Below are 66,298 nucleotides of genomic sequence, written 5' to 3'. Positions count from 1 at the left end.
TTTGTATATGCCAAATGTAATCAAGTGGAAAGACGAGAGCTCTAGCATGATATTGAGGATGCTCTAGTGGATGATGTTCCCTGGCTAGTAGTAGGTGATTTCAATACAATTCAAGAGGATGGAGCAGGTAGGAGGTAATCCTAGGCCATTGTCGGCTATGGCGGATTTTAACTTATGCATTCATAATTGTGGGCTTTTGGAGATGAGTTTTAATGGTTGCAGAATGTCATGGTGCAATGGTCATAGGGGTATGTCGATGAGTTGGGTACATCTTGATTGGGCTCTCTTGAATACTGCCTTAATACATAGATTCCTGCAAGTTCACATGGAATATTTAAAATGTAAGTCCTCAAATCACTGCTCTATGTTAATTAGATTTGATAAGGAGGTGAATAATTATGGTCCTTCCTCGTTTCTTTTTCAAAGCATGTGGTGTACACATGAAAATTTTATGAAATGTGTGGAAGAGGTTTGGAGAGAACAGGTGAATGGCACGAGTGTATTTCGGTTGACTGCCAAACTGAAGAAGCTTAAAATGGTTCTAAGAAGATGGAAGAAAGAGGTCTTTGGTCGGATAGATCAGTTGATTAAGGCCTTAGAAGAGAGCATGGAAGTTCTTGAGTTTAAGCTCCAATGGGGTTTTCTTCCTAATTTAGGGCATGAATATTTATGTACTAAAGAGAAGAACTCAGACTAGGAGAGCAGGTAAAAAAGAAATGGCTGAGGAAGGAGACCGCAATACTAAGTTTTATCATGCCTTTGTGAATCAACAAAGAAAAGCCTCAGCTATATCAAAAATGACCCTACCGAATGGGGTTGTTTTGGATTCTCAGGAGATGATTCATAATGAAGAGGTGGAAAATTTTTAGAAATTCCTCACAAGGGAGGGACCTAAGGTGAGACCAGATTTGAGTGGCTTATTATATCCGGTGGTGAAATATGATGAGAACCATGGCCTTGTTCAAGAGCCATCCGAGGAGGAGGTATGGAAGGCCTTATCTTTTATTCCTAAGTAGAGTAGTCCCAGACCTGATGGATTTGGTTTTGTTTTCTATTTATAGTGCTAGGAGATTGTTAAAAGAGATGTGAAGCTGCTCATGATTTTTTTCGAGGTACTTCTTTCCCTAGATTTTATTTAGCTTCTTATATTGTACTCATTCCTAAAGTGCAGGATCCTCAGAGCTTTGATAAGTTTAGGCTAATCAATTTGTGTATCATTGCTTACAAAAATTTTTCAAAAATCCTTGTGAACCGATTGGCGAATATCCTTCCTCGCATGATCTCTTGGGAACAATGTGCTTTTGTTTCGAAGTGTAGCATTTTTTAGAATATCAATCTAGCGCTAAGAAATGGTACATTCCTTCATCATAATACTAATGGAGGGAATGTAATGCTGAAGACTAATATGGCAAGGGAGTATGACAGAGTTGACTGGTCATTCATAAGCTTGGTTTTGAAGGGTTTTGGCTTGGTGGATCGATTTTGTGGTTTGTTGGAGGCATGTGGGAAATTCCCTTGGTTCTCAATCATGACAAATGGAACATACAAAGGTTTTTTCAAACCTTCTCGGGGGTTGTGTCAATGGATCCTCTTTCACCATATTTGTTTATTATAATGCCAGAAGTTCTTACTTGGTTATGGAGGAAAAACTTTGAACAAGGGAGAATTAGTTCTTATTATCATCTGATATGAGCACCTTTGGTGTCGCACCTTCTTTATGTGGATGATCTCCTTATTTTTGCAAATGGGGAGAAGAGATCCATTATAAGGCTCTTACGTACGTTGGAAAAATATGCACTTTGGTCTAGGTAATTAATTAATATGGATAAAACAGCTCATTTTATGTCACGGAAGATGTCTTACTCAAGGAAATGTGGCCTTCTAAACATGAAGGGTTTTGTGGAGGGAACTTTCCCAACTACTTATTTCAGAGTGCCACTGGTGACAGGTCAGCTTATAGCAAGGAATTTGGAACCGTTGGTGAACAAAATACACAACAAGGTTGCGGGTTGGAAATTTAAAACTTTATCTCAAGAAGGACGATTAATTTGATCAAATATGTTTTGTCTCGCATGGCAACTCATCTATTGGAAGTTCTTAATGTTCCTAAGGTTCTTTTATCTAAGCTCAACTCCATTCTCTCAACATTCTTTTGGGGTGAGTACAATGGAAAATCTAAGAAAAAGTGGGTCTCATGGACGAATATTTGTAAACTGACCAATGAAGGAGGTTTAGGGCTCAAGGATTTCAATGAAGTGTAGCGATTTATGCATATGAAATTTGTGTGGCGACTCCTAACATTTGATAATCTCTGGACACAATTTTTTCAGCCAAAGTATGCGAAGGAAGGAAACATGGTTATGGCAACTTCACGGGATAGTGGTTCACAGTTCTAAAAAGCTCTCATGCAAGTTTTCCCAAAGGTTTATGATCATGCAAAGGTGCAGGTAGGGAAGAAAAATTTTCCTTTTGGCATGATAGGTGGTTGTCGAGTGGTCCCCTTTGTGTACATGTTCAAAACATCGACAATCCTAATTTACAAGTAAAGTATTTCTGGGTTGGAAATGCATGGGATGAGAATGCTCTAGTGGAGTTGATTGGTGAAAATAGAGCTCATGAGGTGATACAATCGGCTACGGTTGGTAAAGAGGGGTCTGATGTTTACATTTGGATTTGGGAACCGACACGAGATGGAAATTTCACCACTACTTCAGCATGGGATATCATTCGAGTGAGATGAGAGGAACTTCCTTGGAAGGAATGGTTTTGGCATAAACTCCTTCCTAGAAGAGTGGTTGTTTTGTTGGAAGGCTTGGTTTCGATGCTTACCAGTAGATGCATGGAGAAGCTCTATGGGTGTCTCCCTTGCATCACGATTTGATTGTTGTATTAATGGTTGCATTGAAAATTTGGACCATGTTTTATGCATTGGTGCTATCGCTAAGGCTATCTGGAGAAGAGCTTCAACTAAACAAGGTGTTCGGTGCATGGGGTTCTCAACATGGCGTTCATGTATCTCTACTTGGTTTAATTGTGCTAAACGAGCTCCACAGCATGGTATTCTTGTAGGATTAATTTCGAGTATGATCATTGGGCGGCTGTGATTGGGTAGATCCAAAGCAAGAATGGAATTGGTGTTTGAATCGGTTGAGACAATCTGGCTTGCAGTGAAGTTTTGGCTTAGTCAAATATCTAAGAATATTATTAAGTGTAGCAGTATTTCACTAAGTGATCATGATCTTTGTCAGCTCTTAGTTTCCCCATTAAGCAGGTTGCTATTTGTAGGCTACATTCGATGGTGTGGTCAAAACAAAGGGCGGGATGGACGAAACTAAATGTTGATGGGAGCTCTAAGGGAAACCCAGGGACTCGTGGAGGTAGTGGAGTGATAAGGGATCATATGGGAATGTTAGATCTGAATTATCTAAATATTTCGGTTTTGGAACTAACAATGCTGCTGAATTAAGTGCTCTATCCAAGGGTGTTGTGCTTGGCAAAGAATATGGCTTCACTCCAGTGGAAATTGAATGTGACTCTGCTTTAATAGTGCACTGGTTGGCTACAAAGGTATGCAACGTGTGGTACTTATGGGACTTCTAGGAGCAATTACTTGAAGGACTTGAAGGACTTGAAGGACTCGAAGGCATGAGGTTTACGGTTTCTCATATTTTTTGTGAGGGCAACAAAGTTGCTGATTTGCTTGCTCGTGACCATGAGGTTGGGACCAATAGAATATATGGAGAATGTGATAGATTACTGCAGGCTACAAGAGGAATGGTTAGACTTGATAAAATGGGCCTCGATCCCTTCTTTAAGATTTTAAGGTGTTTATTTGGTATTTAGGTTTCTTATTAGTTTGTTTACGTGGTTTATTTAGGTTTCTTATTGGTTTCTCGTTTTTTGTCAATTCAGATTCCCGAGTTCATAAGATATCAAGCTTGAATTCTTTAATTAAAATAATAATAATAATAATAATAATAATAATAATAATAATAATAATAATGAGGTAGGGATGGTGGATTCAATCATCACGGTTGCTGGATATATGCTTATTCTGTTATGGTATTAAGAATAGAGTAATGATTTATAAAAACATTGAATATACAAATCTTGAGCAGACGTTTTGTAAAATATAAATCCCTTCATGAAAATTTAAAAAAAAAAGTCATTTTTCTAGGAAAGCTCAATTTTTTACAAAAGGCCTATGGGAGGCTTGCACACTTAAGATTAAGACTTCGCATTACTCAAATAGAGTGAGACAAGTGGCATTTCCATACAATATATGCTGTGGGAGGCTTGCACACTTAAGATTTAGACTTAGCATTACTCGAATAGAGTGAGACAAGTGGCACTTTCATACAATATATGCAGCATCAATATACCTACAAAACTTAGATTATTCCTTGGTATCTCGTGTGTTTCACAATGGCAAGAGTTGACTCCATAAATGATTGGAGTCAGGGACCTCAATGGCAATTAATTTATTTTTCCAACGATAGAAATCAATCATAGGCATTTAGAGAGAAGAAAAAACAATAATACCATTGATTGTTGTTACTTGAGAGTGTTGGAGTTCGGAAAGCTAATTTATTTTAGAAAAAAGGAGTATGGAACGTGATTATTTTGATTAATAAACTCTAACCAAGAATATCAATCTTTTCTCTAGGACTAATTTTTTGTTTCTTTTGTTTTGGGTAGTGGGTAGAAGAAAATCAATCGAGTCTTTATTCATGTATATGACATGCTTACCATAACTGGTGAATTTAGGAGTAGCAATTTGTATTTGCGGGTCATGTTCATATAATGTCAAATCATAAATATTCAACTAAATGGATCAACCTGAGCATGACCCATTAAACTAAATGAGTCAAATTTTCAAATACTAATATTTAAATAACGGGTCATATCCTATCAGTTTTGACCCATTAAATATTTAATTATAAATGAGTCGAGATATGTCGCTACTCATTTTAACCCGTTTAATGTAAAGGGGTTAAGCTAACTTGTATAAATAAAAGTTAAAACTTATATTTATTTATAGCTACAATATCTAAAAAAAAAAAAACAAATAATAATACTACCTACTAACAAAATATATCAATATTTTTTATATTTTAACTAATATAAAACCACTATTACAAATTAACAATAACAAATATGAGAATAGGTCCAACATAACATGAACATAAGCATATCGAAAAGTACCAATATTACAATCCGACAATAACAAAATTGTAATTTTGAAATAAAATTTAAATTAACCATTGTAGGTTGATTTTGAGTTAAGCGGATTAACCCGTTTATTAATCATGTTTTAATGGTTCAACATGTTTTGACTTGAACCCGTTTAGATCTAAACTTGTTTATATGAAACTCAAACATGCTAATTTTGTGTCTTCTTTGTATTGAGCTCACGAGTCGTGTCATATCTTTCCACCCTAATGATCATTTTCTTGGGCCAAAAGCATCTCAACGACTTATCTCATGTCGGGTCTTGCATCTTTTCCTTCGTTTGCACATTGAAGAGCAACCCCAATTAGAGTTTGCATCTTTCATATGTCATATTTGCCTTTTAAGCTTGGCTCTATGATCTCTTCAAGCCAGGACTTAGTAAAAGCCACCCTATTCTTCTTTTCCCTCACCCACAAAACAAGCCCTTTGTGCTGTGTCTGCTGTCCACTGTCTATGTCATGAACACCCTTTGCTGCATCTTTTCTGGTCACCATCTCCAACACAACAATCCCGTAGCTATAAACATCTACTTTGGAGGTGATGGGCACATTAAATACCCACTCCGGAGCCATGTATTTACAGGTTCCTCTCATCCTCGAGAAACTCGGATTGTTGGGTTCTCCTCTGCTTTGTAATAAGGACAGGCCAAAATCTGCAACCTTTGGTTCATAATTAGAGTCTAGGAATATGTTTTCAAGTTTTACATTGCAGCGTAAAACACACTCCAAGCACTCTTCATGCAAATAAGATAGGCCTTTTGCAGTGGCCAAAGCAATTTCAATCCTTTTCTTCCAGTCAAGTGAATTGGAAGTGAGGTTGTCTGCCAATAAAACGTGCTCCATGTACTCGGTTACCGAAAGCAGCTGCTTTCCCTCAAGTTTATGTGGTTAAGCCTACCAATGATGTTCACTTCTGCTAGAAATACTTCTTCTCCTTGGTTGGCTTCGTAGAGTTGCTTGATTGTTGCAATTCAATTTTCCGCCAACACCCCTTTGTACACAATCCCTCCTCCACCTCTTCCAATCTCCTCAGTCAAATCCTTTGTGGACTTCTTGAGCTCCGAATATGTAAATTTTCTGAATCCAGTGATGGCAAGAAGATAGCCTTGCTTGTCTACACTAGAACTTTTGGGGGTTCTAATGAAGAGACACCACACCAAAAAGATACCCACAATTTCTAGTCCTCCTAATCCACATACAAACCAGAGCATGAATTTCACCCTCCCATTTTCTCGATTTTTAAAGTATACTCTTTCCCGTAGCAGGGGATGTTCAATTGAACAATTTAAACTTATTTATTCTGCAAGATTGGCGTTTGAGAGGAGATTTGAGAGAATTGTTTTTGGCACTCTGAGATAGAAGCTTCCATCAATAGAAGGCAAATGATGTCCATTCATCAATAGAATCTTGGGGTAACAACTTGAATCTATATCTTCCCTGGAAAAGGAGTATTGGAATGCTCTGCACTCCAGCAATTCCAAGCATAATGTCTTCCATTCAGTAAGTGTATAATTGTGGAAGCTACCATAATCTAAACCATAGAAATCAAGATGGGATTGCTGCCAAAAATCAAACTCGTTCTTTCCAAAAGAGAGATCAAATTCGGGTTTACACCCTTGAGACCAATCGGTATGATCTATCATCTTATATCCTTGAAGAAACGAGCACTTTCTACCAATGTCAGGAACAAAGCTGCATATATTGTTAGCTCCACAAACACCATGAATAATACAAGGTACCTGCCAGGCCATCCATGAAACAACCCACATCTCTCGCTCCTAGTCCCAACTATACAATTGAAGATTACCATTGTAATCAAGGGTCAATCTTTTTTGGAATGAGAAATTAATATTTTAATGTTTGATAAATGAATAGTAATCTTTCATCTTTAGCTAACCATTGTAGTAAAAGTTTAAATTATTTTAGATTTATCTAATTCAATGTGAAGAGTTTTTGAGTCAAATTATGTAAAATTTGGCCAAACATCTCATTTGGCCATGAGGATGCTCTCATAAAGAAGGTAGAGGACGTTACCATTATCGAAAGAAGCTTGTAGAAGCCAGAGGAATAGCTTGGTCTGGCTTCTCGAGGAGACAAGCTTTGTATCTCTAGTTAAGAATTGCTGGGGATGCAAGGTATCTCACAAACTTTCACCTCCCAAAGTTCGTAGAACAAGATTACCAGTGTCAAAAAGATGTAATTCTAAAGACGAGATAGAAACGGTGTTTGTCTCCCAGACGATGAACTTACCAGCATCGGTTAAGATAAGATTACCAGTTCTGAGCAAGGCGAGCTTCGATTTCCTTCCATTAACCGGTTGGTCTCAGTTGACCATTCAGACAACGGTGCATTCTTGACTCCTTGAGGTACGGGAGGTGAACCATATGGCAAAGCAATAAGCATTGTCACCAACGGGGTAAAATTCCACGAAGAACACTACATTTGGCGAAGTCAAAACTATTGAAATCAACCCAAGTGTGAAATGGGTTTGGGTTTGCAGCCACCAACTCCATGCTCACCCACCACCACCCACCATTGTTAGGCCACCCACTCTCTCCCAAGTCAAAAGAAGCTGCAAATGGTGGGCTGCTCTTTCCTACAAATAGGAGAGAGCTCAAATGCAAAGAAGGCAGTGGGTGAAGAGAGAAAGAGGGACGTGAGAGAGAGAAATAGAATTTTGTAGAGTGTTTTGTAAATTTTGTACAAATTCTATAAAAGAGGCTCCAGTCGACGTAAGCAATTTGCTGAACCACTTTAAAATTGTCTTGTGTGATTTTTGGATAGGCTGGAGGCACAACAATTGGTATCAGAGCTCTGGTTCGAGCTGTCCGAAAATTTAAGTTACTCAAAATCAATTTTTGACAACTCCAGGGTGTTCCTCGCGTCAAGACGAATCCGTTGCCACAAATGGAATCGAAAATGGAGGTCGGAGGAGCCCACATGCGCCCCTAGAAGATCAGCGCGTGCATCTGCTGCAATTCACGTGCCCCCACGCGCATCGGACGAGGAAGACGACTGAGCCCCACGCGCTCCAGAGGTTGAAGATGCGTGACGGACACGTGCCCCACGCGCCCCCACGCACCCTACAGAGGTTCAGCGCGTGTACTACACGCTCCTCACTCTCCACCACGTGCACACAGTGTTGTAGCGCATGTATTCCACGTGCCCACTCGCCGCCCACTCGCACTGTGCAGCGCGTGCGTCCCACGCGCCAGACAGATCAGAATCATCCATTTTTTAGATCCATTTTCGGCTTGATCTAAGCCATTCGGAGTCCGATTTCAGCAATCAAATAGTGCTTTCCTACTATTTGGATTGTTCTGGACTTATACGTACAGTTAGAATTTTGAAATTTTGAGTCTAAATTTTTTAAATTCAAATGGAAGGATCTGGAAGAGACAGGAGCTCTGAACATGCCAGTAGCTCAGGACGTCGGTCCACTGTGTCAAATGCCAAGTTTGAAGTTGAGAAATTCGATGGAACAAACAACTTCGGCATGTGGCAGTGTGAAGTCATGGACGTTTTGATCCAACAAGAGTTGGATATTGCGTTGGGGGGAAAGCCAGATGATATGACTGATCAGGGTTGGAAGAAGCTTAATACTCAAGATTGTAGTACAATCCGATTATGCCTTACCAAAGAACAAAAGTATTTTGTCATGAGAGAGACAGATGCTAGGGTACTTTGGCAGAAATTGGAGGATAAGTTCATGAAGAAGAGCATTGAGAGCCGTTTGTACTTGAAGAAGAAGCTCTTCAGATTCCAATTTCATGAAGGTATTTCAATGTCTGAACATTTGAATAATTATAATCAAATTCTTGCTGATTTGTTAAACTTGGATTCTTGCTTATTTGTTAAACTTGGATGTTAAAATCGAAGATGAAGAGAAGGCTTTACTACTGTTAAATTCCTTGCATGATACATATGAGTATTTAATTACTACTCTATTGTATGGGAATGAAAAGATTAGTTTTGAAGATGTATCTAGCTCTTTAATTAGCAATGAGTACTGGAGAAAAGATAAACAGGTACAACAAGATACATCAAGTGAAGCGCTAACAGCAAGGGGGAGACCACAGTCAAGGTATCCCGGAAGGAGGAAAGGTTTTCATTCAAAAACTCGGGCCACATCACGTGGTTCATCAGTCGGCAGAAAACTCGCCAGAGACGAGTGTTCCTTTTGTCACAACAAAGGACACTGGATGAAGGATTGTCCCAACCGGAAGGGACAACAGCAGAATCAACCCACCACAGCCAATTAAAGAGCTGATTTGCCTTGGCAAGTTCATCATCCATTTGTCATTCCGATGAATGGATTATGGATTCCGGATGTACCTATCATATGTGTCCCAATCGGGACTGGTTTACTGGCTTCACAAAAATTGATAGTGGAGCAGTACTCATGGACAATGATAGTGCCTGTAAGACTCAAGGAATAGGTAGCATTCGGTTAAAGCTGCACGATGGCAGCGTCAAGACTCTGACAGAAGTTCGGTACGTTCTGGACTTGCGGAAGAATCTCATCTCACTGGGATCTTTGAATTCAAAGGGATTCAGAATCGCTATTGAAGACGGAACTCTCAAAGTACTAATGGAAGTTCAGGTGACAATGAAGGGCTTGAGGCGAGGAAACTTGTACTTTTTGCAGGGAAGTACTGTTGATGGGAGAGCTTCCACAGGCTATGAGAAGCTAGATGAGACTGATGCCGACCCCACCAGTATTTGGCATATGCGTATAAGACACGCAGGAGAAAAAGCTTTGCAAACACTGGTGAAGCAAGACTTACTCAAAGGTGCAAAGACAAGTAAACTGTCTTTTTGTGAGCACTATGTATTGGGGAAGCAGAGGCGGATCAAGTTTGGAACCGCAGTACACAATACACAGGGAATACTTGACTATGTGCATTCCGATGTTTGGGGACCTACCCAAAATGCATCTTTGGGAGGTAAACATTAGTTTGTAACTTTTGTTGATGATTATTCTCGTCGTGTGTGGGTGTATACGATGAAGAATAAAGATGAAGTGCTGAAAATCTTCCTTGATTGGAAGAAAATGGTTGAGACTCAGACTGGCAGGAAGATCAAGCGGCTCAGATCTGATAATGGAGGTGAGTAGACTTCAGACCCCTTCATGGAAGTATGCCGGAGAGAGGGAATTGTCAGACACTTCACGGTACGAGGTACACCGCAACAGAACGGTGTGGCAGAACGAATGAATCGTACTTTACTAGAGAAAGTGCGATGTATGTTGCTGGATGCTGGATTCTGGATTCAGTAAACAATTTTGGGCTGAAGCTGTGACATATGCCTACCACCTCATCAACCGACTAGCCGCATCTGCCAATGACGGGAAGACACCCACTGAAATGTGGAGAGGTACACATGCTACTGATTATGACTCTTTACACATTTTCGAATGTCCCGCTTACTATCATGCTAAAGAAAGTAAGTTTGATCCTAGAACCAAGAAAGCAAAATTCTTGGGCTTTAGTACTGGTGTAAAAGGGTATAGACTCGGTGTATAGAGTCCAAAAAGGTAATCATCAATAGAGATGTTACATTCAACGAATCTGAGATGCTTAAGTCACATAAGCATAAAGATTCCAGTGAAGGCAACAGTGATGGCAAAACATCAGATGATTCACAGAGTGTGAAGTTTATTTTAAAGAAGTTGGGAAAGTATGGACAAGATGAGGTTGATAATCCAGTCACAATACCTCCAAGTCAACCCGAGTCAATAGTAACCAACAGACCGAGACGAGAGAAATGTGTACCAACACGTTATGCAGACTATGTGACATATGCATTACCAGCTGAAGGGGGTGAAATCTCAACCACTTACAGAGAAGTCATACAGTCTAGTGAACAAGTTGAATGGACAAAGGCGATGAATGAAGAGATGTAGTCTCTTCACCAGAACCAGACTTGGGAGCTTCTGCCGCTTCCAAAAGGAAAGAAGACAATTGGTTGTAAGTGGATCTTCAATCAGAAAGATGATCAAGCTGCTAAAAATGGAGTGTGATACAAAGCTAGGTTGGTAGCCAAGGGCTACGCTCAGACAGAAGGAATTGACTACAGTGAAGTATTCTCTCCTGTTGTGAAGCATTCATCCATTCGGATATTGCTAGCTTTAGTTGCACAATATGATCTTGAGTTAGCACAGCTTGATGTAAAGACAGCTTTCTTACATGGTGATCTGGAAGAGGAGATTTATCTGTCTCAACCAGAAGGATTCAAAGAAGCTGGCAAAGAGAATTGGGTATGCAGTCTGAAGAAGTCTCTCTATGGCTTGAAGCAGTCACCTCGGCAATGGTAAAAGCGTTTCGACCGCTTTATGTTGGATCTGAAATACACTCATTGCCAATACGATCATTGTGTATATTTCAGAAAACTTACAAATGGATCTTTCATTTATTTGCTTTTATATGTAGATGATATGTTAATTGCATGTAAAAGCAAGGGGGAGATAGATCGTTTAAAAACTCAGTTAAGTAATGAGTTTGAAATGAAAGATCTGGGAGAAGCACGAATAATACTAAGGATGGAGATCAGCAGAGATAGGGTGAAAGGTACAGTTCACCTTACTCAGAAACAGTATCTGAAGAGAATACTGCAACGATTCAACATCGACTCGAAGACGAAGCCGGTGAGTACTCCTATGGCCCCATATTTCAAGCTCAGTGCATTATAGTCTCCTAAAACCGATGAAGAGCGGGACTACATAAGGAATGTCCCATATACAAGTGTTGTTGGAAGCTTAATGTATGCCTGTGTACACAACCTGATATATCCCAGGCCGTTAGCTTAGTTAGTCTCTATATGCATAATCCTGGAAAAGATCATTGGCATGCGGCTAAGTGGATTCTACGGTATATTTCAAAGACCGTAGATGTTGGTTTGAGGTTCGAGAAGAGTGAAGATAGTCTAGTAATTGGATATGTTGACTCAGACTATGCAGGTGATCTTGACAAACGCCGATCGACAACTGGTTATATGTTAACTATGGCTGGAGGACCAGTTAGTTGGCGATCAACTTTGCAGTCAACAATTGCACTATCATCAACTGAGGCTGAATACATGGCTGTAACAGAAGCCGTGAAAGAAGCTATTTGGTTACAGGGATTGGTAACAGATTTGGGATTTAAACAGCAAGAGGTTACCGTTTACTGTGATAGTCAGAGTGCAATTCATTTGACCAAGAATCAAGTATATCAATCTCGAACAAAACATATAGATGTTCGATTTCACTTTGTACGTGAAATATTAGAGGAAGATGACATCAAACTTCAGAAGATTGGCATTGAAGATAATCTAGCAGATATGTTGACGAAGGTCGTCACAGGAATCAAGTTCCAACACTGTTTGGACTTGATCAGTATTGAACACTACTGAGCACCCTTGGGTGCATTGGAGCGCATTCAACAACGGAAGTCTCTCATGTCAAAGAATGGGGTGCATTCATTTGAAGAATGAATCAGTTTGTAAGCATCCCGGTATGGCACACTTGGGTGGAGGGGGTGATTGTTGAAATCAACCCAAGTGTGAAATGGGTTTGGGTTTGCAGCCACCAACTCCATGCTCACCCACCACCACCCACCATTGTTAGGCCACCCACTCTCTCCCAAGTTAGAAGAAGCTGCAAATGGTGGGCTGCTCTTTCCTATAAATAGGAGAGAGCTCAGATGCAAAGAAGGCAGTGGGTGAAGAGAGAAAGAGGGACGTGAGAGAGAGAAATAGAATTTTGTAGAGTGTTTTGTAAATCTCGTACAAATTCTATAAAAAAGACTCCAGTGGACGTAAGCAATTTGCTGAACCACTTTAAAATTGTTTTGTGTGATTTTTGGACAAGCCGGAGGCACAACAAAAACATCTTCTGGTTCTTGCTGGAGAGAGGCAAACCATAGCTCAAAGTGCGATTTGTGGATGTTTCTAGAGCAAACAATGCCAATAAGAGGATGAACAAGATTAGAGTGCCCATGAACTTAAGCTCAACAGGAGAGGCGGCGTAGGAAAGATACGCAGAGAAGCATGCAGAAGCGATAATGGCCTTTACCCTTCACTTCTTGCTCTTTTTGTGCTTTAAGTCGCATTTGGGTGGCCAAGCAATTCAATGCCCTGCCGAAGTTGGCAAAGCAATTAAAGGGACGCAAATCCACACGTTACCGGTGTAATTGGTTCAGTTGGATGCGGTCTGATTTTATACTTATTTTAGAATCCATTTCATAATTCAATTTTAAAAATTTAATAATCAACCAATTCATCACGAAAATTAAAATTTTCAACCTTTTTTTTTTTTTAATTTCGGTCTGATTCGATTCATTTTTCTCCCTTTACTAATATCTAATTTATTTATATACTAGAGTTATATTGTAGTATAGGTCTAATTACATGTTATGATACTAGTGTCTAACGTATTTCTTATTTGATTATGTATGGTAATCATGCTATGATATTTATATATATTAAACTATTAGCCAATTTATACTATAGTATAAGTACAATGTTTAATTTAGTATATGTTTCGTCGTGTTTGGTACACCCTTTGGCCATTTCGTTCATCCGATCCAGGTCTTCGGTCAATCTAGGTTTCCTGTCAAATGAGAGGGGTGGCTCTACAGTGGCTTAGGGGACCTCCAATGCCAAAGTCAATAATAGTATATTGAGAGAATAAGTACTTTATGAAAAGTGCTTGGAAGAAAATAGTGATTTCGTCAAAACAGATGAATCCGAATTGAATCTAAAGGAATCGATCCCATATCTCGTAGTTCAAGTGTTCTTTTATACCTGGCCCCTGCTTAGTCAAGGGGATCACACTCTGTCTCCTGGGGAAGAGAGAAGCCTCTCTCGAAGTTTCCACCGTCAAGCTGCATTTAATGCGGTGTAGACTTTTCATGTCAATCCACATTAAATGCGGCGTAGGCTTCTGGTGTCAACCATTAACGCAGCGTAGGTCTCTAGCAGAATTGCAGGGTGTCGCCGCTCCTCTTTGAGTGCCTTCTTTCCTAGATCATAGTTTTCCGTGCCCTTCTACGATGTCTCATCTCAATGGTGATGATTACACCTAATCCACACGGGTTTGCGGCTTGTCCCAAGCTGCTCAGGGCCCCTCTAGACGTGATCCAACACACCCAAGGCCAGTAAAAGTGCTAGGCCTGACCTGTACCATGGACTTTAGGCCCAGACAAAAAATACCTCCAACAATATATATAAATTCTAGACTTTTTATATAAGTATATATGATCAAATATGTAAAAATATATTTATCAAAAAGAATATACATATTATAATTTATTATATAAAAATATATTTATCCTTCATATATATATATATATATAATATTAATGATTAATATTAATTTTCTCTTTTTTTCATGGAATATTAATTTTATCTTATATCAAAAATATATAAGATAAAATATTAATAATATAAAAAATATTTTATATATTATATAAAATTAAAAATATCTATCTTCTGTTTCGGTTCCGTCCAAACCAACTTTTAAAACATGAAAATTAGGATCGATCATGATTATATTCAATTTCCATTCTTGAGAATCTAAACCAAACCGAACCAATTAATTACAAACCGGACCAAACCATTTGTTCAACGAGTTTTCGGGTTGGTTTTCTACACTCACTGTAGGCGTTCGAATCTGGTTGCTATATTTAAGAAAAGTAGTTCTTCTCTTTCGGCTCACACACGACGACTTGGCTTCAACATAGACCATAAAACTGATAAGAACGCGGTTGGTGATGGTGTTGGAAGGCTTGTGCCTTGTTAGCAGCAAGAGGCCGGACGAGCGTCTGACATGAAAAGTGAAAACTCTATAGGTTAAAACAGAGGAAGTAGTTGAGAGACTTCAAGAGTTTTCCCATCTCAATGGTTTTAATGCTTTCATACATACTCAAAATTAGATCATGAAATGGGATAAAGTCAGACTTGGAACATAAAGACTTCATTGATACGTCCCCACTCCTTTCCAATAGCATCCCATAGAAGTTTACGCAGCCGAGGTGTGCTTTTAGGACTAATGTTTAACTGAAAGAAAATAAAATTTTGCATAATTGTCTTTCATACGCAAAGTTATTGAAATAACTGAGTTCAAGGGAGTTTTTATTTCTTGCCTTCTTACCAAACAGTTATGGCACCAAAAGAGTTTTTATGGCTAATTTCTCAACTTTGTTATTATTATCATTATGAAAAGATAAAATCTATTTACAGCCCCTATAGTTCAAAAATTACATTGCCACAAGGAATTGAAAATGCAACATTATCACAACAATTCAACAAAGTTTACAAAAATGCCCCAATTAACAATTTCATGAAAACATTTGGGAAGATTGCAATAATCACTCTCAAGGAATCAAAGAGCTCATTTATTTTCTTAAAAAAGAGTATTGCACATCATTATTTTATTAATGAACTCTAAGCAAGGATATCATTGCTACATACAACAACAGCAGAAAATCAATCTTCTTTTTGGGTCTAATTTTCTTTTTTACTTTTTTTCTTTTTTTTTTCCTTTTTTTTTTTTTTTTTCTGAGTAGCAGAAAATCAATCGAGTCTTTCTTCATGTATGCCACACCTGCCATCACTGGTGATCATTTTCTTGGGCTAAAAGCATCTCAACTACTTGTCTCATGCTGGGTCTTGCATCTTTTTCTTCCTCCACACATTGCAAAGCAACCCCAATCAGAGTTTTCATCTGTCCTATGTCGTATTTACCTTTCAACCTTGGGTCTATGATCTCTTCAAGCCAGGACTTAGTTGAAGCCACCCTATTCTTCTTTTCCCTCACCCACGACACAAGCCTTTTGTGTTGTGGCTCCCCTCCACTGTCTATGACCTGGACACCCTTTGCTGCATCCTTTCCTGTCACCATCTCCAACACAACAATCCCGTAGCTATAAACATCTACTTTCGAGGTGATGGGCAGATTGAATACCCACTCCGGAGCCATATATCCCCGGGTTCCTCTCATCCTCGAGAAACTTGATTTGTCGTTTTCTCCTCTGCTTTGTAGTTTGGACAGCCCAAAATCTGCCACCTTTGGTTGATAATTAGAGTCTAGGAATATGTTTTCAGGTTTTACATCGCAGTGTAAAACCCACTCCAAACACTCATCATGCAAATAAGACAGTCCTTTTGCAGTGCCCAAAGCGATTTCAAACATTCTCTTCCAATCAAGTGAATTAGAAGAGAGGTTGTCTGCCAATGAACCATGCTCCATGTACTCAGACACCAAAAGCCTGTGCTTTCCCTCGGCACAATAACCCCACATTTCTATCAAGTTCATGTGGTTAAGCTTACCAATAATGCTCACTTCTGCTAGAAATACATCTTCTCCTTGGTTAGCTTCGTAGAGTTGCTTGATTGCCGCAACCCGATTGTCTGCCAACACCCCTTTGTACACAATCCCTCCTGCACCTCTTCCTATCTCCTCAGTGAAACCCTTTGTAGCCTTCTTGAGCTCCAAATATGTAAATTTTCTGAATCCAGTGATGGCAAGAAGATAGCCTTGCTTGTCTGCACTAGAACTTTTGGGGGTTCTAATGAAGTGACACCACACCAAAAAGATACCCACAATTTCTAGTCCTCCTAATGCACATACAAACCAGAGCATGAATTTCACGGTCCCGTTTACCTGGTTGTTTAAGTATACTCTTTCCAGTAGCAAGGGACCTTCACTTGAACAATTTAAACCGATTTCTTTTACAAGATTGGCGTTCGAGGGGTGATTATTTTCCGGCACTCTCAGATAGAAGCTTCCTTCAAAATCAGGCGATCGAAATCCATTCATCAATTGAATCTTGGCGTAACATTTTGAAAAACCACGAGTCGTCTCAAAGGTGTATGTGATTGCCTTGCACTCGGCCGATTCCAAGCATAACTTCTTGCATCTATCGAGTGTATAATTATCAGGGTTGTTATTATAATCATAACCATAGAAATCAAGATGGGATAGCTGCAAAAAACCATCGTTTTCCCCGAAAGAGAGATCCAATTCGGGTTCACACCCATGAGACCAATCGGTATGATTTATCATCTTATACCCTGGAAGGCACGAGCAATTTCTGCCAACACCAAGAACATAGCTGCATATACTGTTAGCTCCACAAACACCATGAATAGTACAAGGAACCTGAAAGACCTGCCACGAAACAACCCACTTCTCGCCCTCCTCGTCCAAACTGTACAATCGAAGATTACCATCGTAATCAAGTGTCAATCTTCTGTGGAGCAATTGCCCATAGTCGGCTGACGAAAACGTAAATTTATCGGAAGAACTAAAGTAGCCTAAGGAATCGAGAAATGCCGTTCTACTGCTGTTGAACGCGAACCTTCCGGTTTGCGCCCTCGAAAACCATGGTGGAGGCCAGTAGCTACTGGAAAACTTAGCCCCATCATAAAAAAGGCAGAGGATGTTATCAATATCGAAAAGAAGCTTGTAGGAGCCAGAGGAATAGTTGGTCTGGCTTCTCGAGGAGACAAGCTGTGTCTTTCTAGTTAGTAATTGCAGGGGAAGCAAGGTATCTGTGGGAAAGTGGAAGCTTTCCCACAAACTTTCACCTTCCAAAGTTCGTAGAACAAGATTACCAGCATCGTTAAGAACTAATTCTAAAGACGACATAGAAATAGTGTTTGTCTCCCAGACGGTAAACTTACCGGCGTCGGTTAAGATAAGATTACCAGTTCTGAGCAGGGAGAGCTTCGATTTCCTTCCGTTAACCGGTTGGTCTCGGTTGGCCATCCAGACAACCGTGCGGTCCTGACTCGTTGAGGGTCGGGAGGCGAACCATATTGCAAAGCAATAAGCATTGTCACCGACGGAGTAAAATCCAGCGGAGAACACTCCATTCGGCGAAGTCAAAACATCTTCCGGGTTCTCGCTGGAGAGAGACAAACCTTCGCTCTTTGTGGATGTTGCCAGAGCTAAAAATGCCGAGAAGAGCTTGAACAAGATCAGTGGGCCCATGAACTTCATGGAATGAAAGCTAGAAGGAGAGGCCGAGTAGGAAAGATACGCAGAGACCGTCCAGAAGGTCATGGTCTGGTTTTGTGCTTTGGACTTGGTTCTAAGGTAGTGGTAATTTAATATTATTTATTATTTTATTATTATTTTTAACTATTTTATATTATTATTTATTACTATTTAATAATTTATCATTACTTTTTTTTTTTTATTATCTATAAAATGTCTTTAATCTAATTCATCTCACCAACCAAGCGTAACCTTTTATTATTTAAAAAATAATAATAATAACTGAATTCATTCATAGATGAAAAGTATTTGAAATAAAATGTCTATTCCAGAGAAACTTCTTAAACAGATACTACAAATTACATCATCTCAAAATCCATAATTAGAAATAAAGTCTGGATAAGAATGCCTCCATTGGCTTGTATCCTGTATCCATTTCGCATGTTGAGGTAGAAGGTGTGCCGCTTCATTCCATTGTCTTCCGACAACAACATTGTGAAATAAATGCTAAACTTCTGTTGTCAAAGGTCCATGCGACGTGAAATTTCTGCTTTGAGAACTAATGGCTTCAACAATTGTCAAAGATTCCCCTTCCAGCTGTAACTTTCTGAATCCCATATGTAGAATCATCTGTAATCCTCTTAATGCTGCTAAAGCTTCGATCTCATCCACTGAATAATCCCCAACTTCCTTCCTATTTGAAGCAAATAAAACAGCCCATTTTTCATCTTTAAGGATTATCCCGACTCCCGTATTACCCATCTCCCCAAAAAGCGCTCTATCAAAATTCATTTTTATATAGTCTACTCGTAGTGGTTGCCATGATAACACCTTCTCTTTTCTCACAACTACTGCAGCCTGCTTTATAAACTTAAAGGTAGCTACATACTCAATACAATGATCAACACGTACTTCAATGGAGCCATTAGTTGTTTTAAATAATCTTTGGTTTCTAAACTTCCACACATCCCAAGCAATTGTAATAAATAAAGAAACCAAAGACAGATCATTTTCCACAAGGGTCCACACTAATCCCGTCAAAGCATGTTGCAATAGAGAAAAAGGAAAATAATTGTCTACAACGAGATTGTCAAATCGAAGTTACCTTTAAGCATAATGACAAAGAATGAAGCTGGTCCTCTACTTCAGCATTATAAATACCACATAAACTTTCTGTCAAAACACCCATCTTCATCAGATTTTGCCTTGTGTGTAAACAATTTTTACTAGCCCTCCATGCAAAATTTTTTACTTTTAGAGGAAGACCCAATTGCAACAATTTTTTATTTTTTATTTTTTTTCAGAACTTGGAATCCCTTCCAAAGGCCAAACACTCCATGTGATTTAGTTGTGAATAAAAACCCAAATAGAAAAAATTTAAAATTTAAAATTTAAAACCTTATATAATATAAAAATTTAATAATATAAAAAATATTTATATTTTATATAAAAATTAAAAATTTATATTCTAATCCGTTCGGTCTCATCCCCTTTTTAAAACATGAAAATTACGATAGATTAGTATTAGTTTTGATTTCAATTTTTGAGAATCAAAACTAATTAAGCCCCACTGATTATAAATCGAACCAAACCATTATTAGTTCGACCAATTTTTCGATTTGTATTCTCCACACACTCGTTGAGTCGTAGGCATTCGAATCTATTTGCTAAATTTAAGAAGAAAAATAATAGTATAATTATTAAATATATCCACCAAATATTTTCAGTCATATTTTTATGTTTTATATTTTTATATTTTTTTAATACTTAAAAATATTTAAAAAATACTTTTAAAAAATCATTTATATTGTGTACACATTTTTAATATACACATATGATAGGACATTTAATTTAGTACGGTTTGGATGTTTAGATTTTTTATCTCAAACATAAAATTCTCATCTCATCATTACAACTTTCTTAAATCATTATATAAAATATAATAAACAATTTAACTTTTTCTTAATTTTTTCAAATTCTAATATAATAATAATATTAAAATATAATATTTTAATATTTAATCTTAAAATTCAAAATTATCATCTGAGAAATCTCAATGGCCAAGCAGAACTAAATGGCCCACACACACGACGACTTGACTTCAAGATAGACAATAAAACTGATAAGAACACGGTTTGTGGACACGAACACTTGAATAGTAATTTACTAATTAATTATATTTAGAAGTGTGTAAATATAATTAATTAATTAATTAGTTCTCCCCTCGATTACGAACAGGAAGAAACCATCAGTCAACATGATTCCCGATTTGTTTTCACTCCACCCTCTCGTCGAGTCGTAGGCGTACGTTCCATTCTGGCTGCTATATGTAATTAGGAGAAGTAGTTCTCTATAAAAAATGACCCACGGAGATGTAGTTCTCTATAAAAAAATGACCCACACACGATGACTTTGCTTGAATAAAAACTGACTTAAAGATATAAATACATGCATCTGCAATAAGTTGTGTTGATCCGATCTAACTGACAAATAGCATAATTTTTTAAATTATTAGGGAAAAAAAAAAAAAAAGTAGAATACATTTAGGTAAAGCTGTTAGTTTCTGTACAACAAAACTTCAATCAAATCGGTCCCGATAACTCCCTCCTTGCTATAAAGGCAGTGTAGTCAAGAGGATATGAACCACTAGTAGTTTTGGTGCAAACAATAATGCTGAGAAAGCAATAACTCGCACGTGCTTAGAGGCACATGTCCATTGGCTGAGTTGAACTGGTCCATATCTTTCACGAAGGTTTTTATTGTTTTTGAAAAATTCTATTCATCATTTTCATATAATATATTATATAGATTTTTTCACCTACTAAATATGTGGAATATGGATAAAAGATAGAAGAATTCAATTAATTTAGAAATAATAAAATAAAATAAAAAAAATTAGTTTAAGAATTTAATTAATTACTTTTTTTAATCAGAGTGTACAAAATTTACCTACTTTAAAACTGTATATAACATTATTCAAATAATCAAAAAAACTATCAATCATACTATTAATGATAGTATCGGGAGGTTTGTTAACAGCTAGAGGACCAGCGTCTGACATGAAAAGTGTAGAACTCTATAGGAGAAAACAAATGAAGTCTAGACTTGGAATTTAAAGACTTTCATACACTCCCACTCCTTTCAAACAGCGTCCCATAGAAGTTTATGCTAAAAATTTTCGTCAATTTCTCTTTTTTTCATGTGATTCGAAAAAAAGAATAGATCTTATAAAAAACGCAAATTTAGAAAATCAAAAGGAATGGCGTTTAAATTTAAGCTTAATAATGAGAGGATGGAAGGAACCATTGCATGAAAAAATATTTTCTTTTAACCTTGAGATTTCTATATAATATAATTTTAAATCTTGCATAATTGTCTTTCACACGCAAAGTTATCGAAATAATTGACTTCAAGGAAATTTCTATATATTTCTTGCCTTCTTACCAAACAGGCATGGCACCAAAAGTGTTTTTATGGCTCAAATTCTCAACTTTGTTGTTATTATAATTATGACAAGAAAAAATCTAATTATAGCCGCTATCGTTCGAAAATTACATTGCCATAAGGAATTGAAAAGACAACTGTAATACCCTCTTCCTATAAGTCAAGGATGCCACATGTTTTCATAAAGAAAAATTCTATTTATAAGTTTTATACACTACACACCAATCTTTTTATTATTTTTTTAATTTTTTTCTATTACTAAATGCATATTATATGAATAATTAGTAGAAGAATTTAATTATTTTAAGAAGAATAAAACTAAATAAAATTTTAAAAAATAAAAAAAATAAAAAATTATGTGATGTGTAATGTAGAGACTTATGAATAGCAACTCTTTCATAAAAAATAAAAGCACATGAGTTTTATATTAATTTATTTTTTAAAAAAATTTATATATCATTTATATAATCACAATTATAAATATTATTGGACACGATGACTTGGCTTCAATAACGAAGGTAAACAATAAAACTGACAAGAACGCGGTTGGTGGACACGAACTGTTGAATAGTAATTACTAATTAATTATATTTAAGAAGTGTTTTAAGTTACATTATTTTATTTGAAAAAATGGAAAATACTTTATTTATATTAAAAAATTATTCTTTTAATAATAAACTTCATATGTTTTTTGAAAAAGCAGTGGTTCTACACAACACTAACCTAGAGGGGGGGTGAATAGGTGTAATCTAATTTTTCTGGCCTTTTGAAAATTAATCAAACAAGCAGATAATAAATGAAACAAATAACACAAATAATCAACACATGATTTTGTTCACGGAGTGGAAACTCATTTGAAGAACCTCTTCAAAATCTAAAACCACTCCGGGTGTAAGACACCACCTCAAATCCACTATAGAAACTTTAGTTTGTTACAACCAATTTAGAACACTCACAAAACCTTTGTAGTAGCTAAACTTGGCTTGCAACACCACGAGTGACCCACTCGATCTCTACACGCATGTAGTGTCGGAACTCCGACCTTCCTATAGCTTCCCACGAGAACCTCTCGATCTCTGCATCAACGGCAGCTCCGGACTCTTCCGGCCAACAAAATGTCCACTTCAATGGACTCAAGTGAAAGCTGATTTTTGTGTATGTTGTGGTGGAGAAATGTTTTTCCAAGAAAGAATCAATCAAATGGGGGAGAGATTGCTCTAAGATGTTCTTGGAGGCCCTTAGGGTTTTTGCTCTGATTCTCCACACATAGAACAGAAGCTAACATGTTCTATTTATAGTTCCCATCAAATGAGGCGTTCAAAACCCTACATTGTAAGTGATCTGGAACATTGGCTCGAGCGAAGGGTCGAGCGAAGGTCGAGCGCCGAAATCTGCCTGAGTTCGCTCGAGCGCCATGTCGAGCGAGTATCGAGCGGTCGACTCTGCCTGAGTTCGCTCGAGCTCAGTGTCGAGCGAGGGTCGAGCGACACGCTCTGCCTGGGTTCGCTTGAGCTCAGTGTCGAGCGAGGGTTGAGCGGTTGAATCTGCCTGAGTTCGCTCGAGCCGTATGTCGAGCGAGGGTCGAGCGGTTGAATCTGCCTGAGTTCGCTCGAGCCGTATGTCGAGCGAGGGTCGAGCGGTTGAATCTGCCTGAGTTCGCTCGAGCCGTATGTTGAGCGATGGTCGAGCGGTTGAATCTGCCTGAGTTCGCTCGAGCGCTCTGTCGAGCGAGGGTCGAGCGAAGTCGCTTCTTTTGACCAATAATGAGCACACTTCAAGCCCACTTCAATCCTTCCGCAACAACACTTGTTACAACACCATTTTACACAGGTTTTCACAAGAATATGCCAACACGCTCATTTTTCCCTCAACAATCTCCCCCTTTGGCATTTCTGTGACAAAACCTCTAACCTATACATATGATCTAATCCTAGCACACCCAATTAGATCCATATTCTTGAACATGTTGAAAAATTTCTGCACACGCTTAGCAAACGGTTAAACATACCCATTCACATATGCACAAAAACATATTTGCAATTCTCAAATCATAATTCATGTCAAGTACAGGTTTTAGAAGAGAAATATTTCATTAGACAACAAATCATAGATTGAGTTCAAGAAACATTAGTCAAACAATCAGCAGCTAACAAGAGATATAAATCAACAGAAATAACCAAAAGCTGCTGTTCCCCCAAAACAAAAAAAAATGTGTTAGTACAAGTAACACTCCCCCTGAGTTAAGACTGTACTACTCCCCCTCAACAAGTAACACTCCCCCTAAGTTAAGACTGTACTACTCCCCCTCAACAATATCTCCCCCTCAACAATCAATCTCCCCCTTTTTGTCACAAGAGGCCAAGGGTCTCAATCATCACCATCGGTATCCTCATCATCCTCATTGAGCTGCCTCTCGATGTCATTGAAGCGTTGAGTAACAAGTTGTTGCAGGTTGTCAACTTTCACCTCAAGGCTGTCGAACCGGGCGTCAAGGCGAGTTAGATACTCAAGTACCTGCTGAAGACTGGGCTCCGACGAACCGGGGGCTGAGGAAGATGGCTGAGAGCTGGATGGGGCCGAGGTAGACGGCTGAGAACTAGATGATCGAGAGCTCGAAGGCTGAGAGGAGGGAGCGGGAGGGTGCTCAACACGGATAGGCTGTGGAGTTGTGTGAGCACGACTCAACTGGACCGTCCTACGACCAATAGGAGCCTTAAGGGCAATTCTCGACTCCTGAGGATGGAAAGCAACAGATTGGGAGAGAGCTATTCGGGTGATTAAACACGGTAAGGGCAAACCAGTCCGTGTTTTGGAGGACCGATACGCCTCAACAATAACCCGACACAAAAGACTTCCTAGATCAATGGAGACACCATTGATCAAGGCATACAGCAGACGGGCACGGTCAAGACCCACATCACTATTATGACCAGTAGGATCTAAGTTCGTAAGAACAATCCTACTAAGAATGAGGTGATCGGGGGTAAAACGAGCAGTTGAAATAGGGGTTGTCCCTTCCCAACTACTAGGTCGGCCACAAAGACAAGTAGCAATGACTTGTGGACTTGGAGGAGATGTCTGTGAGTAGGGAAACTCAGGATAGAGCTCACGAGGGGCATTTAGCAGAGTCGCTATCATGCCCGGAGTGACTCGGAAAACAACATTCCTGAGACTGACTTCAAATGATTCATTAACAGATATGTCATGAATATTGGAGTAAAACTCCCTAACCAACTCCACAGAAGGAGTGGGATGACCAGTGGTCAATGCCTGCCACTGACGAGACTCAAAGATACGGGGAATTATAGTTTCGGTAAGCTCACCTAATGTCACTTCACGCTCGACTATGGGAGTACGATGCGAGAAGTTCTGAGAGTATAACTCTTGGGCTCGGGCACTATGGAATTGGGCTTGAACGGGTGCAGGAGGGTTTTGGCGAGGACGAACACATCGAGACATGGTGTCGGCTGTAGACAGAGTCAAAGACGTTAGACAAGGCTAAGGCAATGCAAAGACGTGATGGATGCATGCATGCTGACGCAACAATGCCAACTAACAATGCAAGACTTGGTGCATGCCCGATGTCACTCCTCATTTTTCAAAACAATAACAAATGCCTAGGTCAAAGTGTCCCATATGCATGCTAATGCCTACTCATGTGAAAGACCAACATGCATGCTAATGCCAACCACATTCATGACACATATGCAATGACAACTCAAGCCATTTACAAGCTAATGCCAACCCATTTGCATGACTCTTATGCAATGACAATGCCAAGCCATTTACAAGCCAATTCCAACCCATTGGCAAGCGAAAGCCAAACCTCATGCATGACCCATGTGCAAACCAATGCCAATTCTAAACCAAAACACCTTCAAAACATAATGCAATCCTAGTTAAACGATGTCTCAAACCTAGGATAGACATGAAATAGATATGGGAGCAATGCTATGCCAATGCATGATGAAAAACCAAAAACACACTTCATTGAGGCATTTTATCGAACACTTGGAGTGCATCCAAGTGAGAAACTCGGGTATAGACCCATGGGAGTTTCAAAAACCTCCTAAATACAACCAATCCCAACAATGGCTATACAATAGCCTCAATAAAACAAGATAAAAGAAAAACAATCGAAGAAAGACTCTCAAACACCCAATCCGAAACCCAAATGCATAACAACACACGGAAAAACCCTAAAATAAAAACATCAAATCACGAAAATACAAGAGAGAAAAGGATTTACCTTGGTTTGAAGATGATTTCGGAAGAAAAACACTTGTTTAAACGAAGAAATTTGAGAAAAGGAGGAAGAAAATCGCACGGGAGGAAGAAAGAGGCCACTGTGCTCGAGCGGCTCGAGCGGCGCTGGGTTTTTATACCAGGCGTTCGCTCGAGCGAAATTAAAACCCTCGAGCGGCTGTCGAGCAGTTGTCGCTCGAGCGGGGTAGAGCGAGTGTCTAGCGAGACCTCCAGAAAAACACATTTTGCCCAGTTTTGAGGCACACAACACTCACATGACTTGGACAATTACTGGGAATGTCAATTTTCACACCAAGAGTACATATCAAATGTAGAGAAGCATCATATTCCCATAAAATACGCAGTTTAAAACCAAATATCACAAGTAATATAGACGTGCGTGTTTAAAGCGGTCCTTGCTCAATCAAGAAATTTCAACCGTAAGGCGTGAGTGGGGCTGGGCTGAACATGAAACCATAGGTGCTTGGGAAGCTCATTCAAGACACAGAAAGTCAAACCTAATGCTGCTAGGACCTGAATCTTTCTGTTTAAATACTTGTCTCAGTATGTTCAAGAAAACAGAAAACTTATTCTGTTTTTCACCCTCCTTTTTTTTTTTTTTTTTTTTTTTTTTTTTTCAACTTCACTTTTTCTTTTCCTTTTGAGATACATATTTTTGCACAAATGAACCATGATGAGGTCATCTAGCCCGTGGTCAATTCTGTATGAAGATAGAGCTTCCTACCACTTTTGATTGCCTCCCCAATAAACTCACAAGTGGTGAAATGTCAATTGACCGAGTTTGGAGTGAAGTGTGTGATGCCAGTCACAGATTACACGAAATACTCATGTTCCAAATCTTTGTAAAATATAGAAGTATGATACAAATCTCAAAAGACACATGCACTTAGATTTTAGAATTAACAACCCCACTATCATATAGCCCAACCATGAAGTGCATGTAGGGGCAGCAAACAACGACAAAGAAACTAGACAACAACAAAAAAACAAACAACAACAAAATAAAACAAAAATGCATGTAATGTATGTAATGCATGTAATGCATACCTGTCAGTCTACAGCACCAAAACCATGTGTGGCTCGCGTCTTTCCCTTTTGGATGATCCACCTTGGTATCCATTTTCTTGAGAAGGGCTTTTCAATTCTCTTGGTGTGCCTCTTAAGCTCAAAACAGTTTGGTCGGATGTGACCAATCTTACCACAATGATGACACACAGGGCTTGCTTTGTGAGCTCTTTGTCTCAAGAAGGTTGAGACATTCTTAGAGTCATTCATGTAATTCTTACCCCTTCCAGAAGGATAAGCAGTTCTACTATTAACAAATGCAGGAGCATGCACAAAGTGACTCATTAATTTAAAACAGTTTGGTCTAATATGGCCTAGCTTCCCACAATGATGACATATGGGGCTCATGTTGCGAGCTCCTTGTCTTTTGGGAGGAGGAACAGACTTTTGCACTTGCACAGGCTTCTTACCCTTTTCAGATGGATGAGCCTTCCTTTTTTCAGTCATTTCAGGAACAAACACTGTGGTTCTCACATTTTTACCGAAAGCTTTTGAGCTTGAAGGAGCATCAGGATTCTCTTCAAAATAGCCTAAACCACTTTTATCACTAGAGGACTTTCCTAAATTTAGGATTTTGTCAAGCTGGTTTGTCCCAATGGAGAATTTCTGCAACTTAGTATTTAACAAAGTTAGCTCATTTTCATGAGTTGCTACTTTATCTTCCAAAGTCACATTCCTCTTTTGCAACTCATCTGTTAGACCAATGGCTTCTCTTAGTTTGCCCTGAAGTCCTTCATTTTCTCTTTTGCACAAATCTATTTCCTCAATATGTGCTTTATTGAGTTTCCTCAATTTTACACATTCCTTATACAACTTCTCATAGATTTCCTGCAAGTCATCTTCATCCCCGGATTCATTTTCAGAAACACTCTCAATTTCAACCACAGATTCACTGTTATGACTTTTTCCTGCAACAGAGGAAGTGAAAGCCATGTAGTTGAAATTTTTCTTCCTGGGAGAACTCTCTTGTGAGTCACTTGACTCAGACTCACTTTCAGTCAATGAAGCAGCATTAGCTTTCTCTTTGGCCTTTTTGTAATTCGCACACTCAAGTCGAATGTGACCAAAACCATGACATTCATGGCACTGAATATTGTCATTGACAGCTCTAGTTTCTCGCTTATACCTCCCTTCTCGGTCCTCTGAACTAGAACCTCCATTGATACCCTTGAACCTTCTCTTCTCTTGTCTTGGGTTTTTCTGGGCAAACATCTTCCTGAATTTTTTAGCATAAAATGCTATCTCCTTGTCACTCATGGCAAGTTCGTCAGAAGATTCACCAGACTCTTCTCTAATAGCTTTGAGGGCTATGGACTTGTTTTTCTTATCCATAGGAAGAGTATGTTCATAGGTTTGTAAGGAACCTACCAACTCTTCAATTCTCATGTTGTCCAAGTCTTTGCTTTCTTCTATAGCAGTGACTTTGGGACGAAACCTCTCAGGAAGAGATCTAAGGACTTTTCTCACAATTCTGTCCTCAGGAATTCTATCCCCTAAATTAAAACGAGAATTGACAATATCATTAAGTTTGCTATAGAAGCCATCAAAAGTTTCATCATCCTTCATCCTAAGTTCTTCAAAGTTGGTGGTCAGCATTTGAAGTTTAGAATTTTTTACAGCCTTGGTACCTTCATGGGTAACCTCAAGAATGTCCCATGCCTCTTTGCAATTTTCACACATGGAGATTCTCTTGAACTCCTCCTGGGACACGGCCATGAATATCGCATTCAGGCCTCTGCTGTTCCAACTACACTCGTTGACTTCATCCCTAGAGTAATTTTCCACACCCTTAGGGGTTTCGACTCCCTCAATGAATACAACCGGTTGTTTTCATCCCTTTGTTACAGAGGTCCACACTCGTTCATCCACAGACTTAAGGAAAGCTCTCATTCGAACCTTCCAATACGCATAGTTACTTCCATCAAAAAATGGTGGAGATGTGAGTGATTGAGACCTATCCATTTAAACCACTACAGCAGGATCACACTCAGGAACTAAATCCTAGCGGAGTGAACCCGCTCTGATACCAATTGAAAAAGCAGTGGTTCTACACAACACTACACCTAGAGGGGGGGTGAATAGGTGTAATCTAATTTTTCTGGCCTTTTGAAAATTAATCAAACAAGCAGATAATAAATGAAACAAATAACACAAATAATCAACACATGATTTTGTTCACGGAATGGAAACTCATTTGAAGAACCTCTTCAAAATCTAAAACCACTCCGGGTGTAAGACACCACCTCAAATCCACTATAGAAACTTTAGTTTGTTACAACCAATTTAGAACACTCACAAAACCTTTGTAGTAGCTAAACTTGGCTTGCAACACCACGAGTGACCCACTCGATCTCTACACGCATGTAGTGTCGGAACTCCGACCTTCCTATAGCTTCCCACGAGAACCTCTCGATCTCTGCATCAACGGCAGCTCCGGACTCTTCCGGCCAACAAAATGTCCACTTCAATGGACTCAAGTGAAAGCTGATTTTTGTGTATGTTGTGGTGGAGAAATGTTTTTCCAAGAAAGAATCAATCAAATGGGGGAGAGATTGCTCTAAGATGTTCTTGGAGGCCCTTAGGGTTTTTGCTCTGATTCTCCACACATAGAACAGAAGCTAACATGTTCTATTTATAGTTCCCATCAAATGAGGCGTTCAAAACCCTACATTGTAAGTGATCTGGAACATTGGCTCGAGCGAAGGGTCGAGCGAAGGTCGAGCGCCGAAATCTGCCTGAGTTCGCTCGAGCGCCATGTCGAGCGAGTATCGAGCGGTCGACTCTGCCTGAGTTCGCTCGAGCTCAGTGTCGAGCGAGGGTCGAGCGACACACTCTGCCTGGGTTTGCTTGAGCTCAGTGTCGAGCGAGGGTCGAGCGGTTGAATCTGCCTGAGTTCGCTCGAGCCGTATGTCGAGCGAGGGTCGAGCGGTTGAATCTGCCTGAGTTCGCTCGAGCCGTATGTCGAGCGATGGTCGAGCGGTTGAATCTGCCTGAGTTCGCTCGAGCGCTCTGTCGAGCGAGGGTCGAGCGAAGTCGCTTCTTTTGACCAATAATGAGCACACTTCAAGCCCACTTCAATCCTTCCGCAACAACACTTGTTACAACACCATTTTACACAGGTTTTCACAAGAATATGCCAACACGCTCATTTTTCCCTCAACATTTATTTTTTAAAAAAAAAAACTTTAGATAATTTACCTACCTTACAAGTTACAATTATATGTAGTATTATTAAAAATCGTGTGAGGAATAAAAAATGGCATAAAAGATGTAAAGATATTAAATATGATATCTACAAGAAGTGATGTGTTAACACATCAACATAATAAATAGCAGAATTTTTAATTAAAATTAATTGTAACAAGTAATGTATTTATATATAATATATAATATAAAAAAATATATTTATATTAATAACTTAATATTAGTTTTATGTTATAGTAAATGTTATATTAAAATTTATAATATAAAAGTATTTATATACCCGATCGGTTCCATCTAAATCGGTTTTCCAAAAAAATGTATATCGAACAATACGAGTCTCTTTCGATTCTTAAGAATCAAAATCAAACCAATCGAGTACGACGGTTTTCTCCACACTCTCTCTGAGTCGTAGGCGTTCAAGTCTGGCTGTTGCAATATCTAGGAGAACTGGTTTTACTTAGCCATTAAGATTTTTAATTTTTAATTTTAAAATTAAATATTAAAATATTATATTTTAATATTATTATTATTTTAAAATTTTAAAAATAAAAAAATTAAATTATTTATTATATTTTATATAAAACTTTAAAAAAATTATAATAATAAAATAAAAATTTTATATTTAAAATAAAATTTCTTTGTAGCCAAACAATTTTTCTCTCTATATGGCTCACACACGAGTCCTCGACGACGTGACTTCGAGATAGACAATAAAACTGACAAGTACATGGTCGGCGGACACGAACTCTTGAATAGTATTTTACTTATGAATGGTATTTACATTGTTAAAGAATTAAATCTCGCTTATTTTATTTAAAAAATAAATAAATATAATATTTATATAAAAAAATCAGTTTTTTATTTTGAATTTTATATTTTTTAAAACAAATATATATAATTTATATATTTTAAAATTATATATAATATTACTCAAAATAAAATATATTATTACTCGCATTAAAAAATTATGCCAAGCCTTAGGTTGATAGTTGGTAAAAAAATAAAAAATAAAAAATGAAGATGAAGAAGTAGAAGTTTTTATTCAATAATTAAAAAAGTGATGAAAAATGTATTGATATATATTTTTAAAATATTTAAATAAATTAAAAAAATTGAATTGGCCGCACCCAGCAGTGCGGCACAGTAACCGGGCTCATTAGATAAAGCTGTTACTTGTTTTATGACAGGACCTTCAATCAAATCAGTCCCGACAACCCCCTCCTTGTTATAAATGCAGTGTAGTCAAGATGATATGAACCACTAGTAGTTGGAGGCAACGATAATACCGAGAAAGCAATAACACGCACGTGCTTAGAGGCACATGCCCCGGCTCGTTAGGTAAAGCTGTTACTTGTTTTATGACGAAGGTGGCAAAACCTTCGATCAAATCAGTTACGACAACTCCCTCCTTGTGATAAAGGCGAGAAATGGTATTTGTGATTATGATTATGCAAGTGATTTAATTATTTAAAAAAAAATAAATTAATATGAAATTTATATAAAAATAAATTAATTTTTTAATCATAAATATTATTTTTTTTAAAATAATTATATAATATTTATAATTTTATAATTATATGTAGTATTATTCTATAAATATATTGTAATAAAAGAGGATATGAACCCCTAGCTGTTGGTGAAAACGATAATGCCGAGAAAGCAATAACACGCACGTGCTTAGAGGCACATGCCCATTGGCTGAGCCGAATTGGTCCATATCTTTCTCGGACGTTTCTATTCTCTTCCCAAACATTCTACTCATAATTTTCATACAATACAATATATTATATATAATTTTTTAATTTATAAAATATATAATATATAGATAATAAATAAAAGAATTTAATTATTAAAAAAAAAACTAATAAAAAAAAAGTTTAAAAACTCAATTAGATATTTTTTTAATAGATGATAGTATTGAAAGGCTTGTTAGCAACTAGACGATGAGCGTTTGACATGAAAAATGCAAAACTCTATAAGAGAAAACAAATGAAGAAGCCGAGAGACTTGAAGAGTATGCCCATTTCAATGGTATTAACGCATTGATACATGCTCAAAATTAGATCATTAAATGGGATAAAATTTGAGCATTGATACGTGCTTAAAAAGTCCAAACTTGGAACTTAACGACTTCTTTGATACATTCCCACTCCTTTCGGTCAGCGTCCCATAGAAGTTTATGCCAAAATTTCTCTTCAATGCTTCTTGTTTTTCATGTGATTCGAATAGAAGAGTGGATCTTATAAAGAATGAAAAAATTAGAAAACAAAAAGAATGACGTTTAACTTTAAGCTTAATAATAAGAGGATGGAAGAAACCATTGCATGAAAACATATTTTCTTTTTAACTTCGAGATTTCTATATAATATAATAATAACTTTTGCATAATTATCTTTCATACGCAAAGTTATCGAAATAACTGACTTCAAGGGAGTTTCTATTTCTTGCATTTTTATCAAACAATTTTGGCAACAAAATAGTTTTTATGGCTCAATTTCTCAACTTTGTTATTATTATCATTATGATAACAAAAAATCTATTTACAGCCTCTATGGTTCGAAATTTACATTGCTACAAGTAATTGAAAAGGCAATTGTGATACCCTTTTCCTATAAGTTAGGGATGCCACGTGTCTTCATAAAAATGACCTGATAGTGGATCTCATTTTTTTTTATAAAAAACAAACAATTTATTTCATAATATATATATATATATATATATATATATATATATATATTTATATATATATATATATATTATGAAAACATTTCTCAAAATAAAATTGAATGAAACAACAAAATAAAATTCATGTCATAAAAAAAATAATTTATTATAGGGAGTATAGACTTTAATCAATTGCTCCAATTAAGCCTGGCTCGCCTACTCGTACTCATCATTATGCTTATCTAGAATTTTGAGTTTAAAAACATAAAAACAACTAAAATAAGTTGATCACTCAGTAAAAAACTCATCATAATGTAAATATACTTAATATAAGGTTTTTTTTTTTTATAAAACATTTAATGATGAGAACTTAAAATCATGATAATTCTTGTTGGTATTTTTGCTATGCATTTGACTGATTTATCTTAATTAACTAATTGATCTAATTTATCTGACTGATCTAACTGGTCAACACATTTAACACTGTGTGCAAGGTTGTGCACTAACTTTACCTGTTGCAATAAAGGAGGCCAATTATGTAGTATTCTGACATATTATGATGGATCACGCTTGAGTCCGTCGCTTGCACGCCCATCCTAAAATTGTATTGGTACCATATATCTGAATGGTCGTTTGATTAATTGTCTGAGCTTATTTTATATTTGATCTTATGAAATCTTACGTCTCTTATATAATGTGAGATACATGAAATCTATAATACATATATAACTATAATAAGTTTATCTTAGTAATTTAATATTAATTTTATGTTATATCAAAAAAACTATAACATTAATTGGTATGAACAATAAGATTAAAATATCATGTTAATAAGCATATAATACATATAATATAAAAAATATTTGATATATTATATAAAAAAATTAAAAACATCTATATTTGGTTTGGTTCAGTTGGTTCCAATCTCATTTTTAAAACATGAAAATGGGGATCAATGAGGGGTAGATTCGATTTCGATTCTTGAGAATCTAAACCAATTACAGACCGGACCAAACCTTTTGTTCAACCAATTTTCGGATTTGTTTTCTTCGCACACTCGTTGAGTCTGTAGGCGTTCAAATCTGGTTGCGACAATGAAGAAAAGCAGTTTTCTCTATGGCTCACACATGACGACTTGGCTTCAAGATAGACAATAAAACTGATAAAGAATGGAAAATTTCTTCCATTGTAATGTTAAGTACAAGCATTAAATAGATAAATTTTGTATAAATTTTTTATAAAAAAATAAATCTCACTAATAAATAATAATTTTGTTACGCTATTTTTAGATGAGATGCACTTTTTCTTTTTATATAGGTAGATGAGATATACTCTTTTACAAAGACTTATGCGAGACTTTATATATATAATATATATATATATATATATGGCTAGAGGGGTTTGGAAATCCTGACCTCCATTTTGGAAATTGTGAATTATGTCAATTAGATCACGGGCTTTTAGTGACTTATGCGAGATTTATCTATTTGAAATTTATACAAATTATTTTTCTTTTTTAAAAATTATATTTACAATCCTCAACTCACTTCAACTCATTTAATTTAATCATTATAATTTTTTCAAATTTTAACATAAAATATAATAAACAATTTAATTTTTTAAATTTTAATATAATAATATTAAAAAATAATATTTTATTTAATTTTTATTTCATTTAATTCAACTCAACTTACAAAATGCAGCATTAAAATCAAGTCAAGATGGGTCTGTTCATATTCAGTCAGGTTGAAGGCATTAGTCCCGAGGAGCCGACATCGTTTTCTTGGCTAAGCTCCAAGTTAATATAGGTTCTGCTTGGTCCTAAGAAATTTTTATCTTAAATATAAAATTCTCATCTCATCATTACAACTTTCTCAAATTCCCATATAAAATATAATAAATAATTTAACTTTTTCAAATCCAATACAATAATAATATTAAAATATAATATTTAATCTTAAAATTCAAAATTCTCATCTGAGAATTCTCAGTGGCCAAGCAGAACCAGTCAATGTTGACGACTCCTTGCACTTTCTACTAGAACACGAGCAACTTCGTGATATCTTGATTCATTTCTCTTCACATATCCAGAGAGAACGGTAATTTTTACCTCAAATTTAAAATTTTCATATCATTATTATAATTTCTTCAAATCTTTATGAAATATAATAAATAATTTAATTTTTTTTAAATTTTAAAATAATAATAATATTAAAATATAATATTTTAATATTTTATTTTATAATTTAAAATTCTCATCTTACCATCAAACCATACATGAATCGAGATGGAATAATGTTATCTTTCATTATGGCATGTCAAGTTTAAATTGCAGACCTCCGAGTGCTTACATTTACAGGGCTGTGCAGAATAAGTTGTAAGACTCTTTGATACGGCTCTCCATCCACTGCTCCCCCTAGCCTCCACATGTAAAGCGTTGAAGTTATTCTCTGCGGTAAGCCAAAATATTGCCTTGTTCCCACTTGCATAATCTACTCGCACCAGGAAACCCAATGGATAAAACCAGCCAAAAGTAAAACAATGGCGTGATGGGACCTAAATATATAGACCCTTTGCAGTCGGGGCATGATCATTGAGGATTATTCTAAAACTTATAAAGTTCATTCTAAAATTTCTCTTCAATTCTCCTTGCTTTTCATGTGATTTAAATAGAAGAATGGATCTTATAAAGAACGGAAAAATTAGAAAATCAAAAGGAATGGCGTTTAAATTTAAGCTTAATAATAAGAGGGTGGAAGGAATCATTGCTTGAAAATTTATCGAAATAATTGACTTCAAGGGAGTTTCTATTTCTTGCCTTCTTACCAAATAGATACGGCACCAAAAGAGTTTTTATAGCTCAATTTCTCAACTTTGTTATTATTATCATTATGACAAGATAAAATCTAATCGTACAGTTTGAAACTTACATTGCTACAAGGAATTGAAAAGTCAATATTATCATAACAAAGGTTACAAAAACTCCACAATAACAATTTCATGAAAACATTTGAGAAGGTTGCAACAATCACTCTCAAGGAATCATTTAGATCAAAATAACATTTTTTTGCTCGATTTATATGCCTTAGATTCATAAGTGGCCCCAGATTCTCCATAGAATGACATATTGTGCTTGATTTATACATATGCATTCACTTCTTTAGTTACAGAGGATCGACCTTATAGTCACATTTATGAAACAACATAAGCAAATTAACAGTTTCTAGAGTTAATAATTACTGAAATGGCCAAATTTGGATCATTTGTCCGCAACAATTTAGTAGACTAGTCACATGGTTGAAGAGGGTTTTGACTCAAATGTTAGGCCTTCACATTTATCCTCAAATTTATTTAAATGGTGTAAAAATGCATTATAATGCTCATCACGTCGCGCGTCGTTAATTTCAAACATTTTTTTACCATAATCTTATCAATTTTGCTACAGGTACCCAGCGTTGGGTACCTTTTGTGCAATTGCTCACGTCGGCCAGTATTATTTAAAAATAATATGAAAAACAAATTCATACCAAATCAAACCCATCCCAAGTGCCAAAATGGGTCTCAGTTGCCCCTGAGCATCAAAATTGATCTTCGTTGGAAATTATCAAACCCAGCACATAAATCGGCTTATGAAATCAAACCCATCCTAGTGGCAAAATTAAACCCTAGGTGTGAGTAGCTTTTTTGTGTGATTTAACTTGAAAGAAATAGTAACATTAGAGAATATCTAGAATTCTATCCAATGGGAAATTGAAAAATGTAAAACAATCATTGAGAAAAATAGATAGGATGAAAGAAGACGGACAAAAAACATTATTAAAAAGGTGATTCCCGTGTAGTTTTTTTTTTTTAATTGTAATTTTTTGTGTTCAACTTTTGTGGGTGAGTTTGATTTCAACATGAATAAGAAGAAGAAAGTAGGAACATGACAGGTTCCATTGGTATGGAACGAATGTCGTCATTTGATAAATTTTATTTTTCCTACTGTTAAACAAAAGCAGAGGAAGGAGGAGGAGAAGAAGAAGGGGAAAGATGTTAACAAAGAGGAGGAGCGTATACTTTCAGCACCTAGAAAAAGGAGAAGAACCGAGACAAAAAGCTTTTGTACTGGGGCTCTGTTTTTCAAGACCGGAAACAGAGGCAAAAAAAGGATCAATCTTCAGGAACTATATTTAGACTTTGAGAACAAGTTAGTAAAGATAAAAACAGATGAACCGGGAAGAAACGTGTTATATTTTCGTGGTATTGACGCTATAATTTTTCATAATACAATTTGGTTACAACCAGTAAAAGGAAGGAAACAACTAATTCATTTTGCTGGCATTACTAACATACAGTAGAATTATACACATGAAAAGAAAATAAAATCAGATTATAAAAAAAGGAGAAGAGACCATACTGACCATTTTTGCAAGACTTAACATGAGTAGAAATAGCAATCCAAACACGCCTGATAGGGAAAATCATTTTCCGCTGTAAATCCGTCAACTTTTCCTTAACTTTGAGATTATTATTATTTTTTTTTTTAATTTTTTTCTGTGCTTTCTTCTCCTATTCCCACCACCACCACCAAGTCGAAGCCGTGGGTTAGTTTCTCAAACAAAATCAACCAATCAGCGTCATGTGTTAGCAAACAAAAAATGAACAATTCTGCTATAGGTACCCGGCGTTGGGTACCTTTTGGGAAATCGGCTTCGGCTTCGGCTGAGCCGATATAATAAAAAAAAAAAACAGAAGAAAAAATCAAGACCAGCTGATGAAGGGAAGGAAGGGGTAATTTTTCTCGGAAAACACGAAATGAAACCCAACGAGAGATTGAGATAGCACCGATGGTCGTCATCGTGGGTATGAGAATTGTTTATTGTGATTCAGCTTAGTTGAGGTTTTTCCATTTTAATAGATCCCAGATGCTTTCTAAATCTGTAATTTTGGAAGTTTTATTTCTTGCCTTTAACGCCTCTAGCAACCTCAGGAAAGAAGTTTGCAAAGAAAGCGCACCCCGTCAGGCCTCAAGTTCCCTCAACCCTTCCTTTCATCCGGTTCCGCAAGTTCCATTCAGGGTCTCTTCAAAATCTTGAGTAGATTCTGTTTCTTAAACACCCTTCTCCATATGGTTCTGGATTTCTTTTCATTTACCGAAATAACTTTTTTTTTAAATGTATGAGATTGATAATTAGACCATTTTTTTGTACTGGCTCGTAATTTGTTATGTCTGAAGCTGGTATTTCTAGGATTGTGAAGCCTTCTATGAACTGGATATTTGATAAATTGACGTTAAGAGTTTATTAGTTTCTTAGCTTTCAGTTATTTAGTTTTTATTTCGAATTCTGAAGTGGGGGCACAGTAGCTGATACTGCATTGAAATTATTACTTTGATATCTAATGGAAACCTTCTTTAGATGCATTGTCCTAAGAAGAAGATGGGAAGACGAGAAACAAAGAAGAAGATGGAAAGATGAAGTTGAGAATCGGCTGACTTGGTTTCGTGGCTTTGTGTCTGTGATGAAGGGAAGTGAATCTGTTTACATATGAAATACAGCGTTTCATTTGTCCACGTGGGACCCGTGTACACGGCGTGTTCCCTTCGGCGTGTGCAAACAGCATTTTTCAAAAATGAAACGCCTCGTTTTATTTTTACATGTGGATGGACGTGTACGCGAGGGTTTCCCATCCCCGGGTGTGAGTAGTTTTTTTCTAACCTTATACCTCTGTGCATCTTCATTGCCTGGAAGACATCGTAGCTACTTTTAACTTGTATATATCTCCTTTTTATGTCTTTTCTTCATCGATTTAATATATGTTTTTCCTGCAGCACATTAATGTTCTTCATATGACATATAACAAATGGATGCCTACAGAGAGTGACCCTTATCTCAAATAACAACCACGTGCATTTTACATTGCACTCATCTTCGTTATAGCATACTTAGTATTGCACATTTTTTAGATGATCATCAATATTTATTTGATCCAAGAGTGCAAACATGGAGCTTACATCACGATTGCTAACATGTATGGAATTACATAAAATCATTCATAACTTCTCTCATTGGATCTCCTTGAAGTTTGCATTTGTATACACATCTTCCTCTTTCCCCATCAAGACTGTTCCAGCCAACAATTGTAAAGTTTACATCCATAATGGAGGAAACATCAATTGGGATGTAAAGCTAGTAGTAAAGTTCAAAGATATATAAGAATAACTGTTTTGTTTATCTTCACATATTGCTTGTTTGAAATTAGTGAAAATTGAAAAACTAAATCTTGAACAATAAATAAATCTCACAGAACATTAATATCAGCAACCAGAATGAAATGAAAGAAAATTAAAATGAACCAAATTTATAAATACACGGAACAGCCAATAAATCTTGAAGTGAACCACAAATCAACAATATCCTTAATGAAAACAAATAAATCTTAAAGAAGAACAATATCAGCAACCAAAATGAAAAGAACGAAAATCAAAGTGAACCAAATTTATATAGATACAAAATAACAAATAAATCTTGAAGTGAACCACAAATCAACAATATCCAATATCCTTGAACACAAATAGATCTTAAAGAACAACAATATCTTAAAGAACAACAATATCAGTGACTAGAATGAAAGGAAAAAAAATCAAATTAAACCAAATCTATATACACACATAACAACAAATAAATCATGAAGTGAACCACAAATCAACGACAAACAAATCAACAATAATCTTGAACAACAAATAAATCTCAAAGAACAACACTACTAGCAACCAAAATGAAAAAAAAAAAAAGTTTAAATGAACGAAATTTATATGCACACAAAAACAAATAAATCTTGAAGTGAACCACAAATCAACAACAAACAAATCAGCAATATCCTTGACCAACAAATAAATCTCAAAGAACAACAATATCATTGACTAGAATGAAAAGATTAAAAAAAAAAAAAACCAAAATGAACTTTTATACACACATAACAACAAATAAAATATTGAAGTGAACCACAAATCAACAATAAACAAATTAGCAATATCCTTGAACAACAAATAAATCTCAAAGAACAACAATATCAGCAACTCACTATAACAAAAATTATTTTTTGGGACGAAATTGCTTTGGGACGAATTGAAAATCGTTCCAAAATAACGACGGAATGCCAGACCGTTCGAACGCTATTCTTAGGGATGAAACTTTTTGTCCCAAATAAGTTAACCGTTTGAACGTTAATGATTAACCATTCGAGCGTTTAATTGTTACCGTTTGAACGTAATATTAGCGTGATAAGCAAAACTATTTTGGAGGAAAATTGACAAACCGTTCGTACGGTAAATTATAAACATTCGAATGATGTATATTCACCGTTCAAACGTTATTTGAAGCGGTCGAATGGTGACCAGGGTTTTAATTTTTTAAGTTTTTTGCCAAATTATATTTAGATTAACTAGTAATTATAAAAAATTGGTTAATTAAATAATATGAATAATCTAAATTAAGAGTTAGTTTAGAAAATATAAAACAATACTATTTCATACTTAAATACTGAATTTAAAAAACACAAAATATTGTCCATACAAAAAACAGTAGATAAATAAATAAAATATATCATAAAGTAATTAAGACCCCAAGTCTTTGCACACTTCCTCGACTGCAGCTATACATTCCTCTATTTGTGTCAGTCGAGTACTGATGGTGACCTGAGTCGCAGACATGGTAGCAAACTCTGTACGAAGCTCAGACACAGCAGAATGGATCTCCATACGCACTGCATCGATCACTGCTGATGTCTGCTCGCTGATTGCTGCACGCACTATCTCAGCCATCTCCTCACGAGTAACACTGTGGACTGATGCCTAGGCCCGTGTAGATGTCTCAGCAGCTGCAGTTCAGACTCCATGATCTCCTGGCTGTGCATCTCTGTGAGGATCAACTGGTTCTGGAACATGTGCATGAAAACGCAGTCTCGAGTGTCCCGTGCTGCGTGAGAGGGTGGTGTTATTTATCGATCCCATCGGCTCCCGTTTACGCTCGGCAACATCTGGTACAACGCTAGCGCATAGTAGATATCAGGTGATCAGGACTCCAAATGGTAGTATATCTATCGAAATGTACCGAGACTCTGATCGAATCCTATCGAATATATACCCCACCAAGTCGATAGGAATGCCACGAGCGACTCGTATAATAAATTTCGTCCGATCAATGCCAACTTCTGTCTTGTGCTACTGAGGGTCAATGTTATTGGCAATTATCAAATTTAATATCTTAAAGAAAAAAGATAAATCTGCATGTTTGATGCTCTTCGTCTCGTCATACAGTGGAGCATCTAGACCGAAACCAAATCCCTCACCTCGTGATCAGCAAGGGTATCGACCTCATCAGTATAAACTGATGCCTTCGCCTCAACTGAAGGATCAGACTCTCTAGGCACCACATTCAGATATGCATCTGGCAGCGTAGGAATACCGAGGTGCTCAGCAAGTCCATCCCTTGAAAATACAATGGGTACTCCTCGGACAGTGATCCTGTAGGCCCCAGAATCATCTACGCTGGCACTGCCGAGTTCTCTATAGAACTCAGCAACAATGTCAATGTAGGAGACTGGCTCCCATGCTTCCTCCCGCTCATCCAAGATAGGTCCCCAACCACGATCACTAAATACTGAGGGTAATGAATGACCCTCCCAGAGAAAACTTTGGAAATCAGAAATCTTCACTGGTCGCTCCAATGAAATTGTCCTCTCCCGAACTGGACCACTACTACTCTCACCAAGATTGCGTCGCTTACATGCCGGTCTAGAAGTAGATTTTATAATCAACCTGAAATTTATAATTACAAATTAGATATATAACATTAACAAGAAAAATACAATAAAGAACTATTTACAGTAGTTCGAAACAAATAGCAATTTAATAATATTTGATATTATGAACATCATTATTTTTAATAAATATATCTCTCAATATCAATATTAATTAGATAAATATTAATAGAAATATAATATTAAAAAAAGACTGGAAAATATTAGATTTCTAATATTAATGTATTGGAAAATAGGCTGACCGTTTGACCGTATGAATAACCGTTCGAACGATTCGTGTAACGGTCGAATGGTAACAGACCGACCATTCAACCGTTACATTATATCATTCGATCGTTAATGAATAACGTTTGAACGCTACTCATAGCGTTCGAATAATATTCGTGTCGATCAGGATTCCAGGCTGACTCGACTCAACCATTGAAATCCATGGAATCTTTCGATTCCATGGATTTTACACCAAAATAAATGCAATAGAAATCTAAATAAACGTTCCTAATATGGATTTATGCAAATCTACCGATTATTTTGATGTATAAATCGGTTTATCCTAACTTAAATAATTAATCTATCAAAAACCTAAATCTGAATGGTAAAATGCTTTAAAAATGAAAAATACCGATAGTTAGAGGTAGAGGCTTTGAGTGGGCACTGTTGACGGCGGCGAAGACGGCGTTCAACGGCGGAGATTGACGATTTGGAGGCTTAGAACGGAGAAAATGCAGACGTAAACTTCCGTGAAAATGACGTCGAGATGAGCTTATATATGGAGTACCGTTCGAACGGTAAGTTAATACCATTCGAACGTATTAACTGAAAATTAATACCCTTCCCTAATTAATCCAAATTTCATGATAATAAATGTTATTTAAATGTAATATTCGGTATTAATTATATTAAATATAATAATTAATTCAATTATAATATATTTTAACTGTTAAATATATTAAATGCAATATATTTAATGCACTTATATATTATTAAACACTATATATTATATTTATAATTTTTTATATATATAGTATATATTATATTATATTTAATTAAAATATATTATACTATTGAATATTATATAGTATATAGTTTAAGTTATATTATATAGTATAATTAATATAATAGAGACTACTATATACATGAAACTATGTTCATGTATTTATATAACATATATATTATATGTGATATTAACTAATATATATATATATATTTAATAGTATATGTATTACATGACTTGTTTAGTATATTTTTCATATTATATTGCAATTATAGGCTAATTAGATGACACTCTCTATTCTAGCACTATAAATGACACTATATATAATAGTAGATATCCTATTATTAAATAATATTATAATATAATAAACACTACATACATATATGCATGTGATACATATAACCCTATGCTATGATACCATATATATGTTATATATAATAGGTTAATATATGTACTTGACTATAATACTAGATGTAATATGATATTTTATACTATATATGTTACTAAACTATATAATATATGTTTGATTATATATTATATAGTTATATTACTATGTCTCTAAACTATAGTATATTTATAAGTTATATATTATATTTAAAGGTATAGTGCAAACAAAATACAATTAGCAACATTTTAATTTGACGTTTGAACGGTTTAAAATAACCGTTTAAACGTATAATAAAACGTTTGAATGGACATTTTCACGTTCGAACGTTTAATTAGCGGGAGAAAATTTTTCCGCTAATCTATTTGACGTTCGAACATTCATTAAATAACCATTCAAACGTCAATGTTCTACATTTACACGACAGAACCTCACAATCTCGCACTCGTTCCAGTCGACTTCCAGTCACTCTCACACTCATTTTCTTCCAACCAATGCCATTATTCTTCAATCCAGCCTTCAAATATTACTAACTTCTATCAATCTCTTATATTTTCAGATTAAGAGGTTGTTTTTACCGTTTGGTGAAAAGTATTTAAGTTTTGGGCATTGGATACTGGTGGATTTTTCGGTTTATCTCTCCAAATCAGGTATTCTCCTTAAATATATTCGGTTTTCATTTGCTATAATCAGTTCGTCATATAGTTTGCTATCTTTTGATGTAATTTAGATTATAAATGTTGAGGTTTTCGGAGGTTGAAGACGACTATAATCTGGAATTAATCCGTTCGAACGGTATTCGTGTGACGTTCGAACGTATGTCCTTAGATCGAATGGTGACTAGCACCGTTTGAACGTTATGTTGGTCAGTGTTAAAATAATTAACACTTAAAATGCAAGAATTGAATTAAAAATTAATTATTTATAATCTACATTTAATAATACTTAAATACTTAAAAGATTAAAGTAATCAAATGAGAATGAATTAAATTACAAATCATCTAAGATTTAATAATACTTAAATATTTAATAGTTGAATTATTCAACTATAGGTTAATACAAATAGTTTTGTTTTAATAACACAAAAATACTTAATCTTTGAATTAATAAAATGAATTTTAAATAAAATACAAATAATCTAGATTTAATAATACTTAAATACTTAAAAGTTAAAAGTAATCAAATGAATTTGAATTAAAATATAAATTCTGAATTATAATTAATAAAATGAATGTTAATTACAATACAAATAGTTATAATTATTAACTAGAATGTTAATTACAATACAAATAGTTATAATTATTAACTAGAATGTTAATTAAAATATAAATAGTTATAATTATAATTATTACTCATCATGCAGGCTCAAGATCTTTCCACCGCCTCTCTAAGAAATTGCTATTGCTATTCTTTTATTTGTATATAGTTAACTGAATATATGAATCATACTGACTTTATATCTTAATAAATCTTTATTATAGCAAGATTCAGATGCTAATTATGATCTGACAAAATTATATGCTGCATCACATACTAATCGTAATGGAGAGTGGAGTCATCCCCGTGAAAATTATGTAAGTAAAGGTAATTTGTTTTAAATAAATATATTTGAATATTTATGATGATATTAACTCTTTATCTTATGTGTAGGAGAAAATGCTTGCCCTGCGTACTGAATCTGCGTCAGATAAAAATTCCTCAAATAATGATGTTGAGATTTTTACACAAGTTCTGGGTGAACATTCAGGATATTTGAGGGGTTTGGGTTGCTGTGTAAAACCTTCTTCCTCTTCCTTTTCTTCCGGGTCTACCTCTATAGCGCAAGAGAATGCGAATCGCAGACTTGAAGAATTGGTTGCAAAACAACAAGAGTTAGAGGCTCAATTGGCGAGACAAGGAGACATGGAGATGCGCCTCAAACAACATGAAGAAGAACAAACAGAGTTCAGGAGAGATATGCAACTCCAAATGCAACAACTTATGCAACAGTACAGGCCTCCAACCAACTGATGGTTTTTTACGTCTAGCTTATGACATTATCTAATTATGTACAAACAATGCTAGTCTCATGGTTATTTATTTCTTCGCACTTATTATAAAACTTTTGTGAGTAATTAAACAGTTCCTAATTTAAGTTTTTCAAATATTATGGATGTCTATTTAGTTTTTTTTATAATTATTGGTTTTAATAAAAATAATATCTGTGCGAACGACTGTGTCACGTTTGAACATTAATGGGTAGGCCGTTCAAACGATAACATTAATGACCAAACAGTTCGAACGATACCAGATGCTCAAAAAAACGTTCAAACGCAGGTCATTACCATAGCGTTCAAACATTGATCAGCACCATTCGATCTCTTCTACCGTTCGATCTATTCCTTTAACGTTCAAACGTAATTCTATTGATTGTTTGAACGTATCTTGATAACCGTTCAAAAGATACATTAATGTTCAAACGGTAACTGAGAAGCATTCGAACGCTATTCTGGAACGAATTTTAACTGTGACAAAAAATGTCATCGTTCGAATGGTATCGAATGGTCAATTTCAAAATCGTTCCAAAAGATATATTTTGGGGCGAAATTGTGATTTTCGTCCCAATATATCTTCTAGGACAGTGATGTTGGGACAACCTTGGGATGAAATTTTTTCGTCCCAAAAAATCTTTCAGAATGAAATCTATATATAATTTTCGTTCCAAAAAATATTTTTTGTTGTAGTGGTACTAGAAACAAAAAATAGAAATGAACCAAATTTATATGTAGACTGAACAACAAATAAATCTTGAAATAAACCAAAAATCAACAATAAACAAATCAGCAATATCCTTGATCAATAAATAAATCTTAAAGAACAACAATATCAACAACTATAATGAAAAGAAAAGAAAAAAAAAAGCTTTAATGAATCAAATTTGTGTACACACAGAATAACAAAAAGCATCCTACTCTCTCTCTCTCTCTCTCTCTCTCTCTCTCTCTCTCTCTCTCTCTCTCTCTCTCTCTAATATAAAGGGAAGATGATATGGTCTTGGAAGGTCAAGACAAAACATTTGGTCTCGGGGGAAAGGGATGCTCAAGTTCTACTACTTTGCTTCTCCGATATGTCTCGGGCGGGAGTAGGGACATTTTGTTGTTTATCTTTTTTATAAAAATTGTACATTACTAACCATGTTGACGATATGGGGTGTAAGGGACTAAAACTAGAAGAACTCTTTACAAAAATAGAAAAGTGAGTTTTTTAGCTAGAATTTAGGTTAATTGTTGTTTTTAATTGAAATAACCAATCCACTTGCTTCATGGATCCTAGCTTTCCAATTTGGTAGTTATCTTCCCATATATTTTCCTTCGGTTCCTTGTTAAAGGGTACATACATGATGAAGTAGGATTTGAATCTTTATGAACAAAATAAATTGTATTCCCCATCAGTCAATCGCAACAATCTCAGATAAAATAATTGTCAACTTTTTTGTTATCATATTCAAATAGGGCTATAAATAAACCAATATGTTTGATAGCCCACTCGGTACTCGTTTAATTAAACTCAAATTGAACTTGACTCATGAAAAAAAAAAAGTTTGCCTATAAAAGTAGATACCCTCTCAATTAGTAAATGACGATAACCCGACAAAACTAGACTCGACTCGGCTAAAACTCATTAAGGCTCACTCGTTTATACCCGAGTCTACTCGTTAGCCCAACTTGATTAAAACTCATTCATATATAGATAAATATATACATACACCTATATATACATATAGATATATTATATATATGTATCAACTAATAATATAAGCATAGCATTTTTATAATTAAATATATAATATATAACCTAATTACTTATGCCTATATATAAAATATATTTCGTAGCTATATTTTATAATTTGTACAATAATTAGTCAATAAGATTTAATAATTTCATATATTAGTATGTGAGACCCATAGAAATATATATATGCTATCATATTATGTGTATGTATTAATAATTTATGTATACATATAACGTATAATTATTATGGATAAATATCAACCAGTTAGTTATTAATTATTTATAATTCTTAAAATCTTATAATTCAATAGATATTCTACTTGTTGGTTGTACAAATTTAATATTAGATTTTTTATTTTTTATTTATCTAATTTATTAATTATTAAATCTTATTAACAAATAGAAAAAACAACTCAAGCCGAGCTCGAGCTTGTTTTTGGGACAAGCTCAAGCTCAAGTTGGGAGTTTAGCTCACTGAGTCGAGCTCGTAAAAAATAAAAAATAAAAACCTCATAATTTATAGAGCAAACGGAGGCGTACATTCTTATTGCTACGCATTTACTAAAGATGTCGGCCTCTGGGTCCTTAGGCTAAGTTGAAAATAATAGAGTAATAATTCGTATAGTATAAAGTCTAAGAGAATTGCTACTCTTCTTAATGGAGGATCCCAACAGTAGGGGTGGGCAGCAGGGCCCCGCACCCCGCTGCCTCTCCCCCTTCGCAGGGCTGACCCTATTATGCTAAATGTGGGGGTGCCCTATCAACATCTAGCAATCCTAGTGGAGACAGGATGGGCTCAACCTCCTCACTGCCCCTGCATATATATATAATTTATTACATTATATATACTTATATTATAAAAAAATCCCAGTCATCAAAACGATATCATTTTGCCATTGACAAAATGACGTTGTTTTGATAATTGGTGTTTTTTAAAAATTAAAATAAAAAAAAATCATATCAAAATGACACCGTTTTGTCATTGAGAAAGTGACTTCGATTTGATATGTGACAAAACGGCATCATTTTGATATGGGTTGTTAAGCCCCTGCTCTCCGCCCTTCCGCGACCCCCAATCTCTCTCTCTCTCTAACCCGATAACCCTCGCAGTTGTTGCTCTCTCTCCCACTTCGTTCATCCATTGCATGTCGTCAAGACTCAAGCCATTCTTCATCGCTGTTCATCTGTCGTACGCCTTGTTTGTCGCCAAAGCTAAGTTCCTTGTTCCCGTTTCACATGCTACCTCTAATATATGTTTTTTATCTGAGTTATGGAATATGGAGGATGGGATTAAATTAAAGAGTTAGCAGATGAGATTGTGAATTGTGTGCTATGGAGGGATTGAATTGTGCATGTGTTTTTATGATTGTAATTTTTAAATTGTTTGGTTTGAAATTTTTTAGAGTTTTGGATTGGAACCCCTAAATTCCGAATCCCTCAATTAAGTTTCTAGAAATTTGAACTCTTTTAATTTATTTGTTCTTGGTTTTGTGGTTCTTTTCTTCTCTAGAATATTTATTTTTCTTTGGCTCTCCGTTTGGTTTCTTTGAAAATGGAGTAATATAGCTGAGATTGACGTTGTGGGTCATGCGGTTTATGTCGTTTCATTTTATGGTATATGATAAAAGTAGTTCGTGATGATTAAGGCATCCAATAGCTGTATATTACTTGGCATTTGTGAGGCTCTTTTTGGTTCTTGGTCTTTGTGCAAAATGGAAAATTTCTCTTAAAATATTGATGTGCATAACTTTGCTAAAGATTTTCTTCTGGATCCATCTAGATTGTTAATCTCAAATACATTTGGTTGGCTAGCTATAAATGGTTGATATAAGATGTACTCAATGTATTGTCTGAAATTAATTGAAGAATCATTTTCTACACATTGCTTATATTTCTCTGGGACAGTTCTCAAAGTGACTGCATAAAGGGTTTTGAAAGCGCGCGACATGGTGTGTATATGTCATGTGATTTGTTTTCTAGAAAAAATGTGTTTTTTTTTTTTTTTTCTTTTTTGGTTAACTAATCCTTTCACAAAATAAAAACCAGTTTACAAAAAATCATTTTTTGGTTAACTAATTCTTTTTTGGTTAACTGATCCTTTTACAAAAAAATTGTGGCTTTATAGCTAGTCATAAGCATGATGTGTTGTATGTTATTATCTTTATTTTGTATTATATTTTTACACCTAGTTATGGGGTATATTCTTATTTTATCTTTTGTGGTTTCTTGGATAATGGAGACTTAAAAGTATGTGTCGGAGCTATGGAGAAACAAGCATTCATTTGAAAATGATAAAAAAAAAAAAAAAAAAAAAAAAAAAAAAAAAAAAAAAAAAAAACTATCCTCACAAATGTCAACCATAAAAAATAATGACTTAGATTTAAGGTCTAAGACAGTATAATTTGAAAAAAAAAAAAAAACTGAGGTATGTAATTATGTGATTAAGATGAGGTATGTGATCAAGACATTATCTTTGCAAGTACATATCTCATGTGATTAAGATGAGGTATGTAAATATAATAAATTTGTCTATGTTTCTGTTTTGGGCTTTTGATATGGAAGCCCTGATCTGTTTTAAGACTTGAGTAATTGTTGCATGGTTTTAATTCTTTGAACTTGGTGTGATGTTTGTTTCATTTTAGATTTTTGTCAGTTTGGGGAATGGGAAATCAGTCAAATTTAAGTGTTAGCTCTCCTACCCCTACCCCAACACCTAGCCCTACCGGATCTACGAACGCCACGCCTATCCCTACGGACCCTTGCCTTGTCACCTTGCAGCAAGAAACTTCTTTTAATAGTTTGGACTCACTTTACCAAATTAGAGAGTGGTGACTGTGATGCCCTGTCTCTCACATACGGAAATGTGAGAATTGTGATATCGGGATGATAATAAAACGAGTCACACGCCCCAAACAACAAGTGCTAAGTGTGTGTATGATAAAATCTGTATAGTAAACATCGTAGCAGATAATTAAAAATAGCTAAATAAGTACCAGAATTCTTTAATTACAAAACGCCAAAATAAAAGTCCTTCAAAACGGTTATACAGTTATCAAAAAATAAAGTAAAAGCCAAATTACATAGCCAAAAAGGAAAATAAATCCCATGATCCAAGAGTGACCACAAGTCACTCCTCCAGTAGAGCCAATCCCTCAGGCTTAACGTCATCCTTTGCATCAAAATCTACGATTCCATGAAACGGAACCGTAAGATAGGATTACCACAGTGAGATTATGAATCTCAGTAAGTAATCAACTAAACAATCCTAGAGATAAAAACATATAAATACAACCAACTCGTATGCATCCACATGAAGAAATATGCAAAAACAAAACCATCATTTTCCCCAAAATTGACTCATTTTCCAACACATGCCAAAACATTTGGCCTAAAACATGTCCATTAAATGCCATCTGTCATTTTCTCAAAAAATGGGCCAAACATAAGCTACCATTTTCCCATAAAATGGTTCTCGTATCCATTTAATCATAAATTGTCATTTTTCTATAAAATGGCCTAACATATCTATTCATTTAGTCACTGTAGACGGGAATCATAGGCGCGACATATCACCATCCTTGCTTACCACCATTCTTATTGCTAGCACCGTAGGCAGGAATCACATGTTGGACTTACCACAATCCCTACATCTCACACTGTAGGTGAGAATCGCAGGTAGGGCTTACCAGCATCCTTACAACTAGCACCGTTGGCAGGAATCACAATCAAGACTCTACCACTGTCCCTGCTTACCACCATCCCTACAGTTCTTTTTTCCTTTCTTTCATTCCTTTCAATCTGCTCATTACACATGCTCTCAGAGTCATTTCTCAACACAAAAACTTAGTTTTCAAACATGACACGTGAGAATGCATGGAAACAGTATATATGATGTCATGGCACATCACACATCAGATAAAATACACCAATCACAACTCCAAACATACAGCCAACAAACCATCTTGACAATTAACTCGTCCTCTAAAACGGCCCAAGGCCCACATCAGACAACAACCAAAATCCATAACTCCACACTTCTCGGACCTAAGGCCAGGTACAACCAATCAAACTGCATAAAACAAGTTAGTGTAAAAATATATTTTAATCTCAATAAATTCTTTGAAAAAATACTTACAATGGCGGAAAGAATTCTGGAAGATCAAGGGTCATGCCAAAAGTGGCGGAGTAACAGCGGACAATGTTTTCCAAGCAATGGTTGTGGGTTTCAAAATGGAAAATAGAGAAGAGAGCTAGGGGAGGATTGGGCTGGGCAAGGAGGAGCTAAGGGAGGCTGGAGAAGCTAATGGTGGTGGCTGTGGGTGGCGGCGTGGGCGGCAGTTGGAGGCCAAATAGGTGAAATCCAAAAGAAAGAGAGAGTGTGGCTTTGTGAGGTGCAGATTGGGGCTAAAGATGGTTAGGTTAGGTGGCTGGAGGGTCACCAGTGGTGGGTTGAAGAGTTGGTGGCAGGGGGTGGTGCCATGGTGGCGCTGGAGTGAAGGGAGGCCGCGACTTTAAGGGGAGTAAGGGGGAAGGTGGCAGTGATGTGGGGGGTGGTTTGCTGGCGGGTGGGGGAGACGTTGGGCTAGGCGGTGACACCACAAGGCGACACATGACGGGGTAGGGGGAGAGGGGCTGGACGCACGGGTGGAGGAAAGAGAGAAAGGGCTCGAGTGGGATGCAGGGAAGGAGACGAGAGAAGGAAAAAAAGAAAGATGAAGAAAAGAAAAAAGGGAAAAATAAAAGAGGAGAAAAAGAAAAATGGAAAAAAATATGAGATCCAGTCTTTACAACTTGTGGTCTTAAAACTAATCCAACGAAGAGGATGAAAACGATAGTTTAAATTGAAAACATAGTAACTAAGTAAAATAAAAATTGTAAAATCTAACAATAAAATAATTTAAAATAAAGAGCCATTTAAATAATACACAATAATTAATAACAAGAAAAACATATTGAAATAAATTCAACACTTAGAAATCATAAAATAATATCACGAAAATCATGTTAAATTTAAAAGAAGAAAAATCCATAATAATGATAAATTAAATAACTATTTAATTAAAACACACAAAATATGGGGTATCACAATGACCCTAATAACCCCCAAGCTAAGTGTAACCATTGTGGTAAACTGTATGGATGTCATTACAGGAAATATGATACATCCCAATTAAAGGTACACTTAGAAGAACAATATAAAAAAAGTCCAATATTAAGATCTTTACAAGAGAAAATTCATCTAGACTGGAGATTGGACTTAAAAAAATGGTGGATGGGAGTAGTGGGGGTGCAACATTGAAGGGGTATACTAAGTATAATCTCGAGAAGTGTAGGAGACACCTAGCTCGTATGGTCATCATGGACGAGCTACCTTTGCAGTTTGTGGAGGAGAAATGGTTTCAACCATATTCTAAGTGCTTGGAACTTAGGTTTAATCTTCATTCTCACCACAAGGTAGCACGGGATATATATATATATATAAACACATTATATAACAGAAAAGAGTTGTTGAGGGGCAAATTGGCAGGTCAAATCGTTTACCTCACCACCGATACTTAGACATCAATCCAAAATTTTAATTATACGTCTTTAACTGTGCATTTTGTTGATTGTCATTGGACATTACACAAAAAAAAACTTGACATTTTTGTTAAATTTTCAATCACAAGAGTGAGACAGTGGGAAGGGCCTTGAAGGACGTAATAAAGGAGTGGGGGTTGGCACAAGCTCTGAGAGTTATAGTTGATAATGCCTTGTCTAATGATGTCACAATCGGACATCTTAAAACCTATTTTAAAGAGGCAAATAAGATAATTTTAGGTGATGAGTGTTTGCATGTGAGATGTGCTGCACATATTCTGAATCTAATTGTCACTGATGGTTTGAAAGATCTTGATGACTCAATTGCCCGGGTTAGAATTGCTATGAGATGTATGAGATCTTCTCCTGTTAGATTGGAGAAATTCAAGGTTGCTATGAGTTTTGCAGGCATAACGTCCAAGAAAGGCCTTTGTACTGATATTCCTATAAGATGGAACTCAACCTTCTTGATATTGGAGGCAGCCCAAGAATATAAGTCAGCATTTGCATTATTGGGTGATGAAGACATTTAATATGTAAGATATTGCAACGCCCCCAGCCCCCGTTTGGGATTGGAGTGTCAGGACATGTAACATAAGGCTACATACCTTTCGTACATGATAGTTAAGATGCAATGTAACTATTAATTTAGGAGTATGTAGTATGTCACAACAGAGTTTTGCAGCCCAAGATTTATGAGATCTTCTCCTGTTAGATTGGAGAAATTCAAGGTTGCTATGAGTTTCGCAGGCATAACATCCAAGAAAGGCCTTTGTACTGATATTCCTATAAGATGGAACTCAACCTTCTTGATATTGGAGGCAGCCCAAGAATATAAGTCAGCATTTGCATTATTGGGTGATGAAGACATTTAATATGTCAGATATTGCAACGCCCCCAGACCCCGTTTGGGATTGGAGTGTCAGGACATGTAACATAAGGCTACATACCTTTCGTACATGACAGTTAAGATGCAATGTAACTATTAATTTAGCAGTATGTAGTATGTCACAGCAGAGTTTTGTAGCCCAAGATTTATGAGATCTTCTCCTGTTAGATTGGAGAAATTCAAGGTTGCTATGAGTTTTGCAGGCATAACGTCCAAGAAAGGCCTTTGTACTGACATTCCTATAAGATGGAACTCAACCTTCTTGATATTGGAGGTAGCCCAAGAATATAAGTCAGCATTTGCATTATTGGGTGATGAAGACATTTAATATGTCAGATATTGCAACGCCCCTAGCCCCCGTTTGGGATTGGAGTGTCAGGACATGTAACATAAGGCTACATACCTTTCGTACGTTACAGTTAAGATGCAATGTAACTATTAATTTAGCAGTATGTAGTATGTCATAGCAGAAATTCTACTTGGGTTAAACAGAATAAAAATAGATAACATGGTACCAAAGCACAAAATACCAAAATATCAGATTTCATAAAATCTTTCAAAATACATAATTGTTTCAAAGACTACAAAAAACATGGGACCAATTATTTTACTATCATCAAAACATTATATATTTGATGATCTTAGTGGTCCCTCATCAAAATGTCTTCTAGCAAGGCCAATCTTACTTGGCCTTGTCCTGGTTTAGAATCCCTCTTAGCTCCTCAAAGAGCTATAGTACTTTAGTGATAAACCGGTCGGCGACTTCCAACCTCTCCAAAATGGATGGCTCCGAAGAGCTCTCATGTCTCTTTGGAGTCTCCCTAGGTATCTAGGGAGCTAGTCTCTTGCACTTCCCTATGGATTTCCTCTTGTGATCCTATTACAACTTCTACCATTCTGGGTGAGTAAATGGTAGTGAAAATTACCACAGTGAAATTTCAAAAAATCTCAGTAAGTAAACAAATAACGTATAATAGATATCATAAGCATATGAGATTAAACCAAAATGAATACATAGACATGAACTTGTACTTATGCACTTGACTTTTGAAAACATGTGTAACAGATCTTTCATAACTTTTTCCTAAAAACATCTTTTTGTCATTTCATTCTCATACATTAAACATATATATGAGCTAGGGTTCTTATTCATATAACATAGCATAAGATGTCTTTGAGCTCAAGACCTTATTCTTGACTTTAACATATAATTGGATACCTCACGGCTCCTCTATTTACCGTGTGTTCCCTCATAGTTACCTCATCATCCATTGGCCCACTTTGACCAAGGTGACTATGTCTTATTCTTAATCATACTTAGTTAATCATACTTAATATGACAGTGCACCTTTTCGCATTCACCATATGACACCTACTAGTTTTAGGTGTAACCCCGCTCCCGTATTCTTTTCTTTTAAGAACCATTTAAGGTCGGTCGACTATACTTCATCGACCCAGGGGTTACAACTCTATTTTAATCACTCCTGAGTGGACATAAGAGTTCCACTAGGGCATTCCCCCGTCCTAGCATTTGGGGTCCTGACAAAACTTTAAGTGACTCTTTTAAAAAAATAATAATAATAATTTCACAAACCCAATGAATGTGACATGGACTATGAAGTATTGTATTTTCATGAGACATATACTAATGCTTGATGTGACTCAACATAACCATACATTATGAAATCATATGCAACCATGTATATTCTGTGTTATAGCTTGAAAATATTAGAACATACGACCATGTTCTTAATAAAAAAACTTTTAAGGCATTTAAACAGTAAATAAGGAACAAAGCATTCATGTTTTCACATATACTATGCATGGCTGAAACATGTAAACCCTAGCATGCATGAATATTTGCTTAGAACTTCAAACACATATTGATAACACATCATCCATGGTCATGACTGAAACATATCAACATTGAAATACACATTACACCAACTTTTCATGAACTTAGAATTTTCAAATGTGTTCGGTGAGATATATTATCAATGAACATACATATGTAGCCGAAATCATCCAAGTAAATATATATATATATATATATATATATATATATATATATATATGAGACAAAGCAAGTATTCCATGGACTTGAACTTCTAAAAAATTCGGTTATGCAACAAGTATCCACAAATATTTTAAAACATGCAAGTCCGAACCCTAGATATGGCATCACATCTTATTTCCATGATGTAAATCAAATAATAATAAACCATTTCAACAACATGGTAAGTAAACATGTAAGAAACCGATTATATAACATGGTAGAGTATCATCACCTCAAAACAATCATTCAAGCAAACAAACAACAAGTTTACATAACATATACATAGGATACCTGATTGTAAGTTAAAAATTTACTTACAAAAATCCAACATGCATGTAAAATAAGAAAATCTTAGAAATGTAATAACAAGGTCATAAGAATCCATTCTTTCTAAACCCTAAGTCGTGCATGAGTGAGTGAGTGCTCTAGGTTTTTTTTTTTTCAAAACAAGAGAAACCCTAATCTTTCCAAAAATCATGCTTAGGTTGTGGCCTTCCTTTCCTTCTCAAAACATTCATCCTCACAACTTAACCAAAACTGGTTTTGATTCTAACTCTTGAAAGAAAACCCAAAGCATTCCGAATATGGTGTGTATGTGTGTACTTATGTGGAAAATCACCCCAAAACCAAAAACATTCTCCTTTCCATGGTCATGTGTGTGTGTGTGTGAGCTCATATGTTCATGAAGAACATATGGGAAAAACCGAAGCATTCCCTCATGTTGGCCGTGTGCGAGAAACAAGAAAGAGATGGTTGGTTCATCCTTACCTCGTGGCTTCCCTTGAAGGAAGATGATCCTAGTCTTTGCAAATACTTAGAACAAAACTTGAGAGGATAGGAAGTGGCATGAATGGTGTTTGGGTAAGGAGAAAATGGTAGAGAATAGAGAGAAAGTAAGTGACCAAAACTCTCTATGCTTGTCTTCAAAAGTCCAAAAAGACTCTTGGTCTTTTGGTTCCATCTTCTTCTAGGCGTGTTCTCCCTCCTCTAGAAACAAAACCTTGGTGCATGGATGCCAAATGGCATCCCCACCGTGTGCCTCTTTCCTTTCTCTCATCATGAGATTGTGTTGGAACTAGAACCAAATCCTAAGTAGCGTGTAAGACCTCCAAACTGAACCCTAGTTCCATCTTTGCTCTTCTTCAAGTGTCTAGGTTCCTTGTATCAAATGGTAGAAGGGTAATTTTCAAAACCCTAAATCTTCTACCTGTGTGCATACTTGCCAAGTGGCAAGTGGAGTGTGTATAATGGCTGCCGAAAATCTCTTCAACTCCCAAGGTGGCCCTTCATCTTCCCAAAGTACTCGAGACTTGTGATTAGACAATGTAGGTGGCAAGCATCCTTCCCAAGTTTCATCCATCCCAAAGATTTCCCACCAAAATTCTTTTAGAAACCCTAGGCGTGTGCCCCTTCATTTCCCCAAGTGGATTTCGCCCCTTCCAAAGGCAAAACCCTTCGTCTTCTTTGAAACATGGAAATTTTTCTTAGAAACCGAAACCCTCTTCTTCTATGATTGCCATGCATTGCCCCTTGGCTTTCCCTAGGCTCCACTTTCCCAAAGTCTTATCATTTCCCTTCTAGAACTTCCTTCTAATAGTGACAAGTGTTACAACACCTCCATCTTACAAGCAAGCCTTCTTGTATGCATGACACATGGCAATAATGGGGTTATCCCCTAAGGTAGGCTTGCAAGACCAAACCCTAGACTCTCTCACATCTCTTCCCTAAATTCAGTCCAGATTTCTCAAGCCTTAGTTTTAGGTTCCATTGGATAACAAGTGTTGTCCAAGAATTTGGTTGTGTGTGTACCCTAACTCTAATGGGCTTCAAAACCCTAATTTCGCTATAGAGGCCAAATCACTTATGGGCTTGGGCCTTTCTCAAGGCCTTAGATGCTTAGTATTCTATTCTAGTCTCTAAATGGGTTACCCTACCTTGCTTGGCCCGAAAAAATATACCAAAATAACTAAGAGGTTTAGCTAAATTCTTGGTCGTCACAGACATTTTGATGAGCATGGGGGATTGGGTAAGCATATTGATGATGATTAGGAGGTTGTTGCTACTTTTGTAAATTTTTTTAGGCTTTTCTACGAGATCACAACGAAGCTATCTAGTTCTTTGTACCCTACATTTCTGTCATCAAATATGTAGGGTAAAAAAAAGAATTGGATGACATGGGTGTGAGTAACCATATTAGGATGTGGGAAATGGCATTGATGATAAGGGTGAAGTATGACAAGTATTGAGGAGATTTCAGTAGGTCTAATATTTTGTTATATGTGGCTATTGTTTTTTATCTCCAGTTTAAGATTGATGGTATAGTATAGGGATTGGGAATTGCACACGGGACTGCATGGGTGGAGCTTATTGCGCCAAGGGTTAGGAAAATCCTTGCTAGATTGTTTGATGAGCTTACCGTCTTCAAGGGTGGTAATATTCCAACACCTACACCTACCCTCCACCTCCTCCAGAAGCCAGAGTTGGAAAAAAGTGTAGGTTGGACTGGAGTGAGAGGTTGGAGCATAACTCCATAGTCCGTCATCCTACAGAGGCTCAGTCAGAGTTAGACAGATACTTGGCAGCAAACATTCAACCATTTGCACAAGACTTTGATATATTAGCTTGGTAGAAGACTAATGTCGTGAAGTATCCCGTCCTTGGAGAGATAGCTTAGAATATTTTGGCCATCCTTATTAGCACCGTAGCCTCAGAGTCAGCCTTTAACACTGTATGACACATATTGGATCCATTCCTTAGTTCATTATCTGCTATCACTGTGGAGACATTGATTTGCACACATAATTGGGCCAAGGGGATCCTAATTCATGTTTCGGATGTTCTTAACTTTCAAGAGGCCAATGAGAATGAGGGTGGTGATCAACCTAGATTTGGACAATATGGTAATTGATTTCATTTTATTATTTTAATTTATTTATATTCATTTAATCGGTATTAATTTCAAATTTAATTATTGTAGTGATACATGAGACGACGTCTATGATTAGATTCGCTACAGTATGACTTTGTGTGTATTGGATTCACAATTGCCATTTGTCATTGGTTTTTGCACAATTTGTTCCTTAATTTTTTTTTTATATTTATATAATTTTTGGTATCTAATTATTTTGCTTGTATTTTTTTAGCTTTTATAATCTCAATGTCATGTGTCGAATCCTAATCCTAATTTCCTAAGGACCTAATGATGATGTGATCTACTCTCATCTTGATCCCAATGATCCAATCTCATCTTGGTTAGTACTTTTAATGTTTGTAATTTTTACATTTCTAATATATGTTTTTATTTTTAATTTTTGTTTCATGTTCATAATTCTATTTTGTTTTCTTTTTAAATTATTAATGTTTCAGGTTTAATGATCTCAATTCTCACCTTCTCATAGTAGTCAGCACAACTCACTTACTTTTCTACCACCATGGCCACTGTCACCACAAATTCCATTGAAAAATGAAATGTTATTCTTTTGTTAATCTAGTTAATTGTAATGTTGCTACAATAGTACAATTTGTAATATTTTTAGATGAATTTGTAATTTTGTAATAGTTTTGTTTAATTATCATTGTAATCGCTTATTTATGATTATTAGTTAATAGTTGCAACTTAGTAGTTTATAATTAATAATCTCTATTATTGTAACTTATTTTTGTTATTTTTAATTTTGTATTTTTTTAGTCAACCAAAATGGTCCAAAAATAGGTTTTGGACTAGTTTTGGCACATTAAATGTTTTTTTAAGCCATTTTGGACCTAGAAATATGATTGGGCCAATGATCAATTTATGCAGGCAAGGAGGCTGGACAGATGGGGTGTTCGCCCACGCACCCCAATACCCCACCCCCCATTTGCAGGAGCGGATTCCGAGGGGAAACTTCCAACCCCCACCCATGAGGGGAAGGGAGGCGGGGAGGGGGCTACACTTCCCTGTAGGTGGTGGCTAGCACCCCTACCTGATGGGGATATCGACAGGTTTTTCATTTTTTTACTTATTTAGGGCGTTCACATTGGCTTGGTCAAATGAGATGTTTGATCAAATTTTACATAATTTAACTCAAAAATCCTTCACATTGGACTTGGCAAATCTAAAATAATTTAAAATTTTGCTACAGTGGTTGACTAAAGATGGAAGACCACTATTCATTCATCAAACATTAAAATATTAATTTCTCATTCCAAACAAATAAATTAAATTAATTAGAATATAATTAACATTTAACATTTAGAATATAATTATTATTAACATTTAATAATACTTTTTAATATTAATTTAATTAGAATATAATTACTATTAGCATTTAATAATACTTTTTTGTAATATTAATATAATATAATATAATTATTATTATTATTAACATTTAATAATACTTTTTTTAATATTAATTTAATTAGAATATAATTACTATTAACATTTAATAATACTTTTTTAATATTAATTTAATTAGAATATAATTACTATTAACATTTAATAATAATTTTTTAATATTAATTTAATTAGAATATAATTGCTATTAACATCTAATAACACTTTTTTTTAATATTAATTTAATTTAATATAATTATTATTAACATTTAATAATACTTTTTCTAATATTAATTTAATTAGAATATAATTATTATTAAAATTTAATAATACTTTTTTAATATTAATTTAATTATAATATAATAATATTAATGTAATATAATATAATTATTATTAATATTTAATTGGTAGAATTACAAAATGTGAGAAAATAAATTAAATAAAAATTTTATTAATTTAATAATATTTTATTATTATATAGAGAATGAATGGCTAATCTAATGTGGGGATTGAATTTTGATGGATAGGCAAATGTAAAACGGTGTTGATATTGGCCAAATTTAAAGATGAATTTGGCCAAACCAATGCCAATGCTCTTAATAATTGAAGAAGTATTTTTTAATAATATTGTGGATTTTTTAAAAATATATACTTAAAAGTGTTAAAAAAAACATGGAAAAAAAAAAGCATTGGCAACATCTCCAATCAGGATCCCCCATGTGTGGCTGTAAAGCAACTCAAATTCTAATTATACAAAGATCGTGTAATCATTTTATAAAATATTAAAAAAATCACTTTTTCTAGAAGAGATCCAAAAAAAAAAAAAAAGGTATGCAACGCTTGCACACTTTTATACCTAGTATTCCTCGGATAGAGTAACACAAGTGGCACTTCTAAACAATATATGCAGCTTCAATACCTATAAAAGTGACGCTTAGTTACACATCAACACATCAAATTATCTGATTTCATCTCATTTTATATATTCATTACAACTTTTCCAAATTCCAATACAAGATATAATAATCAATTCAATCTTTTCTTAATTTTAAAATAAAAATTATATTAAATTATTATATTTTAATAATATTTTATTTAACTTTCAACTTTTATCTCATCCCGTAACCAAACAAAGCCTTAACTCTTCCTCGGTATCTCACGTCTTTCATTATCGCAAGAATTGAATCCAAAAGTGTTTGGAGTCAGGGACATGAATGGCGATTAACTTTTTCCAATGATAGAAGTCCGTCGTCGGCATATACTGTTTAGAGAGTAGAAAAAATAACAGAATTCATAAAACCATTGATTGCTGTTGCATGAGAGTATTGAAGTTCAAAGAGATAATTTATTTACTTAAAAAAGAGTATTGCACAACATTATTTTTATTAATGAACGCTAAGCAAGATATCATTGCTACAACACTAACAGAAAATAAATCTTCCTTCTGGTTCTAATTTTCTTTTTCTTTTGTTCTGGGTAGCAGAAAATCAATCTAGTCTTTCTTCATGTATGCCTTGCCTGCCATCACTGGTGATCATTTTCTTGGGCCAAAAGCATCTCGACGACTTGTCTCATGCTGGGTCTTGCATCTTTTTCTTCCTCTGAACATTGCAAAGCAACCCCAATCAGAGTTTCCATCTTTCCTATGTCATATTTGCCTTCCAACCTTGGGTCTATGATCTCTTCAAGCCAGGACTTAGTTGAAGTCGCCCTGTTCTTCTTTTCCCTCACCCACGACGCAAGCCTTTTATGTTGTGGCTCCCCTCCATTGTCTATGGCATGGACACCCTTTGCTGCGTCCTTTCCCGTCACCATCTCTAACACAACAATCCCGTAACTATAAACATCTACTTTAGAGGAGATTGGCAGATTGAATAACCACTCTGGAGCCATGTATCCGCGGGTTCCTCTCATCTTTGAGAAACTTGAATTATCTAGCTCTCCTCTGCTTTGTAGTTTGGACAGCCCAAAATCTGCCACCTTTGGTTTATAGTAAGAGTCTAGGAATATGTTTTCAGGTTTTACGTCGCAATGTAAAACCCACTCCAAGCACTCTTCATGCAAATAAGACAGGCCTTTTGCAGTGCCCAAAGCAATTTCAAACCTTTTCTTCCAGTCAAGTGAATTAGAAGAGAGGTTGTCTGCCAATGAACCATGTTCCATGTACTCTGACACCAAAAGCCTCTGCTTTCCCTCGGCACAATAACCCCACATTTCTATCAAGTTCATGTGGTTAAGCCTACCAATGATGCTCACTTCTGCTAGAAACACATCTTCTCCTTGGTGAGCTTCGTAGAGTTGCTTGATTGCTGCAACTCGATTGTCTGCCAACACCCCTTTGTACACAATCCCTCCTGCACCTCTTCCAATCTCCTCAGTAAAACCCTTTGTGGCCTTCTTGAGCTCTGAATAGTTAAATTTTCTGAATCCAGTGATGGCAAGAAGATAGCCTTGCTTGTTTGCACTAGAACTTTTAGGGGTTCCAAACAAGAGAAGCCACACCAAAAAGATGCCCACAATTTCTAGTCCTCCTAATCCACATACAAACAAGAGCATGAATTTCACTGTACCATTTACCCGGCTTCTTAAGTACGCCTTTTCAAGTAGCAAGGGACCTTCACTTGAACAATTTAAACGCATTTCTTCTACAAGATTGGCGTTGGAGGAGAGGAGATTATTTTTTGGCACTCTAAGATAGAAGCTTCCTTCAAAAGAAGGCAAACGATGTCCATTCATCAATAGAATCTTGGGGTAACAATTTGAATAACCAATAGTCGTCCCAAATGTATATTGGAATGCTTTGCACTCGGCCAATTCCAAACATAACTTCTTGCATTGATCAAGTGTATAATTGGGGTAGTTATTGTAATCATAACCATAGAAATCAAGATGGGATAGCCGCAAAAAATCAAACACGTTCTTCTCAAAAGAGAGATCAAATTCGGGTTCACACCCTTGAGACCAATCGGTATGATTTATCATCGTATATCCTGGAAGGCACGAGCAATTTCTGCCTATACCCGGAACATAGCTGCATATACTGTTAGCCCCACAAACACCATGAATAATACAAGGTACCTGAAAGGCCTGCCATGAAACAACCCACATCTCGCCCTCCTTGTCCCAACTGTACAACCGGAGATTACCATCGTAATCAAGGGTCAATCTTCTATGCAGCAATTGCCCGTAGTCGGCTGACGAAAATGTAAATTTATCGGAAGAACTAAAGTTCCCGAAGGAATCAAGCACTGCGATTCTACTGCTGTTGTACGCGAACCTTCCGGCTTGCCAGCGCAAAACCCATGGTTCAGGCCAGTAAATACTGGAAACCTTAGCCCCATCATAAAGAAGGCAGAGTACGTTATCATTATCAAAAAGAAGCTTGTAGAAGCCAGAGGAATAGTTGGTCTGGCTTCTCGAGGAGACAAGCTTTGTATTTCTAGTTAGTAATTGCTGGGGAAGCAAGGTATCTGTGGGAAAGTCGAAGCTTTCCCACAAATTTTCACCTCCCAAAGTTCGTAGGACAAGATAACCAGTATCGTAAAGATGTAATTCTAAAGATGAGAGAGAAATAGTGTTTGTCTCCCAGACGATGAACTCACCGGCGTCGGTTAAGATAAGATTACCTGTTCTGAGCAGGGAGAGCTTCGATTTCCTTCCGTTAACCGGTTGATCTCGGTTGGCCATCCAGACAACGGTGCGGTCCTGAATCCTTGAGGGTCGGGAGGCGAACCATATGGCAAAGCAATAAGCATTGTCACCGACGGAGTAAAATCCAGCGGAGAACACTCCATTCGGCGAAGTCAAAACATCTTCCGGTTTCTCCCTGGAGAGAGACAAACCTTCGCTTAAAGTGTGATTTGTGGATGTCACCTGAGCAAACAAGGCCGAGAAGAGGATGAACAAGATCAGAGTACCCATGAACTTCATGGAATAGAAGCTCAAATGGAGAGGCGGGGTAGGAAAGATGCGTAGAGTACACAGCAGGGAGAATGGCCTTTGGCCCTTCACCCTTTACTTCTTGCTGTTTTCGTTTTTTAATTCGTAATTGTTTGGATGGGTAAGAAAGTGCCGTGCACAAGTCGACAAAGCAATGACAGCGGCGAGCGTCCACATTCTCGTCGAGATGTCGGGGTTCAAATCTGGTTTGATAAAATTAAGAAATTTGTTTCCCTCGATGGCTTACACATGACGACGTGGCTTCAAGAGACAACAAAAAATGACAAGGATGAGGTCGGTGGACACGAACTCCATATATACCGCGCATGTCTTCGGCATTGGCTCTTTTAAAAAAATAACGAGGGTTTTCATCTGGTGCTACTTGTGGCATTTAAAATTTGAGAAAAGAATAAAAAACAATATCAAAGATGTAAGAATATGTATCACAAGAAGTACAAGTTTTGTTTTGACACAGATTACAAGTAGAATCACGTGATAAAGCTTTAGTGTTGTATGTCAACGCTTCAACGACTTTGGATACCCACAACTCCAAATCAATGCCCAAATTTTATTGCATAATCGCCAGCTTTCAACAATTTGTATGGAAGCAACCTCTAAATTAAAATCTCACAATGTTCACTGTACTTTTATAAAAAATAAAGAAAGAAATAAATAAAATTACTTTTTTATTTTTTTCCTCCCTATTAAATTATCATTGAAGAAATCAATTCATGTAAAAGTATTATTCCACTATTGAGGGAGACGGTCCATTCTATGTCATCTTTCCGGTGTATTAAATATTCCGATGCCCCATTGTTTTCTTGGATTAGCTTTCCTCCAAGCATTTGAATAGTCGAAGACTCGAAGTGGTCTTTCCAAGGATCAGTTCACTCGGAAGCCAAAACAGTACTTGCCCTTTCGGTTTTACTGTTAGACCCTTGAAAATTTAAAAGACAGACACGTACGAGGAAAGCAGCCTGCAGATTTTAGAGGGTTGAAACACCGTTTTATAAGAGCACTCACGTTGAGTTTTGTAAATCTCATTTTTATGTAAGGAATAAAGCTAGAGATCTCGTTGGGAGCTTCCACTCCCAATTTCTTTTTTTTTTAATAATTAAGAAAATTTTGTTTAATATTAAGAAAATTTTGTTAATAATTTTTTTATTAAGAAAATTTTAAAAAATTAAGAAAAATTTTTTATTAATAATTTTAAAAAATTTTGTTTAATATTAAGAAAATTTTTTATTAATAATTAAGAAAATTTTGTTTAATATTATTATGAATTTTTATATACTTTTTAAATATTAAAAAGTAATGTAAAAATAATAATTTAAACATAGCAGGATCCCCCAAAAGTGGCTCTAGAAGCGCCCTAACGTAAAATTTGAACCAAAACAGCTTAAAAGTGCATCTAACAGACTATGCATTTCATTTTTTCTCTTCTTGTACTTTACCTCTCACAATAACTTCTCTCTTTTTGTACTTTTTGTTCCACAAATATTAAAAAGTATAGTATTTAAAGGATATGAAATAAAAATAGATAAGCTGATATATAATATATATATCGTAAAATCAGTATGTAAAATAAAAAAAGAAAGATTTTGATTATGTATTTTAAAGAATAAGATAAATAATCTATTAATAGTGCTCTAAGGAGTCAGGTTACCGCTGGGCGTAACACTCTTGGCCAAATTCAACTTTTTATTAATTTTTTTCTTTTCATATTTTTTAAATATTTTTAAAAAATAAAGAAAATACGTCAATACATTAAAAATAATTTCTTTAATCATTAAATAAAAAATTAAATTAAATTAAATTAAATTATAAATTAAAAATATTGAGCGGTACAATGGAGGCAGCAGAAAAGTATTTTCCTTTAGTAAGTACTACTGTCTCGGTTCTTTTTCCAATCCTAGATGGTATTTTCTAGTTCGTAACTTTTCAAATAATTTTCTTCCCATGTATCTGTTCTGTCTCCGAGAATGATACAGTGTAATTATTTATACTTGCTGCATAAATAAGTGAATTCAATTCAAAGTTTCTTTAGTACAGGTTTGGGTATCAAACACTCTGCTTTCATGAGACTCCATACAAATACATCCCTTAAACCCCAAAAAAGAAAGAATCCTAAATGTTGCCAAGCTGGTCTTTATAACGTTTTAAAAGATTTTTTTCTATCCAAATGATTAAAAGAATATTTAGTGGTGCATGCATAGCAATAACAAGCTATTGTCTGGCCTTCACTAGGATCTGGTCCAGAATTCTTGACCACTTATAGATTTTGAGCGGTCGTGATCCCATGACCCTTTCCCACGATTGATCATGGAAGCGTCGGAATGATGACAACACGGGTTACACATCCCATCGCTAAGTGCCAAGTGTGTGTACATGCAACACGTGTATATAAAAAAATAACGCAGTTGAATAATAAAGTTAGTCAACTAAATACTAGAATTTAGTTAAATACAAACTCACTTAAAAATAACCGTACTAAAAATATTACAATTAACCAATAAAAATATAATATCAACCAAAAGTAATAATCAAAAGTAAGAAATAAATCTCAACCCATGAGTGATCCCCGATCACTCCTCCGGCGAAGCCGCATCTTCGGGTTCAAGCCTCTTCGTCATCTGCATCAAAATCTACTGTGCCAAAGACGGTATCGCAAGTAAGTAATAATCCAACCAAACATTAAGATAAAAATACATTCATGC

At 35.8% G+C, this 66,298-nt stretch overlaps 3 protein-coding genes and 2 long non-coding RNA genes across 5 annotated transcripts; 1 reads left to right on the top strand and 4 right to left on the bottom strand.

The window, feature by feature from the left end:
• Positions 1-5,552: 5,552 nt before the first annotated feature.
• On the bottom strand, positions 5,553-6,074 carry LOC122298740 (G-type lectin S-receptor-like serine/threonine-protein kinase At1g34300). The gene has a single exon (XM_043108602.1). The coding sequence runs from the start codon at positions 6,072-6,074 to the stop codon at positions 5,553-5,555; it is 522 nt and encodes a 173-aa protein (XP_042964536.1).
• Positions 6,075-15,577: 9,503 nt separating this feature from the next.
• LOC122298429 (putative receptor protein kinase ZmPK1) lies at positions 15,578-18,287 on the bottom strand. The gene has a single exon (XM_043108160.1). It carries the CDS (start codon positions 18,277-18,279, stop codon positions 15,823-15,825), a length of 2,457 nt encoding a protein of 818 aa, XP_042964094.1. The 5' UTR covers positions 18,280-18,287; the 3' UTR covers positions 15,578-15,822.
• Positions 18,288-37,580: 19,293 nt separating this feature from the next.
• On the top strand, positions 37,581-38,152 carry LOC122299768. The gene is made up of 2 exons (XR_006239770.1): positions 37,581-37,701; positions 37,829-38,152. It is a non-coding gene; the product is annotated as an uncharacterized LOC122299768 (long non-coding RNA).
• A 15,649-nt stretch (positions 38,153-53,801) lies between these two features.
• On the bottom strand, positions 53,802-56,265 carry LOC122299856. Its single transcript, XR_006239787.1, has 2 exons — positions 56,099-56,265; positions 53,802-54,171 (listed from the first exon to the last, which is right to left on the bottom strand). It is a non-coding gene; the product is annotated as an uncharacterized LOC122299856 (long non-coding RNA).
• A 4,743-nt stretch (positions 56,266-61,008) lies between these two features.
• LOC122299840 (putative receptor protein kinase ZmPK1) lies at positions 61,009-63,676 on the bottom strand. The gene has a single exon (XM_043110302.1). The coding sequence runs from the start codon at positions 63,570-63,572 to the stop codon at positions 61,167-61,169; it is 2,406 nt and encodes an 801-aa protein (XP_042966236.1). The 5' UTR covers positions 63,573-63,676; the 3' UTR covers positions 61,009-61,166.
• Positions 63,677-66,298: the final 2,622 nt, after the last annotated feature.

Source organism: Carya illinoinensis, chromosome 16, assembly GCF_018687715.1.
Source record: "Carya illinoinensis cultivar Pawnee chromosome 16, C.illinoinensisPawnee_v1, whole genome shotgun sequence".
Taxonomy (NCBI): domain Eukaryota; kingdom Viridiplantae; phylum Streptophyta; class Magnoliopsida; order Fagales; family Juglandaceae; genus Carya; species Carya illinoinensis.
The sequence above is the reverse complement of the archived record's forward strand: the minus strand, read 5'-3'. Positions and strand labels throughout refer to the sequence as shown.

What these genes read in the sequence shown, in the direction of transcription:
- LOC122298740 (XM_043108602.1), bottom strand. Translation starts at nt 6,074, where the DNA reads ATGGAGCACGTTTTATTGGCAGACAACCTCACTTCCAATTCACTTGAC.
- LOC122299840 (XM_043110302.1), bottom strand. Translation starts at nt 63,572, where the DNA reads ATGAAGTTCATGGGTACTCTGATCTTGTTCATCCTCTTCTCGGCCTTG.
- LOC122298429 (XM_043108160.1), bottom strand. Translation starts at nt 18,279, where the DNA reads ATGACCTTCTGGACGGTCTCTGCGTATCTTTCCTACTCGGCCTCTCCT.